Source organism: Diceros bicornis, chromosome 22 (assembly GCF_020826845.1).
Source record: "Diceros bicornis minor isolate mBicDic1 chromosome 22, mDicBic1.mat.cur, whole genome shotgun sequence".
Classification (NCBI taxonomy): Eukaryota; Metazoa; Chordata; class Mammalia; order Perissodactyla; family Rhinocerotidae; genus Diceros; species Diceros bicornis.
The window spans coordinates 30,160,969-30,233,057 of record NC_080761.1 but is presented as its reverse complement, the minus strand read 5'-3'; the positions used below and the strand labels follow the sequence as shown (position 1 = coordinate 30,233,057).

The window sequence follows — 72,089 nt, the reverse complement described above, 5'->3', positions numbered from 1 at the left end:
CTGTCCATGTCTCAGGTGACTGTTCCTCAATCTTCATTTTCAATAGAATCTCGAATGCCTCCACAGACCAAGAATCCCCAGTACTTCCTCATCGTCTACCATTGTCCTTGCCTGAGATCCAGCCTCAATCCTTGCCTCAAACCTTGCCCCAATCCCAGCCCCTACGTCTCACTCAGGTCCAGCCCCAAACCCACCTTCAGTCTCCACTCCCAATCCTACCCTCTGGTCCTCGACCCCAGATTAGGATCTGTGGAGTGTGTTTCCATAGACCCCAGAATGAATCAGAGTCTCTTACCTCATCTGAAATTCAACAGCTGGAATGGAACGTGTTGCAGAAGCAACAGGAAAGTTTGTGGGGTTTACCCTCTGTGGTCCAAAGATCTCAGGAAGACTTTTGTCCTTCAGCTCCCAACTCTTCTTACTGCCGGGCCTCCCAGGCCCATGTTTCAATCTCCATCCTTCCTGGAGAGTTTCCTCTCAGTGACGAGTTTCAGAAGAAACTAGAGCATCACCTTCGAAAGAGGCTCATCCAACACCGATGGGGCCTGCCCCGCAGGATCCATGAGTCTCTATCACTGATGATGCCTCCAAGAGATTTCTCAGAGATATGTGAGTTGGAGAGCAATCATGGACTCTCAGGGATCTCTGTGAACAAAAATCTAAATGTTGGATTGGGCCAACCTGGAAGTGTCCATGAGAGGGGCTCAGAAATGCCTCAGCTAGAGAAAGATGTGGGGAAGGATCAGGGACACAGCCCAGAGAATGGCCCAAAAGATCATCTGTTGAATGAGCCAGAGAGCTCTTCAGATAAGGATCTGAGGTATGACTCTGAGAAAGACCTACATAGTAACATGGTGAGTCTGTTGGAAAAAAATTCAAGGGCCTCAGGGGGCAGTCTAGATCAGAAACAACTTGAAAATGTCCTGAAAGTACATTTGAGCAAGAAGTTTGAGGAAATCAATGAGGGTCAGCTCCCTGGGACTGTGCATAGTGCATGGCATGCTATCAAGCAGACATTGCTGCTTTCTGACAAATCCCACACCCAAATAAAACAGAGAGGTTTGCCACCATCAGTGGGTGGGGACTACTCCCTGGATACCTTCCAGGAGCTTTCCTTCATTGATTCCAGTGCACGACAGATGCTGGAAGCCCATATTAAAAGGTTTCATTTGAAGATGATGTGGGGCCTTCCCCGCAGGGTCCTTGAATCCATAGAGATCTTTAAATTGAAAGATGCCGCATCCCAGTCTTTGTCCCATTCCCACTTTCCCTTCTCAACCAACCTGATTTCTGAGCTGGACTCCAAATCTGGGGGCTTCAAGTCCTTTGGAGGAAGCTCTAAATCTCTTTATGGGGACAAAGAGGGAACAACACTTTCAGCCCCTGTCCTGGATCGTCCTCGCCCTGCAACCTCATCTGTGGGCAAGGAAGGACAGGGGACCCTGAGACAATCACCCTCTGGTATCAACCATGAGCTGGCAGAGGATGTTCAGAGAAGTAAGGGTGCCAGACAGACTCTTCTGCCTGTCACACATGGCATCATAGGCAAAGCAAGTCAGAGACAGACTCCACTAGGCAACAGATACCCCCCAAAGCTGCCCTCAAGGCAAGCTGGGGCCAGATATGAGCCAAAGGATAAGAGTGTGAGTTCGAGGGACAGAGTACAAACACAACAGGGCAAAAAGATGGAGAAGAAGTCAGAACCCTTTTCCATGCACAATGTGTCCAGGGAGATATTCAGGGCCAAGGAGCTCGGTACTCTTCAATCAAAAACTGGTGACATCTTGACAACCAGCAAGGCAAGAAGCTCCCAAATGGTAAATGTGAATGAGAGTAAAGTAGAAACTACTGTGACCAATGAAAGGCCCCCACCAAGAAGGTCAGTTCCCCAAGATCCTAAATCATCAGACCATAAAAAACAGCTGTTTGGTGAGTCAATGTCTAAAGTGGAGAAGAGGGAGCAGAGCCAGGCCCAAGGCCAATGCACTGACAGGCCCCTTGCCTCAGAGAGCTTGACTTACAAGGCCTCACTGGCTCATGCCCAGGGTGTCTCCAGTGGGGACATGGGAGCTTCCCAGGTGCTGCATGTCCATTTGGAGGACAGAGGAATCAGCATGGAGCAGCAGCAGGAGCCATGGGTCCCTAAGCATGTGATAAGGAGGTGCCAAGATAAGAATTTCCCACCAGCTGTAAAGAGAGTGAGCCCTTTGGGCCCCAAAGCAGAAGAGCTTGGTGGAGGGGACGCAGGGTTGGGGACATCCCAACCTAGAAGGAAGAGTTTCCCTACTCAGGACATGGCACTAGAGGAGACGCTTGGGAGCAAGTCTTCCCAGACCCCATCACGGAAGGGACAGCCTCCTCCTGAGAACCTCTTCAGAAAAAAAATGAATCACTTTTTGCAATGGCTTCATCCCGGGATAAAAGGCAAAAGGCAAGAAAATTCCCAGGAAAAGGGCAGCCCCACATCATTTGCGCAGAGCAGAGGTCCAGTTAAAAGGAGAGCTGCTTTTACTGGGATGTGTGAGGCTTAGATCATGACAGACGCTGGGAAGTTCCCAGAGGAGAAAGTGGAGCACTGGGATGCGATAGATACCACCTGCCCCCGAGAGCCCCTTCTCTCCCCAGTGAAGTTTGGGAAAACTCAGCAGAAGGCAGAAGTGTAGGCCCGGGCAGAGCCCATCCAGGGGCATCCTTCCAACTACAGGGCTCCCTCCTGTAAAGTGACAAACACCAAGTCCTGCCACCAAGAAGCTCTCTTTGCTGGCCAGAGTTATCCTCCGAGAACTAGACAGATCAGAGATGAGGACAGACACCCCCAGAAAGTTGTGGCATTTAAGGACCAGCTATGGGATCAGAACCATCCCACATCCGTGCCCTGCAGGGAGCCTGTGCCCCATCCAAGCCCCTCCTGCAGGCGTCAAGCTGGCCAGGGGTCTCCGGCCACTCTCACCACCACTGAAGGCACTGTGCTCTGAGATCTGTCTCTGCTATTTCAACAGAAAGGGCTTCTCCAGCATTTCCAGAGAGGAAAATTTCCCACCCCCAAATAATTTCTTCCTCGTGGGGAATATTGATTCTCCCCAATAAATGATTCTCTAATAATAGTGATGTCTTTTCCATGTACTGTGTTGGGGGCATGGGTTTCGGGTAACTCAGGGCTTGTGTTTTGGGAAATGAAGGAGTTAGTTCAGCTCTTAGTGATGGTTTCCTTCGGCTTCTAAAAGGTGACCAGTCCCCTGGAGCTCTTGATGAGAAACAGGTGTCACGTGCCCCCCAAAGCCCATTCCCTCCCTGATGAAGTCTGAGGAGATGGGCTCTGTCTCCTGCCTCTTAACTTAGCCTGAACGAAAATGTAGAGCAGCCCATACTTTCCCCTCATTGAATGCTTTATATCCTTCAGAGTAGTAGAGAAGACAGGTCTTCTATGTCTGAAGAGGGTCAAGGACAGATATACACTTCAGAAAATAACAGTGAGGAAGAAACAGTGGCTTCATCATGATTGAGAAGTCAGTGAGCAGAGGACCCCATGGGTGGGTGAACCCTGAATGGGAGTGTTTGGGGGGTATTGCTGCAGTGGATCCTGGGCTGGTGGGGGAGGGGCTAGAAACAGCATAGATGCTGCTTAAGAATCTGTCATGTAGGTCATGGTAATGTGAGGGGGAAGGATACTTTAGACTTGACATTGAAGTTTTCCTACTGGAAAGGCACCTGGGGCAAGTGGTTCCCCTCCCCGGGTATTTCTTCAGGCTGCCTGATTGATGACATTTTGCTGCAGAGCAAAATCATCACTCAGCTGTCAGTGGTAGGAATGTTGACCAGGCAGCCACCTACCTCCCAGGGTAAAATAAAGCTGAGAGTAAGGAAAATATGCCATAGAGGGAGTGGAAAGGGAAGAAAAAATGAAGAGGGGAAAGAATAACCTTACTAGTGGAACAAAGGTTTATGCCTCATCATCCCCATATTGCGACCCTGTCCTGCTCCCCTCCCCCCAAATCTGATCCAGGCACCACCTCCTTGAGGCAGATCTGAGCACTGCACAGCATACTGATGCCTTATACCTAAAAGGCACAGGGCTCTTCTTTGAGCACTAAAACAATATCTGCAGGGATGTCATCAGGCATGGCATGCCCCTCTTTGGCGAAGGTGATGTTGGTGCCTTCCTTCCTTCCATGCTTGATGGAAATATACAAGATCTTGCCCTTAGGATGTACAGTTAATGTTCAGGATGGAGGCGCCTCCTTTGATATTCATGACCTTGGTGGAGCCATGGGAGATTTCCCCCAGAACACCTGCAGCTCATGAACCAGAGGTGAGTCCTAGACTATGCACCAGGGTTATAGATATTTGGGAGCTCACCATGGACCTCCATGGAATGCTCTTTTGGCCAAGACTGCACACATACCCACCCTTACAATAGGGTTCTGGAGGGAAGGCAACTCCACTTGTACAGACTGGGACTCAAAAATGGGGTGAGTGTCCCAGATGGCACTTGAGGTACTTTTCCAAGAAAAACTTGTGAATGCTGGGTGTTAAAACACAAACAAAAACAAAGCCAATGTCCACTACATCCCTTTCTCACTCCCATCCTTGTACCTACTTGTCCAGAGTTATGTCATTGACCCTACAACGTCTGAAGCTTAGGGTCAAAGAAAGAATGCAGATCCTGTGGATGCCCTGGGAGAGATAAAAGGTGGGACTGGGCCCAGGGCAGGGAACTTGAAGAGGTGACGAGGCCATGGAGGGCTCTAACATCCATGTGGATGGACCAGCCAATAGCCCAGCCTCTCAGTTCCTATATTATCTCATCTTAGGGTCCTTTACTTCCACTCCAGTGCAGTTTCTGCCACACTCCAGAGCTTATCACCAGGAACACTTCTGCCACCTGGATTAACACAGTCTGACATTCCACCCTTTGGCTTCATCCCCCGATTCTTCCAGTTTACAGGCCCCTTGTTAATTTTTCAACTCCAGGCCATTCATTTTTCCACTTACTCCTCATCTATCCACCAAAGTTTTGTCTTCATTTCCTCCTTTTCCAAGGTAGACTTGATGGTCTATCAGGTAACCAACACTTAAAAAGCTCCACTACAAATGGGCCCCATCCAATCCCCTTTAATCTTTCTGTTTGGCAAAATCCTGTCTCTCTGCCTTTTCCAGAAATGTCTTCCTATAAGTAACTGATCGCTATTGGAGTAAATCTCACAATCAAATGTACTGGTGCCATGATAAATTCAGCCCCACCGCTACCTGGAAATCATTCGCTCATTCCGCAAATAATTACCCCATGCTTACTAACATGAACAAAACAAATGTAGCTTAGGTCACTGTTTCCTTAGTCCATTCTGTCTCTGATGCTACTCAAATTTATTTCAAATCTCCTTCACTTTCCTCAAACTTAGGCCGCCCCCACTGCTCAGCACATGTGCTGGACCACCATTCACAGAGGAGCTAGAAGCCAAGAGATAGAAACGTTCCATCAAAAAACCTTCAAAAAACACTTTCCCATTCTTCCTTCCCTCCTTCTTTCCTGTTATATGAAAAGAAGTTTCCTTCCTAACTTCAGAGCAACTACACTTCCTGAAATGTCCTTATTGAGAGAGAGCTAAACCCTCATTTTGATGGACTGATCCCCACTTCCCAGGTAACCTCTCATCCCCTCCCTCTCCTTATGAGGCACCCAACTTCTTTTATTTTTTTAAAGCTTTCTATTACAGAACTGTTTAAACATGCACAAGAACAATGTCACTTCCCATGTACCCCTCACTCAGCTCTCACAATCATTATTTGGCATGTGTGATACATCCCATTTCCTACACTATGATTAAATGGCAAAAGCTCATTGGAACAGGCTGCCATCCATGTTTCAGATGAATGCTTTGTCCCCATGTTACAGCTCTCACATTTCTTTGATATCTATCACCCATGGAGCACATTGATCCACAGTAGACGGACACAGCTGTGGTGACGAAAAGCACTGAGGTTTAGAGGCTTTGGCCATCAGTTCTGCTCTGCCCTGTAGTCAAGCCTGAGGAATTATCTGAGTGAATTCCTCTCTCAACCCCACACAGAAAGTAATCTTACTGAGCAAATTCAGAGCACGATATTGCAGTCCCTTAATCACACAGTAACTACAGCATGCAAAAAGTATGGGAGTAGAAAACTATACATGTTGATAAAGACTTGACATTACTAGGTAAGTGTTTTGAAATATTTACAAAAGAAAATATTTTTCCTGTCACATTTAAAATGAGCTATTGTATTTCGAGTTAAACAGAGTAGATCAAACACACTTGTTTATCTCCTCTCCTTCCCAAAATGCCATTAAAAGAAAAAGATTAGATGAAAAGATGCTCAACATCATTAGTCATCAGGGAAATGCAAATCAAAACCACTATGAGATAGCACTTCACATACAGCATGGCTAGAATCAAAAAGTCCAACAATAACAAGTTTGGAGAAATTGGAACCCTTATACTGGTGCAGCGGGAATGAAAAACGGCACAGATATTTTGGAAAATAGTCTAGCCATTCCTCAAAATGTTAAAACACAGAGTTACCATACAACCTAGCAATTCCACTCCTAAGTATATACTCAACAGGAATGAAACATATGTCCACACAAAAACTTGTAACATGTTCATAGCAGTACTATTCATAATAGTCAAAAGGTAGAAACAACCTAAATATTGATCAATGAATGAATGGGTAAATAAAATATGGTATATCCATACAATGTAATATTTTTTTGGCAATAAACACACAACAACGTGGATGAACGTTGAAAACATTATACTAAGTGAAAGAAGCCAGTCACAAAAGCTGCATATGATTTCATTCATATGAAATATCCAGAATAGAGAAATCTAGAGAGTGGTTGCTTAGGGCTGGGGGCATGAAAGGAAAGGGGGATGACAGCTAAAGGTTACGGGGTTTCTTTCTGAAGTTATGAAAATGTTTTAAAATTGACTGTGGTGATGGTTACACATGTCTGTGAATATACTAAAAATCATGGAATTATCTACTTTAAATGGGTGAATTGTATGGTAGGCAAACTATATTTTGATAAAGCTGTTAAAACAAGTAAAGGTGTTAAAAGGAATGTGCTTGAGGATGACAAGAAGGGGAGAGGATAGTACAAAAACGTCAACACAGTTGTGGAAGATGGAAAGCTGGTGGAGTGGTAACTGAGTAGCAGAGCAGACGAAGTGCCAGCAAACCAATTCACACCTCAAAACCCCAGCAGACAGACCACCTGGTGACACCAGATAAGAAATTAAGGTTTCCATGCTGCAAACATGTTGCATTTTTTGTTCTTTTTTTGTTTTATATTGTGTATAATGTTTAAAAATCTTTTTTGTGGGGGCTGGTGCTCATTTCCAGTATTTTGTAAAACACTGTTGAAATGTTAGCATGCTTCAAAGGTGCAGAGAAGATCCCGGATTTCTTGTCTGGGACAGAACCTGAGACAACTCTTTTAAAGTTGGCACTGCACACTTCTGGGGTCTGGGTATGGTGGTGGTGGCAGCTGTAGGAATCAAAGCCAGAAATCTCAAAGGAGGCAAAATTCAGGATAACAGCCAATGGTCCATTTTTAAAATGTATTTATTTGAAAATAAACTTGTGGAAAAGTTGCAGGGATGGTAAACAACCATATACTGTTTATCCAGATTTACCTATTAATATTTTGACCCATTTTCGATCTCTCTCCTCTGTCTTTGTCTGTTTCTGTCTCCTTCCCTCCTTCCTCCCCCTTTCTCTCTCTATACGGATACACACACAATACACACATATGAAAAATATGCATACATTCATGAATATTTGAGAATACATTTCATGCATCATGCACTCTCTCCTTGAATATTTCACTGTGTTTCTTAAGAAAAATAATATTCTCTTACATATGGCACAGTTATCTCCTTCAGTAAATTTAAAATTGGCATAAAACTTTTAACTAATCTTCCATTCATATTCCATTTTTGTCAATTTACTGAGTAATGTCCCTTGTGGCTTTTTTTAAAGCTGCAATACAGGATTCAGTCTAGAATTACACACTGCACTTAGTTGTCATTTGTCTTTAGTCTCCTTGAATCTGGATCATTTTCTCAGCCTTTTTTTTTTTTTATGACAAGGCCATTTTTGAAGAATATTTTCAATATGTCATTCTAATAACTCTTTCTCACATGGACATTTTTTTTGGTGGAGCTTATCTTGCTCAGACTTTAAAGGATGTTTTTACAATTGTGAGTCCTAGGAACCTTGGTGGCAACCAGGACCAAACTTGCTATAAAAAAGCAATGGCAGAGATGTGGAAATATGTGGAGGGATTTTTCTGAACAGAGACACCTCCTGCAGAGGAAGGAGTGGACGTGAGAGGGATGGGCTTGAAGTGTACCTTCCTTTTGGGTGGAAACAATGGTGAAGCTGTGGATACAGAAGACGGAGAAAGAAAGGAGCTGTCACTACTGGGAAACACTCCTCACATGGGAGAGAAAGGACTGGCTGTCTGTGGCCAAGACTGATTCATCACATTCAGTGAGGGAATGCAGGCAGGCAAAGGCAGGAAATGACACAGGGCTTAATTTCAGCAGTTTATAATCTAAATAATGAATGCGTAAAAGTTATAACTATTAAATGACAAGCTAGCATGTGGAGATAAAATACATACATATACACCATCAACAAAAACGACACCATTGTTTAAAAAGGTAGAGAGATGCCAGTAGGAATTTTGGTGAAAAGACAGAAAGTAGATGGGAAAAAAAATCATAAAACTTTTAATGGAAGAAGTACTGCAAAGGGTCCCTGGACCCAATTCCAACATGTGTATGCGGAGGCTTCTCCACACCAACAAGCAGTTCTCGGACGCCAGCAGGGTGTCTGAGAATTCAACTCAATTCTGACACTGTCTACTCAGAGAGAGAATCAGATTCCACAGGTAAAAGCTCAGTCCCACAAGACCACCCTCCACATCAGACACCAGCTGCAAGCCCAGGTTGTTACCTGTGCTTCTGACCAACTGGCTCAAACTGGAGGTTCCAACGACCCCCTGCAACTCAGGATGCCAATCTCAAGTCCAGGTTGTCTCCTGTACTTCTGACCGACTGGCTATAAATCAGAGGTTCCCATGACCCCCTCCTCGGGTTCCATTAATTCATTAGAATGGCTCACAGAACTCAGGGAAACACTGACTTAGGTTTACCAGTTTATTAAAGGATATGATAAAGGATACAGATGAATATCCAGATGGAAGAGATGCATAGGACAAGGCATGAGGTATGCAGAGCTTCCATGCCCCCTTAGAGCATGTCACTCTCCCAGCATCTCCATGTGTTAACTAACCCAGAAGCTCTCTGAAAAAGGACCAATGACTTGTCCTGGGTTTTTACTGTGTCTTCATTACATGGTCATGATTGACTAAGTCATTGGCAATTGGCAACTGATTCAATCTCAAGCTTCCGTCCACTCCCTAGAAATCAGGGAATGGGACTGAAAGTTCCAATCCTCTGATCACATGGCTGGTTCTTTTGGCAACCAGCCCCCCACCCTTGGGTGGGGTCCAAAAGTCAACTTCCTTAACATAAATAAGAAATTCCAAGGGTTTTGGGAGCTATGAGCCAGGAACTGTGGACTAAGACCACATATATGTGAGAAATATATTTGGATCTGAATGACCAAATATATATTTCTCATTAATCAAAATATCACAGTCTAGGGCCAGCCAGTGGCGTAGTGGTTAAGTCCAAGCAGTTCGGCAGTCCAGGGTTCACAGGTTTGGATCCCGGGCATGGATCTACACACCGCTTGTCAAGCCATGCTGTGGTGGCATCCCACATATAAAGTAGAGGAAGATGGGCACGGATGTTAGCCCAGGGCCAATCTTCCTTGGCAAAAAAACAACAAAAAAAAACCCCACAGTCTACCCTCTGGTCTTCGAAGACAGATTCCTTATGGCAAAATAATCACAAAAGTCAAAAGATATCAGCACATTACTAGACTCTCATTCAGTCATTAATAACTATCCAGTCTATCATTATATCATAGGAAAATGTCTCCCAGGGCAAGGCCAGTCAGGTTTGCAGCCTTCCATTTGATCTTGTCAGGTTCCAAAAGCAGGAGTGGTGTCAACAATATATGGCTTCACCCTTTTGAGTATCTTGTATAATTGAGCTAAGAGACAATATTGTCTCTTGCTGAGCCTCTTTCGAGGTGTTAATGTAATGTTGGATTTTCCTGATTACACAACCTATTTATTCATTCCTTTACCCATAGCTACCTTTTTTCTTCTCTCCATTTATACCCAAACTTTTCCACCTTTGGAAGGGACATAAGGTTTGGCCGCTGTGCTGGTCTAGATTGCAGGGAGCAATACTAGTCTAGCAAGTGCCTTCCCCTCAGTCCACTTCTATTCAGATAGGGTAGAGCTAGACAGATGCAGAACTAGTGGGCTATCTTTACCATCAGACAATATAGTTGTGTTCACTGTTAGCCCAAATTTTGCCAGATGGGCTGAAAGCATGTCCTGCCCCATCAGGCCTTCAGGAATTCTGACATAAAGGTAGAAAAGAAAAAAAAAATTGAGATGACGTGTGGAAGAAAGAATTCCAGCACCTTCCCCACTCCCTCTTCCTTAGATCACCAGAAGAACAGAACAATCTATCCACTGGGGACACTCTTTTAGCCATGTTCATTTTTATGTTGAGTGCGAGCACACACACGTGAAGGCGTGTAAGCCAGCCCTTCATGCCTTTATATCTCCCCATTTTAGACAACCAATATTTTAATCGCCTGTTCCAATTCTCTATAAAACTATTACTCTGAGGAGGAAATCTCTCTGCACACTGTTGGACATCATGGGCTGTCAATTGTATTCCTTGGTCTGATGAAATGACAGTTGGCCATTCAAATTGGTGCACTCTCTTCTGTTCTGGTTCTTTTATAGCACTCTGAGCATTTGTATCTACTGCTGGGTAAGCAAAGCCCAGTCCAGAGTCAGTGTCTATTCCTGGTAGGACTCATTTATAGCCCCCCAGGGGTACCAGCGTCAGTCTCACTTGCCAGCTATTTTCAGGGCCTTCCCACCAGGGAATCTGCCACAGAGCCATCTGCAGTCTCCATCTATCTTGTTGGTAGACAGAACAGTTCTTATTGGCATTTTGTGCCTCAGTGGGTGCAAGAGAACTATGTCTAAATTCAGCCCATCAATGCATTGCTGCAGTGCCCTCATGTCCCAGGACCCAGGGACCTGGGTATGCACCTCATTTCATGGACCCAGGTGTGCACCTCAAGTGAGCACATGGGGCTATCTCCTTGTTGATTCCAATCACCTTCCAAATCTGGAAGGGAGTTCTTCTGATGGGCATCGACTTGTCCTAGCTTAATGCACCTCTCAAATTTCCATAGGGCCGTGCCCCATATGGGCATCCCTTTAATAGGCCAAATTTCCACTACCCTTATACCTGATCATATGGCCAAGCCATTGGCTACTGCCCATGCATCAGTAAAAAACCAAACACAGGGGCTTTTACCACTGTTCAATTTTTCCATCACTTCTAGGAAAAGAGCATGCAATTTAGCCCACTGAGCTGATTTGTTTTTACCTTCTTGGATCAGAGTGGTGACTCTCCAAATGGGATGTCCATTCACCTGGAACTGCCATTCACAAGCCAAGCAGCTCTTTGTTAGTTGATGGCTCTTTATAGGGCACTGTCCAAGTGACAACAGAATCAGGCAGCTCCTCATGCAGTTCCCAAGGCAATCCTAGAGAAAAAAGCCTCCCTGCTTGTGAATATCTCCTCCTTGCATTCCCCAGGCAGCATGAACCTGTATAAACCGTTTCCATTTTATTATGGAATATTGTTGGGCACTGCCATCCCCATTAGATTGTTTCTCTGACATCACCAAAGACACTGTGGGTATTTCAGGTTTCAAGATCATTTTGTGTCCTACAGTCTTAGAGGTGGCTTCAATTGATAATGTCAGATAGCAAGGTAGTAAATGCCCCACAAATGGAAATTCTCTAGTCCAAAGTCCTAGTAGGTGTTGCTGGGAGGCACCCACAGGTTCTTGCCATAAGGCCCAGTCTATGCCCCACATAGGGCCATCGCATGGAGATTTTGTCCCTACCAAAACTCCAGCTTCTATTCCGCACTATGTACATTCAGGCAATCTTACTGGTTCCCATTTACCACGTCCAATTAATATTGCTTGAAGGGCGGATTTACATGTCTTCTGTTTTACAATACTCGGTAGGGAGAACGTTCCCCATTGAGATACAACGCCCATCCCCATAATACAATCAGGTAAAACAGGTGCAAACACTTCACATAAAGCCTGTTCAAACATACCAATTCTCCTATAAACTTTTACCTTAATTCCTTCAACTTGTACATTCTTAACTGTAGCCTCTATTAGGACTTCACTCTATAGGTTTTGGTTTTACAATTCTAGGTAGGGGAATTGTTCCCCGGCCAGACATAATATCCATTCCCATGAAACATTCAGGTAAAGGAGACCTAACTTCTTTATATAACACCTGCTTAAACATTTCAACTTTCATAATCCTATCAACCCATACGTTTTTACGTTCTGTCATTCTAATTGCAGCCCGAGTCAGGGCTTCATGAGCGGGTTTTGGTACCCCAGTTTGTGGGGCTCCTGTATCAAGGAGTCCTGGAAATGTAACAGCTAGATCTTAAGTTAGCATGCAGGAAGCCATCTTAGGGAAAAGAAGAAATATTCTAACTATAATCCTGACTCACTAGTCTCCAAGAATGCAGTCTAGCCTGCACATAGCCTTGATGATTAAGCACTTCTCACCTTTGCAAAATACATGATCTGCTAGCTCTACGACTCTTGCTTACGTATATCTCCCAGCTGTGATAAGACGATAACTTTGTTCTCTGAGTTCCCCAGGAAAATGATGACCTCCAGAAAGAAAAACTCTTGTGTTGGTACCCATCACAAATGACAGAAGAAAGAGATAATGAGGTGCCTTGAAGTTTGTTACTCTAGATGATGGACATCCCTAAACCTGCTCCTTCCCTGCCCATTTCCCCTATATAACTGCCTCAAGATTCTGTATGACTTTAAGACGGTTCTTTAGGACACTAGTCCATCATCTTCTGGTTGTGCTAGCTAATCATATAAACTTTCCTTTTTCAACTACCGACTCGTTTGCAATTGATTGGCACTGGATTGCGGCGAGCAGGAGACCCTTTTGCTCGGTTACAGAAACTTCTCTTCTCCACCCCATGACCATTTTACCCACTCTTGTGCACAAGGCTTTGGATCCCCAGCAAGGGGTCTAGCCAAGGGACCCTGGCTCTTTGGTCAATCTTTAACTTGATTAATCTTCCTAACTATCGCCCCAGGGGATTCCTGGTCAGGTTTCTGGTTGTAGTCTTTGCCTTGTGGTTTAAATTTCTCCAAAGTGGAATAAATAGAACGGACTTGTTTGGGGCCCTTTAATGTTGGAGGACCAACAATGAGTCCCATTGGTCTACCCCATCTCTGGTAGTGATGCATCAACACGTTTGTTTCAACTCCATCAATGTCCACTTTATTCACCCCATGTTTCAATAACCATCTGAAGACTTTCACTCTGCTGGGTCGAGTCCCTTGACTCTCCCTATTTTCTTAACTACTTGAATGTTCTTGGAATCAGTAAGACCCATATAGGGAAGCTGAGATAGCAAATCTGATAAGTCTTCTTGAACTGTTGTTTGATTTTGTAGCAGTAAAGTTACATGGGGTGCCCTGGCAACAGGGGCCCCCTTAATCACAGCATTTACCATAACCTGGGTAATGAGCATATTCAGTGGGTGAATGTCCCAGTCATACATAAAGCCAGTGCCACCTGGCTTGCATATGAAGCATATCAGTGGCTTCATCTGGGGTGTTCCATTTGGCATTTCCAGGGGGAGTTGGACAGTCCCCCTTCTCAGGATAAACACACTTTACAGTGGCTTTTACCCAGTCCACCCGGCTGGCTGTTCCCTCAGGAATAATCTTCCGTGTGTCTGGATCAAATACAGCCATCTGTGATTGCTCAATAGTGAGCTGTGGGTTCTGCATCAACCCAAACATGCTCTTCCATTCTGCAGAATTCAAAAGCAAAGACACAGCCCCCTAATTAGTTACTCTCCCAACGCATTTTTGGTAAAGGCTCTTCAGGAAGTTGATGATACCGATCCACAACATGAGCCAGTTTCTTCACACTAGAGCCCCTGGCTCCAGTCACTCTTGGTTTTGCACTCCCCTACATTAACTACTTTCTTGGTGACCACAGGTCTTAGAGGTACTTTCTGTTACCCCTGCATAATTTTTCCTTTTCTAGGGAGGCTTTGAGGCTAAGGCTGAAGCTTAGATCCACCCAGATCTGAGAGCTTGGTTCAGCATCAAGGCCTGACCCAGCACTTTCTTACTTTCATTTTGTCTATTACAGATAGCAATAGCTAGGGAATTGTATACTTAGCATGCTTCTTCTTTTTGCATTTTCTTACATATCCAATGAACCAGCTCCTCAGGAGTCAGGTCTACTATCATTTCTAAATTCCATTGTAACTTTTAGCTTTAGTTAACTGATTGCAGCACAGCTGTACTTTCATACTATGAGTGACTAGGTAGCCATCCAGGGATCAAAGGTTACTCATTCCCTGCCCTTTTATCCTTTCTCTTCAAAAACCACACATTTCCATGAGCCAGGGACATTCTAGCAAATCCCACTTCAATGACACCAACTGCAAAAGGGTTCCTGGACCCAATTCTAATGTGTGTGGTGGCTTTTCCACACCAACAAGCAGTTCTCAGATGCCAGCAGGGTGTCTGAGAATTCAACTCAATTCTGACACTGTCTACGTGGAGAGAGAATCAGATTCCACAGGTAAGGGGCTCAGTCTCGCAGATGACCCTCCACTTCAGCTGCCAGCCACAAGGCCAGATTGTTACTTGTGCTTCTGACCTACCGGATACAAACTGGGGGTTCTCATGACACCCTCTTCAGGTTCGATCAATTTGCTAGAACAAAAGCCAGCCCTGATGGCCTAGCAGTTAAAGTTCAGCGCACTCCGCTACGGCAGCCCAGGTTCAGTTCCCGGGTGCGGAACCACACCACTCATCTGTCAGTGGCCATGCTGTGGCGGCAGCTCACACTGAAGAACCGAAGAACTCACAACTATACAAACTATGTACTGGGACTTTGCGGGGGAAAAAGGAAAAGAAAAGGAGGAAGAGGAGGGCAGGCCCTGGTGGCCTAGTGGTTAAGTTTGGCACGCTCCGCTTCCGTGGCCCGGGTTCGGTTCCTGGGCGTGGACCTACAACACTCACCTGTCAGTGGCCATGCTGTGGTGGTGGCTCACGCAAAAAGAGGAAGACTGACAACAGATGTTAGCTGAGGGTGAATTTTGCTCAGCAAAAAAAGAGGAGGAAGATTGGCAACTGTTGTTAGCTTAGGGTGAATCTACCCCTGCCAAAAAAAAAATTTGCTAGAATGGTTCATAGAACTCAAGAAAACCAATTTACTGATTACTGATATAACACAAAGGATATTAAAGGATACGTATCAATAGCCAATGAAGAAACAGATAGGGCAAGGTGTGAACAAAGGAGCTTTTGTCCTGGTGGAGCTTGGGGCCCAACACTGGCACTTGGAAAGGTTCTGGCTCCCCAACATGGAAGCTCTCTGAAAAAGGGCCAATGAATTGTCCTTTTTGGGTTTTATGGAGGCTTCATTAGTTAGTCATGATTGACTAAGTCATTGACCATTGGCAATTGATTCAACCCCTCCCCAGAAATTATGGGGTGGGACTGAAAGTTCCAATCCTCTGATCACATGGTGGCTAGTTCCCCTGACAACCAGCGCCCACCCTTGGGTGGGGTCCAAGAGTCACCTCCATTAACATAAACAAGAAATTGCAAGGGTTTTGGGAGCTGGGAGCCAAGAACTGTGAAATAAGACCACATATATATGAGAAATATATTTTGGGAACCTCAATAACCAAATATATATTTTTTATAATCACATATAACAGGAAACTCTCTGGGCGTGGTGGTGGGTTCCTGGATAAAATCCCAAACAAGGTGATTCTATATTCCTGGATTGGGTTATTTAGAGAGTTTGGGATTTCTGTAAGAGAACAGGGTTCCCCAGCACTCCAAATCTGGGAGCTTGGAGTCCCTAAGAGGAAGCTCTAAATCTCTTCATGGAGACAAAGAGGGAACAACACATTCAGCCCCATCCTGATTGTCCTCTCCCGGTCACCTCACCTGTGGGCACCGAAGGACAGGGGACCCTGAGACAATCACCCTCTGGTATCAACCATGAGCTTGCAGAGGATGTTCAGAGAAGTAAGGGTGCCAGACAGACTCTTCTGCCTGTCACACATGGCATCCCAGGTAAAGCAAGTCAGAGACAGACACCACTAGCAACAGATACCCCCCAAAGCTGCCCGCAAGGCAAACTGGGGCCAGACATGAGCCAAAGGATAAGAGTGTGAGTTCCAGAGACAGAGTACAAATGCAACATGGCAAAAAGATGGAGAAGAAATCAGAACGCTTTTCCGTGCTCAATGTATCCAGGGAGATATTCAGGGCCGAGGAGCTCAATGCTCCTCAATCAAAAACCGGTGACATCTTGGAGTTGGCCCAGTGGTTAGTGGTTAAGTTCCCATGTTCTGCTTCGGTGGCCCAGGGTTTGCAGGTTCAGATCCCGGGCGCAGACCTACACACTGCTTATCAAGCCATGCTGTGGCAGGTATCCCACATATAAAGTAGAGGTAGATGGGCACGGATGTTTGCCCAGGGCCAATCTTCTTCAGCAAAAAGAGGAGGCTTGGCAACAGATGTTAGCTCAGGGCTAATCTTACTCACCAAAAAAAACCACCAAAACTGGTTTCGTCTTTTTTATTTATTTATTTTATTTATTTATTTATTTACATTTTTTGTGAGGAGACCAGCCCTGTGCTAACATCTGCCACTCCTCCTCTTTTTTTGCTGAGGAAGACTGGCCCTGGGCTAACATCTGTGCGCATCTTCCTCCACTTTATATGGGACGCCGCCACAGCATGGCTTGCCAAGCAGTGTGTCGGTGCGTGCCTGGGATCCGAACCAGCGAACCTGGGCCGCAGCAGCAGAGCGTGCGCACTTAACCGCTTGTGCCATCGGGCCAGCCCCTGGTTTCTTCTTGACAACCAGCAAGGCAAGAAGCTCCCAAATGGTAGATATGAATGAGAGTAAAGTAGAAACTACTGTGACCACTGAAAGGCCCCCACCAAAAAGATCAGTTCCCACCAGATCCTAAAAGCATCAGACCTTAAAAGACAGCTGTTTGGTGAATTAAAGTCTAAACTGGAGAAGAGGGAGCAGAGCCAGGCCCAAGGCCAATGCACTGACAGGCCCCTTGCCTCAGAGAGCTTGACTTACAAGGCCTCACTGGCTCATGCCCAGGGTGTCTCCAGTGGGGACATGGGAGCTTCCCAGGTGCTGCATGTCCATTTGGAGGACAGAGGAATCAGCATGGAGCAGCAGCAGGAGCCATGGGTCCCTAAGCATGTGATAAGGAGGTGCCAAGATAAGAATTTCCCACCAGCTGTAAAGAGAGTGAGCCCTTTGGGCCCCAAAGCAGAAGAGCTTGGTGGAGGGGACGCAGGGTTGGGGACATCCCAACCTAGAAGGAAGAGTTTCCCTACTCAGGACATGGCACTAGAGGAGACGCTTGGGAGCAAGTCTTCCCAGACCCCATCACGGAAGTGACAGCCTCCTCCTGAGAGCCTTTTCAGAAAAAAAATAGATCACTTTCTGCAATGGCCTTATCCTGGGATGAAAAGTAAAAGGCAAGAAAATTCCCAGGCAAAGGGCAGCCCCATTTCATCTGTGTAGAGCAGAGGCCTAGTTAAAAGGAGAGCTGCTTTTTTCTTTCTTTCCAGTAATTTTATTGAGATTATAATGGTTTATAACACTGTGTAATTTCTCAGTCACATATAGTACATTTGTGAATTAATTTTTACACTCATATACAGGATGTTACCATTTTGTTCTCTCTGGCTGAAAACCTGGGAAAAATGTTCAATGAGTATTGATTTCCTGTACTGTCTACATATGCTGAACGGTAAGATAAACACATGACAAACTCACATCTGGCTTTAGAAACAGTAATTCTTTCAGTAAGAGGGTCGATGCTGAGTCAAAATAAACACAATAATACAGACAGTGAATATGTTTTGATGACTCATAAGATATATGACTAATTTATGTAAAGTTCAAAGTTAACTTTTCTAATTTTTATGAAAATAAAGTCTATATTCTAAACTAATTCTTTTTCTTTTTTTGTGTGAGGAAGATCAGCCCTGAGCTAACATCTGTTGCCAATCCTCCTCTTTTTGCTGAGGAAGATTGGCCCTGGGCTAACATCTGTGCCCATCTTCCTCTACTTTATAAGGGATGCTGCCACAGCGTGGCCTGACAAGCGGTGCATTGGTGCGCACCTGGGATCCGAACTCCGGCCGCCAGCAGGTAAGCATGCGCACTTAACTGCTACGCCACGGGGCCGGCCCCTAAACTAATTCTTGAATTACCAACTTCATTATGCCTCTGTGTATAGTTTCAGCATATAGAAAAATAAATGATGCATTTTTAATTAAAAAAAAAATGTAGAACTGCTTTTACTGGGGCAACCAAAGCTCAGAAGATCATGACAGACGCTGGGAAGTTCCCAGAGGAGAAATTGGAGCACTGGGATGCGATAGATACCACCTGCCCCCGAGAGCCCCTTCTCTCCCCAGTGAAGTTTGGGAAAACTCAGCAGAAGGCAGAAGTGTAGGCCCGGGCAGAGCCCATCCAGGGGCATCCTTCCAACTACAGGGCTCCCTCCTGTAAAGTGACAAACACCAAGTCCTGCCGCCAAGAAGCTCTCTTTGCTGGCCAGAGTTATCCTCCGAGAACTAGACAGATCAGAGATGAGGACAGACACCCCCAGAAAGTTGTGGCATTTAAGGACCAGCTATGGGATCAGAACCATCCCACATCCGTGCCCTGCAGGAAGCCTGTGCCCCATCCAAGCCCCTCCTGCAGGCGTCAAGCTGGCCAGGGGTCTCCGGCCACTCTCACCACCACTGAAGGCACTGTGCTCTGAGATCTGTCTCTGCTATTTCAACAGAAAGTGCTTCTCCAGCATTTCCAGAGAGGAAAATTTCCCACCCCCAAATAATTTCTTCCTTGTGGGGAATATTGATTCTCCCCAATAAATGATTCTCTAATAATAGTGATGTCTTTTCCATGTACTGTGTTGGGAGCATGGGTTTCGGGTAACTCAGGGCTTGTTTTGGGAAATGAAGGAGTTAGTTCAGCTCTTAGTGATGGTTTCCTTCGGCATCTAAAAGGTGACCGGTCTCCTGGAGCTCTTTTTGAGAAATAGATACAGATATAGAAATAGATATTGGCCTTGTGGCCTCTCAGCTCCTAAACCCCCACACAATGCCTGGCCTGGGGGGAGGGGAGCTGTACCTGCTTACCACAGGCCCCCTTTGCAGTGCACACTCAACGGAATTTCCTGAGGTGATCACAGTAATAAATGGAGTAACAATATTGATGTCTTAAGGCTTCATCTTGCACTGGCTGCCTGGCCTTGCACAAGTAACCTAAGTCTCAGATCGCACCTATTATGTGTGGAGATACTAATATGTATGAATAGGATTGGCCCTGAGAACTGGAACGAACAAGTAAAGAGCTTTGAACAGCATTAAGGGCCAATGTTCAGGAATGGGCTGGGGACTCGGATGCAGTTACCACATGGACCTTGCCAGCCCCCAGAGAACCCAATGCCTGGAAATGCCTGCACAGGTCAGAAGGACAGCGAGATGTCAAGGTGGCAGTCCATACACTAAATTAGGAAGTGATCATCTCTGATTCGCTGCAGGACCAGTGACTAGAAGAAAGATGCTCAGTCTGCTGGTTGTTGTTTTCAGAAGAGACAACAAGAAATTTAACTGCCCCTGGGACCCCTCATTGAGTCTAACAAGAATGGGTCCTGGGAACCCCAGGTAAAGGCCTATCAGGGCAATAATGTCACTGGACAGAGGGGATAGAGACAGAACTGTTTGCCACGCCCTGCAAGATCCAGGACATCAGGACATGAGGCTCTCCAGCAGACAGGACTACAAGCTTTTTATAGGGCAGAACACCTCAGATAACAGCCTGCGACTGCAGGTATTGATACATTCATGCATGTATTGAGGGCCCACTACGTGTCCAGGTTCTGTGTTAATTAGGACCTGTAACCATGTTTATCTTAGTAAGGGGTGGAAGAGAATCCTTTTTGTGACTGTTTCCCTTATTAGAAAGTAATATTTAGCAGATCAAAAGATACAGAAAAGTAGAAGGAAGAACCTTATAGACTCCCACCTTCCAACAATTACTGTTAATGTTTTCAGGCATCTCTTTCCAGATTTTGCTATACCTATTTCTAAACTGCTTGAATAATATGTACTTTAAAAGAAAAACACACTATCATAAACATTTTTGTTATTATAAACTTTCATAAATAACATTTTAATGATAACATCCTACTAAGTGGTAGAATATTAAATTCTACTTTTTGTTGACATTGGGTAGTTTCTAATTTTTTGAAATTTTAATGTTTTGCTTACCATATTTGATCATAATTGTACACGCTTATAAACGGCCCTATTCCAAACAGCATAAATCTTTTCCTAAATGTCTGACTAACCCAGAGTTCTGCTCTGGGCTGACTGGCTTTTCTCTTTCTCCAGCCTCCTTAGATGAGTTAACCACTCAGGTGGTCAGCTATTTCAGTGCTCAATTCTCCTGAGTTTCAAGCCAATGAAACCAACTGCTTGTGAAACATCCTCAATGTACAAGCTTCTAAACTTAACCCATTGTCTTCTTCTGCCCCCAACCTTCTCTTCCCCTTATAGTCCCAGTATCAATTAGTAGCACCTGGACGCCCAAGCAAGAAACACAAGAGCCATTCAATACTCCTTCCTCTTCATCTTCCCCATAGCTAGTCAGCTACTAGGTGATGAGATGGAAACATATGCTGGGCAGAGAAATCATAAAGTTCTCACAGTCCACTCCATTCCTGCCAAATAGATTGTCAGATCCTTTAGGTCATGAGCTGTATTGTTGAAATTAATTTTTAATTATATTAGTAATATAGGTTCATATTATCTGAGTCAAAATTAAAACATTCCCATTAAGATTAAATATCCCATTCCCCATTAAATTTTCAATTTATTTACTATTTACTTGCTATTTATATCAATAGAGACTCTTAATTTCCTACTTGATTCAATTCAATCTCTTACTATCAATATTTATTTTGGTGCCCAAATTGTCACAGATTGAGCTAGTTACTTCAATATGACTTCTGTGTTCTTCTGATTTCTAGCATTTCTTACCCTCTGACACAACAGGATGTTTCAAGCTCACTGCATACTTCTCCCTGCATCAGCCCTGGGTTCAGCCATTTCTCCAAGTAGCTGATTCCTTTAATGAAGAAGGGTATTTAGCAGCCAAAGTCAGGGTGCTAGATGGTGCTCATTATTATGAGGATGTTGCTGATTCTAGGCCCTCTCAGTGGACACAGCTAGGACATATGTGTACACACATATATATACACACACACATTAACACATTTAATCTTAATTATTTTTCTGTGCAGTATATGTTGAAAACCATGAGTTCACACCAATACTCCAGTTGCAATCCAACACCACAGCATTCATTCTAGTTTTCTCCCTTTCCTTGTTGGTAATTTCTTTCTCCAACAATGAGAAATCTGATTCCATTATCCTTAATATATTTACATGATCAATCTGTATGTAAGCAATCTCTCATCGCCAGCACCGTCCCCTCCATGTATGGCTGTCCTCTTCTACCACTTGTGCTTAGACATCAACGTGCATGGCAACTGTGTTATGTAGACACCTGCATCAGACAATCATTCTATTCCAAGTCTCTCTTCACGCTGCTTGGACTCTGACACCTGCTCTGGGACACTGCAACACCTCTCTAACTGCCCCCTTCCATCCCCTTTTGGAGTGGATGCCTATCATTCTTGGCTCACTTAGTGGCTGTAAGACTGAATTATTCAGAAAGAGAAATACTATACCCACCCCCCCACAAGCTTTACTGACGCATAATTTACATGGAAAAAACTGCACGTATTTAAAGTGTACAACTTAATGAGTTTTGATAATGAAATCATCACAACCAAGATAACACACATTCATTTTGAGTTTTTTGAAATTAAACTTTTTAAGTGTAGATTCACATGCAGTTATAAGAAATAATGCAGATATCTCATGTACACTTTATTGTTTCCCTCAATCATAACATCTTACAAAACAATAGTATAACACCACAACCAAGATATTGACATTGATATAGTCAAGACATAGAACATTTCTATCACTACAATTATCCCTCATGTTGCCATTTTATAGACACACTCACTTTCCTCCTGCCCCTACTCCCCCAATCTGTCTCCATTTTTATAGTTTTGCCATTTCAATAATATTTTATATATATGGAATCATATACTATATAACTTGCTGGAATTGGTTTTTTTTACTAGGCTGTTGTATCAATGGTTCATTCTTTTTTATTGCTGAGTAATATTCCATGGCATAAATGTACTACAGTTTGTTTAACTGTGTATAGGTTTTTGTGTGAACATAAATCTTCATTTCTTTGTGATAAATACCCAGAAATGTAATCACTGAGTTGTATGGTAGTTGCATGGTTAGTTTTTTAAGAATTTGTGAAACTGTGGCTGTACTAAATTTCCATCAGCAATACATGAGTAATCCAATTTCTCCTCATCCTTGCCAGCATTTGGTATTGTCATTATTTAAAATTTGTTTACCCATTATAGTGATATCTCATTGCGGTTTTAATTTGCATTTCCTGAATGACTAATGATAGTGAACACTTTTCACGTGCTTATTTGCCATCTGTATATCTTCCTTGGTGAAATGTCTCTTCATGTCTTTTGCCCATGTTCTAATTGAGTTGTTTGCTTTTTTACTCTTGAGTTGCCAGAGTTCTTTATATAATGTTGACACCAGCCCTATGTTGGATATGTGGTTTGCAAATATTTTCTTCCAGTCTGTCACTTGTCTTTTCATCCTCTTAACAGGATCCTTTGCAGAGCAATAGTTTTAAAGTTTGGTGAAGTTCAATTTTTCCTCTTACATTCATATTTTTGGTGTCACATCTAAAGACTCTTTGCCGAATCTTAGATCCCGAACACTTTCTCCTATTTTTTTCTAGAAGTTTTCATAGTTTTATGTTTTACATTTAAGTCTGTGGTCCATTTTGAGTTAATTTGTGTATAAAGTGTGAGACTTAGGCTTAAGCTCATTTTTCTTTTTTTGGCTTATGGATGTGCACTTGCTCCAGCACTATTTATTGAAAGGCTATCTTTACTCCATTGACTTGCTTTTGTACTTTGTTAAAAATTCATTGAACATATTTGTGTGAGTCTACTTCTGGGTTCTCCATTCTGTTTCATTGATATTGTATCTATCTCTCTGTTAATATCACATAATCTTGATTACTGTAGCTACAGTAAGCTAAGTAAGTCTTAAAATCATGTAGACTGATTTTTCCCGCTTTATTCTTCTTTTTCAAAATTGGTTTAGGTATTCCATTTCCTTTGCCTTTCCATACAAATTGTGGAGAATCTTGTCTACAAAAAATCTGCTGGGATTTTGATAGCAATTGTGTAAAATGTCTATATCAATTTGGGGAGAACTGACAACTTTAGTATGTTGAATCTTCCAACCCATGCACATGGTATAGCTCTCCACTTATTTAGGTCTTCTTGAATTTCTTTCATCACATTGTAGAGTTTTCAGCAGACAAGTCCTGCACGTGTTTTGTGAGATTACAGCTAAGCATTCTATTTTTTAGTGATGGTGATACCTGCATATAAAATTTTTGTGTCTATTGATAGTATATAGCAATACAACAGATTTTTTATGTTTTTTTTTATGTTATCTGACATTCCTGAACTCACATATAAATTCTAGGAGTTTTCTTTGTAGATTCCTTGAGGTTTTCTATGTAGCCAATCATGTCATCTACAAAAAGGGGCAGTTTTAGTTCCTCCTTTCTGATCTCTGTCTTATTGCATCGGCTAGAACTTCCAACATTATGTTGAATAAGAGTGATTAGAGCAGACATCTTTGCCTTGTTCCTGATCTTGGGGTGAATGCATTCAGTATTTCACCATAAATATCATGTTAACTGTAGGTTTTTTGAAGGTTTTCTTTATCAAGTTGAAGGAGTTCCCCTCTTTTGTTATTTTTCTGAGAGTTTTTTTTTTTTTATCATGAATGGGTGTTTAATTTTGTCAGAATTTTTCTGCATTAATTTTTCTGTAATTTTCCTGTAATTTTTCTTCTTTAGCCTATTAATAAGGTGGATTACATTGATTGATACATTCTAACATTGAACCAGCCTTGTATCCCTGGAATAAATGCTCCTTAGTGTATAATTCTTTTTAAATATTTCAGAATTCTGTTTACTAATATTTTGTTAAGGATATTTGCATATATATTCATGAAGAATACTGGTCTGTAGTTTTCTTATTTTTGTATTGACTTTTGTCTCATTTTGGAATCAAGGTCATACTCACTTTAGAAAATGAATTGGAAAGTATTCCTTCCTCCTCTATTTTTTGGAAGAGATTTTGTAGAATTGGTGTTAATTCTTCTTTAAACATTTCGTTGAATTCTCCAGTGCAACCATCTGGGTCTGGAGATTTCTTTCTTGGGAGTTTTTAAATTAAAAATTCATTTCCTTTATAGTTATAGACTTATTCAAATTATTTACTTCATAAGTCCTGACATGGGAAGAGGAGCATAGGTTTCAAAATACTGGAAATAGAGCACAAAGTAGAAAAGCAAGCAAAGAGAAAAAGGATGGAGAATGAAAGCTAAAAGAGGGAGAGAAGAAAATTGTTTCATAGAACAAACCTAGAATGGACAACTTCTGGAAGATGGCATCTTACCTTGGTTTCCTGTTGAAGGTAAAAATCTCACTGTTAGGTGATGACCTCCCCCAGAAGACAGTCCAATAGAGCATTATTCTTGGTTATTCCTGGTGGATTCCAACATTATTCAACATAGTTGGTACTTCAGGTTTACGCTAGCTGGTGAGAGATCATCTTCACCAGCAGCAGCAGCACTAATATTTATGGGGCATTTACTATGTGCTATAAAGTCAACAAACAGTTTCTTTAATCCTTACAAGAAATCTTGTGAGCTAGATATGATTATAATCCCAATTTTAAAGATGGGAAATCTGAGGTTTAGGGAGGTTACAACGAGTAGACGAGGGAGCCTGGATTCAAATCCCAGCAGCTGGACCCCAGAACTTGTGCCTGTGTCTCATTCTACAGTACTTTCCATGTTCTTAGACACCTTTTTAAAGTTCTTCCACCTATAACTCCTCCTCCTCCTCTTAATCTTCTGCCTTCCCCTCTTTACATAGATCCCACCCACAGAGTCGTGTTCTATTTTATAAGTGATGGATCATCTGATTCTATTTCCTATTACAGGGCTAAGGTATTCCTACTGGTCATCTTTCCAGTAATTACTAATCCAGTGAAATCAGTATCAGTCTTCACAGAAAATTCAAACAGAAAGAACTGCTCCAGCTAGAGTTCCATCTCGCAAACAAGTGATTTGTTCCTTCCACACAGTGGCCTTCTTCCCTTCCTCTCTTTCCCAGAAGCCCCTGCCGTGTCTAAACATGAGGTTTTCTATTCCAGGTGAGGCCCCAAACACACTGATCTATGGTGGCTTCCTGCAGATATTTGGAGAGCAGCACATTCCTCTTCATCTTCTCTTTTCTAAACAAATATGTCTCTATTTCAATGTTTCGTCCTGCTCTTCCCATACTCTGAACTCTTTCTTTCATCCAGTTATTTAGCATCTCAATTTCTGTTCTGTTCATTTTAAAACAATATAGTCAAAACTGAGGTGAGGAGGGGCTATTGCTTTACATTGTGCTCGTTTTAATTGGCCCATCCTTATAGTCACATTGAAAAATTTCATCCTGAACAGTGACAGAGGCAGCTGAAACCCAGGTAAGAGTTTCTCTGACATTCATCTGTGGAGGAGGTTGACACATTTGTAAAGAAGAAACGGAGGTTTTCACTTTCAAAGTCCAATTCCAAACAAGATAAATCCCTGACCCTTAAAAACAGTAGTTGCTAAAACCCTTAAAAGTGGTTGGGCAAAAAGATTCTAAGAGGAGATTGGCTCCTTGTAGTTATGTATGATCCTATCTCTCTAGTTATGAGGTATATTACATTTGCTGGCTGTGTGATTTTGAGTAATTAGTCTCTATGCAGCTGGGTTTCTTCATCTATGAAATGAGGATAACAAAAATAACCCACAGGGTTGTCATGAGGAATAAATTATAAATATATCTTAGAACTTTACATACCATTGGAAGTTCAAATATGTGCAACCTATTATTATCATTCATTTAAAATGCTAGACCTCCTCTTTCTTATTTTAGTAGTATCAATTTGCCACTCCTACATCCTTCCTTCCTTTGCAAAGAATGTATTTATTTAGTACCTAATATGTGCCAGACACTGTGCTAGGCTCTGGAATACAATGGTAAGCAAAAAGATATAGAGTCTCTGCCTTCATGGATTTTACAGGCTAGTGGGGAGACCAGCTAGAAATTAATCATATAAGATTGTGTAAATGTCCGTGATACATTCTATGAAGGGTTCATGAGCTGGTTGATGGTGCCAAGGGAGTGTAAAACATGGGAATTTGGCCTCACCAGGGAGGAGAAGGTCTTCCTCAAGCATCCCTCAGGGGCTGATAGGGGTTAAGAGCTAAAAGGTGAGGAGACAACTGGGCAAATCAGGGAGGGAGGAGTGCTCCAGGCAGGGGACTCTGGGTGATGGGAGCAGAGAGTGAGGAGGGAGCAATGTGATGCAACAGGAAGAGGGAACAGCGAGGGAGGCACAGACTACGCAGAGCTCTCTGGTCAAATCAACTAGTTAAGTCTTTGGAGCAATGGGGAGCCAGAGACAAATTTTAAGTTAGGTTTTATGTGTATGTGTAGGGTAATCAGATTTTAGTAGTATTATTTGAGTTTCCAAAAGATTACTATGAATGAATTACTGTGAATTAATACTGTGAATTAATGAATTACCGTGAATTAATGTAAAGAATGGTTTGGAGAGGGCTAAACAGGATGACAGATCAGTGAGAAGGCTATTGCAGTAATCTACGAGAGGCATGATGTCAGCACGGACTATGCTGGTGGTGGCCAAGACACAGTGATGAGGATGGATGTGAGCAGCATTTATTCCTAACATTTGGAGATGGATCAGGTTGAGGATGGGGCAGGGAGAGCTGGGTGCCATGGATGACTTCATTAATCCTAAAAGACTGAACATTTTTCCTGTTGTTTCTCTCCAGTGCCCAAAAGGTATATGCTGATACAACATGTGGCGTCTTTCACAGAGTTGAAATAGTCAGCAGACCTGAAACATTAAAGAAAGGCCACTTAGGCATCCTGATTAGCCCAAATAAAAGAGGAAGTTGACCTTCAACCCTTGTCTTTGTTTTGTTCCAGCTGCAGAAATCATTTTTGGTTGCTCTCTGACTCGAGTAAAAAACACTCCCCGTCACCTCATCCCTTTGAGTGTCAGTTCCACTTCTATATTTCCACTGGGACATGCTTCTCACTGACAGTAGAAAGTTTGGCACCCAGACTGTGGCTGTGAAATACTTGCTCCTCTCCAGAACTGTTAGCACTTCTGGGAAACACGTCACAGTGCCAAGCACTCACTGGTCCTGAAGGGACTCTGTTATTTTGAGAGGTAGTAAAGGAACTATTTAAAAAACCCAAGTGGCACTCTCTTTGGGCATTGAAAGGTGTAAGTGATAAAATGCTCACTAGACTTAAAGACTAGGGAATAAACAGGGGCTGGATGCTCCCCAGACTCTCTCTGTGTGTCAGAACAATACATCTGAGCTCAGTGAAATAACCGAGGACAAAGTGTTCTCCTCAGTGGAATAATTAGACAACGGAGGTGGTCAGTTTGGAAAAGCTAACTCTCTTCTTTGGTCCCTGCTTTTGATTTTTTATTCCAAACAAAACCCAACCCTTAGGCAGACTTAAGAGCACAGGACAAAGACTGCTAGATGTTGAACTGCTGGGAGTGGAGCCCATGTTTTATTCATCTTTGTATCTAAGCGCATCCACGGTGCTTGTCACGTGGTAGATTCTCAGGGAATGCTGGATGGATAAAGGATTCATCTATGTTTTCATGGGGTATTTCTATGGTATGGGGAGTGACTCATTTTTTGCCCCATCTCTGTAGAGATGAATGCTTCCCGTACTCCATATTTATTTTGAATACTTTTTAGCTACAAGGATGTTCTAAAACGAAATAATAAGGAAATCAGTTTTATTACAATTTTACATATATGATTTTATACATATATTTTACATATAGATACACTTGCTGACTAGATGCAGATATGCATGCTCTCCCTGGAAGATGCTTTTGCAACCTAAATTGTACCAGAATGAGGTTATTGATGGGGAAGGAAGGGAAAGTAAGATAAAACTCACAGATTCATTTCTAGACAGGATTGCTATTTTAAAAATGAATTTTAGGTGCTTCTTGAGTACCTGGCCCAGGCACTGGAGATTTAACGATGATGTGTGACTTGAAATGACCCAGAACATGGCCCAATGGTCCCCTGTCCTTTGAAGCAGTGGTCTTGATTGTTTTCTTGATTGCTGTTCTGTACTTTCCCACCATCGGCTCTCCATCAGGGATTCATTCCTTCCACTCTGTCCTGGCGGAACAGTCCCTTAACCCCCATTCTCAGATGACTCTAGTCTCGACTTCTCCTTGTTGCTAGAATACCCTGTTACTAGTTCTCAAATTGTGGTTCCCAGACCAGCAGCATTAGCATTTCCTGGGAATTTATTAGAAGTGGAAATCCTTGGGCCTCACCTTGGACGTACTCAAGAAGAAACTTTGGCTGTGGGGCCCAGCAATTTTGTTTCAACAAGCAGGTTAATCTCAAAGGTGAGAACAACTGCTGTACGTAGAGCTCAGTTCTGAGCACATCACCCCTCTGCCCAACACCCTTTATTGCTTCCCTGCCAACAACCACATGAGCATGTGTGTACTGACCTATCCAAGGCCTTCTGCAATCGAGCACCAGCTCCTACGTCCCAATCCACATAGGTGTGTTCCACACTGTCATCCTATGGATTAGCTGCTCTTCCCTCTGCTCTCCTGCCTCCTTTCTCTGCTAATGCTGGTTCCTCTGCTAGGAATGCCCCCTCCCCACCCTCTCCTTGTAGAAACCTTACTCATTCTTTAAAGACATTTAAAAATTAATATTTATCTAAGTAATTCATGCCTGTGCCTTTAAAATCATATAGTACTGAAGGGTTTATAAAGAACCATGACAGGCCTTACCCCACATTGCAACCCCAATCTTTCCTATCCCCCCAGTTCCATGCCCCACGGAAAATCACTTTAGCCATTTCTATTTTAGTTCTTGTGTTTAACTCTATTTATATGACTAATACGCAAATATTTTTATTTAAAAGAAATTTAAAAATATTTTCTACTAACTTCTTGCCATGTTAGATAAAATTGGAATAGATAAAATTGTAGGTGGATAAAATCTGGTAGACACTCCATTCCCTTCTTCTCAATCTATCCTCAGTTAAATCTTGATTCATGCCAAATTCCTCTCGACATGAAAAATGATCCCTTTCCTGGAATGTTTTCAGATACTGCTCCTCCCCTGCTCCCACAGAGCGCTGTATCTCCTAGTGCATTCTCCCACCCCCACCCTGCTTTTGTATTACAGTCACGTTTGTATGTGTGTGTCTCCCATCCCCACCGGCTTGTAAGAGCCAGGGAGGTCTAACCATTTACTTTTCCCACGGCAAAGTACAGGGCCTGGGATGTAGTACACACTAAGTAAATGTGGCCAATTTAACCATAAAGTAAAATATATGCCTAACCTTGGAAGCTAGTGCTGTGACAGCGGTACTAGGAATGAGACTTCCCTTTCCAATGTGGTTTTCCAACTTTACTGTGGAGAATATTAAACTGGAGTCAGAGACTTGAGCCAGACCAGACTTCTTGGTGACTTCTTCTAAGACCTTGGGTAAGGCACTTAATGGCTTTGCTTCCATTTTTTCATCTATCAAGGGGCAACAAAATTATCTATGGACAGAGTTGTAGTGAGGACCATATCAAATATATGGAATTACATTGATTCCCTATATTTAAAACAAAAAGGCAACCCATTTTCTATTGCACATAAGGCTATAAAGAACATTTAAAACAACCTTTAAATAGAAAACTTTATATTTAGATTATCCAGGGGTCTTTCTTCTAACATCAGCCTAAAATTTTTTTTGGTGGGTGGGAGAAACTGTATTCTCATCATCTAAAATTCGAAGCAAGAAAATTTGAACGTTTAGTACCATCTGCCTATTCCTACTTGTTGATGAGAAATCAGCATTACTGCCAACCTTTCAGGCTTTGAAGGGATTTCAAGCTTTATCCTGATTTGATGATTGAAAAAAAAATCCACCAAAAGCACATTTTCTAAGCCCTAGTCTGGCTCTCCCTACCCATTAGAAAAGTGTGAGCTACTGTTCTATCAAAACTTATTAAACCTTAAATGTATAATAAACTCTCAATCACCAAGGTTAATGGGACTACATACATACATACTTATCTCTCACATTTATACAGTGCTTTTAACCTCTTCAAAGCACTTTTCACTGTATTGCATATATAAAACAGATGGACTTTTATTTATTTATTTATTTTTGAAATCCACAAATAAGGTAAAGAAGAGATCTTGGAATCAATAATTTCAACTTTGTACTTTTCCAAAGCTATTAGAACTAGTAAAATTGTCTCATAGGACTTTCATCAACCTACTCTCTTCTTGACTCCTCTCCACTAAAGGCAAGAAATGACTGAAAGATCTTGAGGAATCTCCAGAGAGGAAGCCAAGGAGGGAAGGAAGCCAAGGGCCTGGGCCATCCACAAACTAGAGCATTAGCTCCAGGGTCATTAAGAATAATTGACTGTATGTGTGACTATATCCAGAAAGTCCAGAAAGAGATGAAAAGGCATAGGAAATCATGCCTTTTTTTTTTTACAGGACTCTTGTCATCGTCATTCTCTCAGCAAGCATTATTGAGCACCTACTGCATGCCAGGTGCTTTCAACAAAGAGGATGGATACAGCAATGAACAACCCAGGTAAGACTGCTATTGTCATGGTCATGACCTTCTTGAAAGATGAAGACAGACAACAAACAAGAATAAACACACAAATAAGATAACTTCAGGTAGCACTAAGCTCTGTGAAGTCCATAAACACAGGAATGTGATGGTGAGTGCCCGGGGAGGGGATGTTATTTTAGATAGGGTAGCCAGGGAAGGCATCTCAGGGTATTTGAGCTGCAACCTGCAAGAGGAGCCCACTCTGTGCAGGTCTGGTAACCAGAATGATGGAATGAATGAACTCGCCAAGTATGCTAGAGGGAGGGAGGTCCAGGCCTGTCCCAGTTCTGTGGTTATTCATTTTGTGTCCTTTTGGGGATATTCCTAAAACCTCTCCAGGACCCCTAATTTATTGCCTCTACAATGGGTTTGCTAATGCTGATCACCTTGACAGGAGTGCTCTGAGGAATAACAGGTAAACAATTGTGAGGAGTTATTTAAATGCTAAATAACGATCATAGTAAGAACCTTTTATTAAAGTCAGCACCATGATAGGCAGCTCACACTGATGCCTCGGCAAACCTGTAAATTGACACGGCTGCTCCCTGCACACACCAGCACCATCCTTTAAAATAGAAAAAATAAATAAGCCAATGGTCATGATATTCAAAGCAGTTAGTGATCAACTAACTGTCTTGAGAGAAAGCTGGTATGCGAAGTGTAAAATGGAGAAGCAAGATAATGGCATATTACAGCCCGGGGCAGGCAGAGGGTAACTGGTGAACCAACTGGACGCTTGGTGCACACGCCACCTGCTACAGGGTGGTAATTCTGACTTCGTCAGGACGCGGCGCTGCCACCACCAAAAGCCCAGGCAGATAGAAAGTTGGGTAAGGAGCCAGAACAGCAGCATCTCTGCCAGAAGCCCCTTCTGGCCCTCTTGACCTTGGTAAGCCTCCCCTGGGGGAGGAAAGAGCAGCTAGCACCAAGGGGCCCTGCCTTGGAAAGGCACCCAGGAAGTGGGGAGGGACGGAGCGGGGAATGAGCATTGCATTTTTTCTTTCTAGAATGAAATATCCCAATGCCAGGAGAGACTTCAGTTGTCTTCATATCTGAGCCTCCCTACACAGAGATATGAATCCACCCCCTAGCAGCTCCTTTTCCTTACCCCCAAATAGAACATTAACATCACAAAAATGAATTCTTTTTTGTAGGTCCTACCACCTCTTTGACATAAATATGCATGTGCCTAAACATTCTTACCTGTCTCCCACCCCACACTGGCAGTCACATTGTGTGATACACACACACATACACACACACACACAGAGGCACGTGCACACACACATACCCACACACACCCAACTCCTTTCTTAAGCTCTGGCTCAGCTATTATAGAGTGCCTATAGAGTGTGGGTCACATACCAGACAAGTTCAAATTATCGTTGCCTCTTCTCTGAAAAGCAGAAAGGAAGACAAAAAAAAAAAAAAAGAAAACACTTATTTTAAGGCTGATACTAAACACTTTGCCCCATATTGACTGAGGAAGTCACTTTCCCTCTGTGGGACGGGGAGAATCGAGATGATCTCTTAGGTGCTAAGAACCGCAGTACAGACTTCACCTTTTGAGGCTTGACTAGAAATTACGGGGTTAAAAGGAATATGGCAAGATAATCCTAGTCTTCAGGAAATTATGGTTTAAATTGGGGTGGGGGAGGATCAAGATCTTCAAAAAAATCTAATTGATTTTAATCAAATGGAGTAATTTCAAAATGTTAAATATGCTGGGATATTATACTTAAAGTACTTTAGGGTGAGCATGCTCCATGGGATGTCCTAAGTGCTCAGTCAATTTCCTGCTGGTAACAGAGGCATTTCCATCTGCCAGTGTCTCAGGCTGCTTGGACCTGAACCATTTATTTGAGTGTACCATTTATTCAAGTGTGTCATTTCCAAAAATAGTCAATGGAGGAATCTAGGGAGAACTGTCCTCAGGAGATGTGGTCATTGGCATGGACAAATCAGTTTGGACTAAGTTGGTTTGGTAGCAGGACAGCCTAAACGGATTCCAGATCTTATTTGGCAAGTGTTTCTAATGCCTTGTCAATAATGGACTGTCAACAAGGCGGGAGATAAAGTCATGAGGAGGGAAGGTACCTGCTCAGATCCTGTGCTTTTAAATTAAGCTAAACATACTCAACAAAATCCAGTATCAAACCCCAAGGAATGGTTCCCAATTATTGTCTTGGACCCCTTATTTCACTGTGCTTTTTGTTTTTTTTCAAGTCTCTATTTCCGTTTTTACCTGGCACTTGACTTTCTTGACTCCCCTTCTTCCCCCAGCTTCTGTCTGTGCTCCCCCTTCCAGCTTGATGAGTAATTCTGGCTTTCCTGCTTTTCACCTTGGGCACTCCTTTGAAAACAGGTTAGGTTTCTCTTCTACTTCTTTCTACTTCTGGATGCTCGGAAGTTTTCACCTTACCCAGCCAAATGTTGATCCTGGGACCTTCCCCTGGCTTTGATCTGTCTCAGTGGCATCCATGCTGGGCTTGATTCCTCCAGATGGGGTCATGGGCAAGAGGAAGGATCAAGCAAAGATCAAGCATAGAAACAGGAAGAATCTCTGGCTCAAGTTAAACTGTGCAGGGTCCTGAGGCCTTGCTGGTTGTACAATTTCTGCCTTCTTCTTCCTCTGTTGTTTTTATTCCCTTTTGTCTCTGACTCTTTCAATTTTTATTGTCTCTACCTTCTAACTGGTCGATCTTCTTCTAATATCCCTTTGTAAGACGTAAATGGGAGTGAGAGTAAGTGATATCCATTAGCCAAAATAAATTTGATAGCTGGGAGAAATTGCTGAATTGCTAGTGTCTTCATAGCACTTATCAAATGCCATTTAACCATATTAGTTGGCAAACTGCTCTGGCTTCCCAGGGAGTCAGCTGGTGGGTAAGTCAATAAACATCTGTCAAAGGAATGAATGAATGCACACTAGTTGTGTAGCACTGCATCAGGTACTTTAAATAATACAAAGTATTAGACTTCATCCTTGGCTGAAGAAGGACATCTCATGCCCATTCACAAAAAGACTGTTTTGAAATATCACCGAGGGCCAGACCAGGTTCACTATTTCTTCTAGAAAACAAGAAGTCATCTTTTAATGCACAACCACTTCATGTGGGCAAAACGGAACGTGAGCAAAGCCGTGTTTATGGCATAACAGACGCCCATGGGCTAAGGAACTGTCGAAGGCGAACACTACATTACTATCAGTGGATTTTCTACATAACTGCTTCATAAACAGCAAAAAGCATAAAACATAAACAAGGAGAATGAAGTGAGCACCCGTAGAACTACCATCCATGTCAAGTCATACAACGTTGATTTCACCCCAGAAGCCTCCACTCCCCTGTCTGATATAATAATCTTTTACTTAATTTTCTTTATAATTTCACCACCTGTATAAACTCCCCTAAAAAGTTTAGTTTTACTCAGTTTTGAAATCAAAATAGATTAAAAAAGAAAAACAACAATGGCATGCACATTCAACATTGGACATGAAAAAGAAAATTAGCTTTTGTTTTTAATAAGATATTTTGAAGTGTACAATTTCTACTGGTGATAAAGACATTAACTTTCTAGTCCACTTTTGTGTTTTCTGACTGCCAGTCATTCTACTCCTTAATACTTCAAAGGTATTCTTCTGAAAGCTGCTTTTGGTCTTACACTAAAGCTTTCCTGGACTCAATGGAACTTTGAAAGATACTGAGCTCATCATGATGAAATGATCATGGCATTCCATGATCATTACTGTAATTATTTCTAATTTGTACTTTGCTTCAAAAAGTCTCTTTCCCTGTCTCCTAAAGCTTGTACTTTCAAAATGGTATCTATAGCTTTAATTATACCTAACAATAAACTTCTCTCACCACAAAATCTGTTTAATCATGGGCTACACCCATCATCATCTTCAAATATCCCATTTTTAAAAAAACCCATTTATATCAGGCTCCCAACGAGTTATAATATTAGCAATGGTGTTTTTAACTGTCACTGTAATTACTGTTTGTAATTTTGCAAATCAAAGTTGTACCAATGATTGGATGCTGATTGAATTATCTACCAAACTGGGGTGAAATGGTCATTTAAACTACTGTACTGAACAAATCTACAGAATAAAAACTGAAATGGAATTGGAGTGATTTGGTCTCCACAGAGAATCAAATCAGATGCTATAGTGTTAACAAGATAGTTCGGATCCAGAATAATCCTTCTAATCACACTTCTTCCAAATTAATAGCTAATGTGAGTTTCTGTGAGGAAGAGGTCTCCTTGTGGGTCCTGGTGAGATAGGATTTGGGAAGCAGAGAGTAGCAGGGAAAGCTCCTGGTGATAGATCAGTTAGAGCAAAGGAGAGAATACAAAAATGAGGCGGCTGTATTTGTGAGAAGTGATTTGGACCAAAAGTGCTACAACGATAAGCTTACAACAGTGCCACACTGCTTTGTGAAACATAATATTTTTGTTTTTTATTATTTTCCTTGATTCAGATTTCATATTTTTCATAACGTAATAAATGGTGAGATCTAGTCTCATTTTTCTGTGTATTCGGATACAGTGATAGAGTGCTCTGGCTGAAGCAATACTTTCACATAGGAGAGACTTGAGAAACAAGATTGGCAAGCAAAGTTAGGTCAGATTATGAAAATCCTTAAAGTGTTTATATTGGACTTTATCTTTCAGAAGTCATTTAGAGTTGTTTTTTTTTTTTTTTTTTAATTGAGAGCACCATGAGGAAAACAGTATTTTTTATGGTTTCTACTGGGATAAAGACTCTAGGTAGGGACATTAGGTAAGATGATATAGCAATAATTCAGGCATTAAGAAATAAAGTTAGACAGGCTGGTGATGGTGGCAATGGATTGGAAAGGAAGGATGGATGCAGCATTATAAGGTGAGAATTTGGCTTCTTTCTCTTTGTCTTTTCAGCCACTTGAGCTTAATACTGTTCAGTCTTCCTGATTTATTTCCCTTCCCTTTTATATTTTCCTTCTTCCCTTGATAAACAACTTTTTCTTTCCCAATTTTTTCTCTCCTCTTTCGTTTGCCTGCAATTAAAAAAATTATCTTGGGGCTGGCCCGGTGGCGTAGTGGTTAACTTTGTGTGCTCCACTTTGGTGGCTCCAGTTCATGGGTTCAGATCCCAGGCATGGACCTACACCACTCATCAAGCCATGCTGTAGCGGCGACCCACATACAAAATAGAGGAAGACTGGCACAGATGCCAGCTCAGGGCCAATCTTCCTCACCAAAAAAATTAAATAAATAAAATTATCTTATTACCTTCCTATATAGGATGATGACTAAATCAGTTGGGCAGATATCACATGGGTGATATGGGTAGAAATTAATCATAAGATTTACTAACTAATTAGGATATGTTGCTGCTTTAGTTTTTGGTTTTTTTTTTTTTTTTTTTTACCGTTTATCTTCAGTTAGAAAGAAGGAAAGAAAAGAGAAGAAATGTGATGAGGAAAAACAAAAGAGTAGAACGGAAAAGGGAGAGACAGAGACTTTCAATTATTCATTCATTCAAGTGCTATACTTTTGGAGAAAGTGACAGAGCCAAAGAGAGAGAGAAAGTACAACAAAATAATTTATGTTATTGTAATTTTATTATATATTTCCTCTTGTAACTCAGTTGGGTAAAGTAGAGATACCAGGATGGGAAGGAAAAGACTAAGGTGAAATGGGTATTCTCCTTCCCTCCCTTTATGTCATGGTGTTTCTCATATCAAAAAGTCGAGCCTATGTCTCCACCCCTAGGCCTCAGCAACTGGCTCAACCCATAGGCTGATGTGGAAGTGACCTTCTGGGACTTCTGAGGCTAGGTTGTAAGACGCTTGAGTCTTCTGGAACATTTACTCTTGGGATGCTTTCCTTTTTTTTTAATTTTATTGAGGTCATATCGGTTTATAACATTGTGTAATTTCAGATGTATATTATTAAACATCAGTTTCTATATAGAGTGAGTCGTGCTCACCACCAATAGTCTAGTTTTTATCAGTCACCATACACATGTGTCCCTTACCCCTCTTGCTCACTCCTTGGGATGCTTTCTTTTGGAACCCAGCCATGACTTTGAGAGAAGCCAAAGTCACATGGAGAGGCCATATGTAGGCCCACTGGTTGGCAGCCCCAAATAAGAATAAGCCAGCAACGCTGCCAATGATATGAGTGAACCATCTTGAAGCCCAGCCCAATTGAGCCTCTAGATGACTGCAGCCCCAGCTGACATCTGACTGCACTTCCCAGGAGACCCCAAGCAAGAACTGCCCACCCAATCCCAGCCAATGCACAGAACAATAAGAGACAAGAATAAACTGGTGTTTTAAGTTACTATACTTTGGTGTGGTTTGCTATGTAGCAACAGGTAACTTCTTTCATTCTTACATGAGACATAAGGAATCCTTTATCAAACGTTTGAAAGCTTCATAATGCCAGCCAGAAATATGTATATTTTTAATGTATTTTTTTCTTTTAAAGATCACTTTATTATTCAGTAGCCTTGAAATTGGAATCTGAATTGACCTTGATCAGAAATCTTAGAAAATGTTTAAGCAAATATTTTAAGCAAAATCATATCTTGAGGACTGATTCAGGATAAAGTGGCATCAATGTGACAAGAATAACTGATATGTAATCAGAAGATGGAGTTTAAATCCTAGTTCTGTCATTTATCACTGTGTGACCTAGGGTAAGTTATTGAATATCTCTGATTCCTAGTTTCAAATGCTATAATGTATTTGAAAGTATTAGTGATGCCTGGCAAAATGCAGATATTCAATAAATTTCCATTTCTTTCCTTCCTGTGAAAGTCGTGTGTTCATAACTGCAAGCATGTCGAAGCTTATCATACTACTTCCTGATGAATGTTTTTATTTAGCAAAGATTTCCCTTGATAAATATTTCACAAGCTTCCATAGTGTTGCCTTTACTAGTGTAATCTACCTTACTTTTCCTGTGGGAGAGCTTGTTTAACAGATTTTGGGGACTCATTCTGTTGCTAGATTCTCACAAAGGCACTTTTGTGACAACTTTTTTCGGTTTTCAAGGACATGACTCTGTTTCACATCTTGAATGTGGTTCCCTACCCTAGTGCAAATGTTAATAAGCACATATTAAATAATGAGTTTAATTCAGTTTATCATATGCTTATGTATTTAAATTTAAGAGCCAAATTGATATAATTGATAACATTACCCATTTGCTTTTTTTTCTTCTTTTTTTTTTTATTGCGGTAACATTGGTTTATAACATTGCATAAATTTCAGGTGTACATCATTATACTTCCTTCTATTTCTGCATGGATTACATCATTTTCTCATGTTCACCACCCAAATACTAATTACAATCCATCATCACACACATGTGCCTAATTATCCCTTTCACCCTCCTCCCTCCCCTCTTCCCCTCTGGTAACCACCAATCCAATCTCTGTCTCTATGTGTTTGTTGTTGTTTTTATTTACTACTTAATGAGTGAGATCATCTGGTATTTGACCTTCTCCCTCTGACTTATTTGACTTAGCATAACACCCTCAATGTCCATCCATGTTGTCACAAATGGCTGGATTTCATCGTTTCTTATGGCTGAGTAGTATTCCACTGTGTATATATACCACATCTTCTTTATCCATTTGTCCCTTGATGGGCACTTAGGTTGCTTCCAAGTCTTGGCTATTGTGAATAATGCTGCAATGAACACAGAGGTGCATATATCTTTACGCATTGGTGTTTTCATGTTCTTTGGATAAATACCCAGCAGTGGAATAGCTGGATCGTATGGTATTCTATCCTTAATTTTTTAAGGAATCTCCATACTGTTTTCCACAGTGGCTGCACCAGCTTGCAGTGTATGAGAGTTCCCTTCTCTCTACATCCTCTCCAACACTTGTTGTTTCCCGTCTTGTTAATTATAGCCATTCTGATGGGTGTGAGGTAATATCTCATTATAGTTTTGATTTGCATTTCCCTGATAGTTAATGATGCTGAACATCTTTTCATGTGCCTGTTGGCCATCTGTATATCTTATTTGGATCTTTTGCCCATTTTTTAATTGGGTTGTTAGTTTTTTGCTGTTGAGATGCATGAGTTCTTTATATATTTTGGAGATTAACTCTTTATCTGATGTATGGTTTGCAAATATCTTCTCCCAATTGTTAGGTTGTCTTTTCGTTTTGTTGATGGTTTCCTTTGCTGTGCAGAAGCTTTTTAGTTTGAGGTAGTCCCATGTGTTTTTTTTTTCCTATTGTTTGTCTTATGTGGTCAGGCATGGTGCTTGAAAATATGTTGCTAAGACCATGTCAAAGAGCGTAGTGCCTATGTTTTCTGGATTTCAGGCCTTACATTCAAGGCTTTAATCAGTTTGAGTTAACTTTTGTGTGTGGTGTAAGATAATGGTCTACTTTCATGTTTTTGCATGTGGCTGTCCAGTTTTCCCAACATCATTTGTTGAAGAGATTTTCCTTTCTCTATTGTATGTTCTTGGCTCCTTTGTCAAAGATTAGCTGTCCATAGATACGTGGGTTTATTTCTGGGCTTTCAATTCTATTCCATTGATCTGTGTGTCTGTTTTTGTGCCAGTACCATGCTGTTTTGGTTACTATAGCTTTGTAGTATATTTTGAAATCACGGAGTGTGATACCTCCAGCTTTGTTCTTTTTTCTGAGGATTCCTATGGCTATTCGGGGTCTTTTGTTGTTTTATCCATTTCTTCCAGATTGTCCAATTTGTTGGCATATAGCTTTTCATAGTATTCTCTTATAATCTTTTGTATTTCTGAGGTGTCTGTTGTAATTTCTCATCTTTCATTTCTGATTTTACTTATTTGAGCCTTCTCTCTTTTTTTCTTGGTGAGTCTAGCTAAAAGTTTGTCAATTTTGTTTATCTTTTCAAAGAACAAGCTCTTGGTTTTCTATTTTTTTTAAGTCTCTATTTCATTTATTTCTGCTTTCATTTTTATTATTTGCCTTCTTCTACTGATTTTGGGCTTTGTTTGTTCTTCTTTTTCCAGTTCCTTTAGTGCATTTTAGATTGTTTATTTGAGTTTTTTTTTTTGTTTGTTGAGATAGGCCTGTATTGCTATAAACTTCCCTCTTAGAACTGCTTTTGCTGTATCCCACAAATTCTGGCATGTCGTATTTTCATTTTCATTTGTCTCCAGGTAGTTTTTGACTTCTCCTTTGATTTCTTCATTGACCCAGTCGTTGTTTAGTAGCGTTTTGTTTAATCTCCACGTATTTCTGATTTTCTTCCTAGAGTTGATTTCTAGTTTCATACCATTGTGGTCATAAAAGATGCTTGGTATTATTTCAATCTTCTTAAATTTATGGAGACTTTTTGTGGCCTAATATGTGATCAATCCTGGAGAATGTTCCATGTGCATTTGAAAAGAATGTGTATTCTTCGGTTTTTGGATGGAATGTTCTGTATATATCTACTATGTCCATCTGTTCTAGTGTGTCATTTAAGGCCAATGTTTTCTTGTTGATCTTCTGTTTGGATGATCTATCCATTGCTGTAAGTGGAGTGTTCAAGTCCCCTACTATTATTGTGTTACTCTCTATTTCTCCTTTTATGTCTGTTAATAATTGCTTTATATATTTAGGTGCTCCTATGTTGGATGCATAGACATTTACAAGTGTTATATCCTCTTGCTGGATTGTTCTGTTGATCATTATGTAGTACTCTTCTTTGTCTCTTGTTACAGTTTTTGTTTTAAAGTCTATTTTGTCTGATATGAGTATTGCTACCCCAGCTTTCTTTTCATTGCCATTTTCATGGAGTAGCTTTTTCCATCCCTTCACTTTCAGTTTGTGAGTGTCTTTAGATCTGAAGTGTGTCTCTTGAAGGCAGCATATATATGGGTCTTGTTTTTTTATCCTATCAGCCACCCTATGTCTTTTAATTGGAGCATTTAGTCCATTGACATTTAAAGTAGCTATTGATAAGTATGTACTTACTGCCATTTTTAAACTTTTTTTTCTTGGTGTTTTATTAGTTCTTCTCTGTTCCTTTCTTCTTCTCTTGCTTTCTTCCCTTGTGGTTCGATGGCTTTCTTTAGTGTTATGTTTTGATTCCTTTCTCTTAGTTTTTTGTGTATTTATTATAGGTTTCTGGTTCGTGATTACCACAAGGTTCATATACAGTAACCTACGTATATAGCAATCTATATTAAGTTGATGGTCTCTTTAGTTTGACCTCTATCTGAAAGTTCTACTCTTTAACTCCCCTCCTCCAACATTTTATGTTTTTATTTTATTTTTATTTATTTATTTTTTTTGTGAGGAAGATGGGCCCTGAGCTAACATCTGCCAATTCTCCTCTTTTTGCTGAGGAAGATTGGCCCTGGGCTAACATCCATGCACATCTTCCTCTAATTTATATGGGACGCCGCCACAGCATGGCTTGACAAGTGGTGTGTCGGTGCGTGCCCGGGATCCAAATCGGCGAACCCCAGGGCACCACAGCAGAGCGTGCGCACTTAACCGCTTGTGCCACTGGGCCGGCCCCCCACATTTTATTTTTTTGATATCATATCTAACTTCTTTTTTGTGCATTTGTATCCATTACCCTCTTATTATGGAAATAGATAATTTTTCCTATTTTTGGTCTTCTCTTTTCCCCTTAAATCAGTCCCTTTAGCATTGCTTGTAGTACTGGTTTCTTGGTGATAAACTCCTTTAATTTTTGCTTGTCTGGGAAACTTTTTATCTCTCCTTCCATTTTGAATGATAACCTTGCTGGGTAGAGTATTCTTGGCTGTAGGTTTTTTCCTTTTAGCACTTTAAATATATCGTGCCACTCTCTTCTAGCCTGTAAGGTTTCTGCTGAGAAGTCAGCTGATAGCCTTATCGGGTTTCCTTTGTAGGTAACTTGTCTTTCTCTTGCTGCTTTTAAGATTCTCTCTTTATCTTTAATTCTGGACATTTTGATTATGATGTGTCTTGGTGTGGGCCTCTTTGGGTTTATCTTGTTTGGGGCTTTCTGTGCTTCCTGTACCTGGATGTCTGTTTCCTTCCTTAGGTTAGGGAAGTTTTCAGCTATTATTTCTTCAAATAGATTCTCTGCCCTTTTGTCTCGCTCTTCTCCTCCTGGGACACCTATAACATGGATGTTAGTGCACTTGATGTTGTCCCAGAGGTCCCTTAGACTGTCCTCACTATTTTTAATTCTTTTTTCTTTTATCTGTTCATCTTGGGTGATTTCTTCTAGTCTTTAATCCAGCTCGCAGATCCGTTCTTCTGTATCCTCTACTCTGCTTTTGACTCCCTCCAGTGAATTTTTCATTTCCAGTATTGTATTCTTCATTTCTGATTGGTTCTTTTTTATATCTTCCATTTCTTTGTTGACATTCTCACTGAGTTCATCCATTCTTCTCCCAAGATCAGTGAGCATCCTTAACACTCTTTGTTTGAACTCTCTGTCAGGTAGGTTGCTCATTTCTGTTTCATTTAGTTCCTTTTCTGTGGCTTCGTCCTGTTCCCTTACTTGGAACATATTCCTTTGCCTCCTTATTTTGCCTCTTTCCCTGTGCTTGTGTCTATGTATTAAGTAGGTCAGCTATGTCTCCTGCTCTTGGAGAGGTGACCTTATATAAGTGATTGACAGTGTGCTTCCCTCAGTTCCAAATGTTCCAGGAGTGACCCTTATGTGGGCCTCATGTGTCCTCCTGTTGTGGCATGGTTGCTCTTCCCATAGGTGCCCAGGGAGGCTGAGCTGCCCCCTGGCCAGCTGTTGTAATGCTTAGCTGCGTGTAGTTGTTGTGGGCCCTTCAGTCTCTTTATTGGTTGTGGGGAGCCCCAGCACAGTTGGCTGCAAGGTGTAATAGCACATTCCTATTTCACTATTTCTATTAAGTGAGTAGGCCTCCAGTGTGGCAGGTTGTCAGGCTCAGGGGCTTACAATTGCTATAAGCCTCCAGCCTTTAGGTCTCTTGTCAGCTCTCTGAGGATTGCACCTGGGTGGGGCTGGCCTCAGGCATAGGAGCACCCAATGGTTTCAGGCTTTGGAAGGTGGGGCCAATACCCTATGTGACTCTTTGAGACGCACAAGTCTTCTGCAGCTGACAAGCCCTACTGCCCACAGGTCCACACACAAAGTCAACACAGTCCTGCCCCATGTGCACACCCTGAGCTCTTGAAGTGGACCCAGTCACTCCAAGGTGGGAGCCCCACACACTCTACCAGTGCCCCAAACTCTCCACCCACTCTTTGTGTATGCCCTGCCCCACAGAGGTGGACCCACTCACCAGGCTGCAGAGAATCCAGGCAGTTTACTTAGCAGGCCCACAAGTTCCCCAAGGTCTTGTTGTTGGGTGGAGCCAGTCCCTAGCTTGCCCTGGCTGAGCTGGATTAAAGAGGTGCTCTAGTGGGTGGGGCAGACCCAGAGCTAGCAGGCCAGGGGAAGAACTCCAATGGCACCTGCCAGCGTCTGTGTCAGCACACCCACACCAGGTCACAATAATGGCCACCGCCAATGTCCCAGTCCCTTGAGAGGTCTCACCTCTCACTGAGATGCACTGAAAGCCTATCAGGTGAGTCTCTCTTCACCAAAGGACTGTGCGCCTTTCTTTCTGGTGATTTTAGGTTGCTTTCTGAAACAGGTGAGTTTGTCTGTGGGCCCTTTAAGAGCTGGCTTTAATTTCTTTGTGAACCAGTTTTTCTGGGGGTATTCCCCAATGTTGTTAGTAGCAAGCAAAATCAGATATTATGCCACTCGTCCTGGTTGTGTTGGGTCCAAAAAATGCCTATAGTGGGCATGCTCTCCAGCTCAGGTCCCCCACTCCTCCAGGGAAGGCTACATACCTTTGGGTTACTCCTGGGCAGCCGCGAAGTGTTGCAGCTTGTGAAGGTGGCGTTTTTTTTTCTCTCCAGGAGGGAATTTCTGCCTCTTCCACCTCAATTAGGACTGTCATTTGTTGTGGGGGTTCCTCTTATCCAGTTTTCAGTTGTCTTTCAGGGGTAATTTTTCCAAGAGTGGTTGTAAATTGGCTGTGTCCGTGGGAGGAGGCGAGTTCAGAGTCTGTCCATGCCATCTTGATTTCTCCCCTACCCATTTGCTTTGATTTGAGATGCCAAGTGATCGAAAAAATTTTTAATTCAGAAGCAAATTACCTTGCTTATTTGAATTTATCATTTTTGCATAATTAGGATGAACTAATTTAATTTGCAGTTATCCTTTTAAATGACTTAACTGATGTCTGCTGAGATACTCAAGATCACAGGACTAGTGGAGTCATTCTGAACATCACTCTGTCTCATTGAGTTCAAAGTACAAGTGCATCTTGGAAGCTTGGAGATAGAAGCTTGGAGATAGAAGCTGCAAGCTTGGGCCAGCTCCATGGCTTAGCGGTTAAGTGCACGTGCTCCGCTACTGGTGGCCCGGGTTTGGATCCAGGCGTGCACCAAAGCACCGCTTCTCCACCCATGCTGAGGCCGTGTCCCACATACAGCAACTAGAAAGATGTGCAACTATGACATACAACTATCTACTGGGGCTTTGGGGGGAAAAAAAGGAGGAGGATTGGCAATAGATGTTAGCTCAGAGCCAGTCCTCCTCAGCAAAAAAAGAGGAAGATTAGCACGGATGTTAGCTCAGGGCTGATCTTCCCCCCCCCAGGAAAAAAAAAAAAAAAAGAAGTTGCAAGCTTGATCTTTTCTCCATTAATATTTTTTTTTCTGTTTTGTTCCCCTCACCTCACTCTAGGTTGCTTTATGTTTTCCAGAGAGACACACATTGTATTTGGTGATGGTCTTCCTTTTCCAATTCTGTTCTTATTTATGTCACGTTTACTTGGTGTTGAGCTCACATCTCAGCTCTGCAAAGGAAAGGCTGGTTATTCATTTGGTATTATGGTAGGAGTCCCCAAAACAATGTTCTTTATGGGGACTGAGGTTCCTTTAGCAAATACTGCTTTTTGATGATGCAATTCAATGAACCTTTTAAAAATTTGGACACCAGACTACCAGCTAGAGTATCTGGAAACCATAATTTTAGAATAGCGTTTTCCAAACTGCAGGTCCTGACCCATTAGTGGATTATGAAATAATTCTTGGAGCTGTGACAAGTACTTAAAAAACAATGAAATGAAACGGAATAGATAATATTAGAGTACATTACATGTAATAAAGGTAAGTAAAGTTTCAAAAACTTTCTGTACTAGTTTTGTGAGTGTGTGTGTATATTGGTTTATGATAAAAAATATATTTTATATGTATTTTTTGTGAGTTGCTGTCAAAGAATTTGAAAGCCACTGCCTTGGATTTAAAGCTGTCTGAAACAGTTTTACAATATAGCAGTTTGAAATGAAGCCCCAACAATATATTTAAAATATAAAAGTGTAGATAGGTTTTAGTTACATATTCTGAAGGGAGTGGCAAGTTACTTTTCCTGAGAAGTTTAGCCCTAGGATGACTGGGCATTTTCCAAAGGGCCATGAGCCAGTTTTCCCAATAAATGGTATGAGCCTAAATGCTCTCTCCCTGGGAGGCTCTGAGGTAACATGTTCCTCATCTATCTGTGATGTTGCTGTTGCCCTGCTGCAGTGGCTTTTGGAAGAACTGTGTCTTCCCTAACTAGATCAGAAGGACCCAGTTTTCCCAAGGTCTCACGCTACCAGAAAGATGGTGTCGCACTTCTCCCCCATTCGTGGGACCTGCACCTGGCTCGGAGAGCTGGAAAACTCCAACCTTTAACTCCCCTCCTTCCTAGAGAACCTCCTTTTTTCTTTCCCACTGGGTCCTGGAAAGGTGGGAGGCAGCAGTAAAGGTTACTTGTGTTTTACCCATACCATGTGAGTCTGTGTTTTTGTGTGAAGGCCAACTCATTTAGAGGAGAGTCCCATCCCCGGAATTAGAAAATTAATCCAAATCAGAGTAATGCAGTGTCCCACTTTCAATATGCTAATGAGCTTTGGAAAGAGATGGCACATCTTTCTGCAGCTGATGGGTGCCCCTTTTGACATCTTCCCCAGGTGTTTATTCATGAAAGCTGGGCTAACACAGTTCAGAACCAAAAGAATCCTCGGGGAAGAAAGGGACCCCTTACTTTTCTGGCTCTTGCCTCTTGAAGTTTCCCAACTTCTCCTCATTTGGCAATCTACTTTCTCTCCCATTAAAATAGCTGCCTATTAAACTCATTAGTGCAATCTGCTATATTGTGTCACTTAACTTGTTCCATCTGCTTATGGTTTAAAATTTTTTTTTCCATAGAAATTCCTGATCTAAATGCTTTACACTTCTTTATAATGCTTTTATTTTGCCATTACTACTGCTGAAAATCAATCAAACTGGGGCCGGCTTGGTGGCGCAAGCGGTTAAGTGCATGCGCTCCGCTGCGGTGGCCTGGGGTTTGCTGGTTTGGATCCCGGGCGTGCACCGACGCACCACTTGTCAAGCCATGCTGTGGCGGTGTCCCATATGAAGTAGAGGAAGATGGGCATGGATGTTAGCCCAGGGCCAGTCTTCTTCAGCAAAAAGAGGAGGACTGGCAGATGTTAGCTCAGGGCTGATCTTCCTCACAAAAAAAACCAAAAAAACAAAAAATCAATCAAACTCCTTCATCACTGCCCCTCCCTGCAATCACCTATCCAGGTTTTTTTAATAAACAGTCAAGAAGTAGTTAACAAAGATGGACTAAATCTTTACACGGGACTTTTTTTTCCCTCACATGGGACATTTTCAAGAATAGGAGCTTTCAGATAAATTAACAAAACCAGGTAAATAAATTTGTTGCTGATATTAGAATCTAATTCTAAAGTATTTTCTACAGCTTAAAACGTGGCATAAGGCAGATCCCTATTTAAGAGAAAAGGCCTCATTATAAGTTGTCTTGAAGACCCTGAGATTGTCCTTGAGAGCAGTGCTATGGGAGGATATGAGGCACAATCTGGGTCACCGCAAAGTTTAATTTAACGGAGAAAGTGAGATGGTCTCCCGAAGCACTGGAATTGATTTTGCCCTGAGCCTCTCGGTTTTAAATTCTTATAATCACAGGATACAGAGAAGGAATAAACTTGGTGTTCATTCTGACTGTCTCATTTTACAAACCAGGAAATTGAGGCTCAGAGGCAGGAGGTTATTAAGGTCATCCAGTTATTCAGTTGGTTACTTGGACTCTGGTGGTTCAGAAAGGATGAAGAAAAGTAGAAGTATTTGAGAGCTGTTTAGGAACTGTAATAACCAGCACTGACTGACTGGTTGGTGGTGGGATGAGAGACTGGGTACCAAGGGAGAGGGAAGACTCAAAGATGTTGCTTGAGTCTTTAGCTCTGGCATCCATGCAAACGGGAGGTACTCATTTTGAAGGAGGACACAGGAGGAAAAGTATCTGTGTAGAAAAATGGAAAGTTCAGTCTGGGAATGTTGTGTTTTGGGTGCCTTTGTAAAATCCAGGACAACGTATTACAACTGAATATATACAGGAGGGAAATCACAAGACTACTGAGTTATGAAAATTTAGTACAGAGAGTGTTTCCAAGAGGAAGTTATCATCATCCATAGCCTGTGTGAAGTCAAATAAGACGAAGATGGAAAGGTGTCCATTAGGTTTAGTTATAAGGAAGTCATTGGTGACCTTGGCAACTCCAAGAAAAAAAAGAGGGAAAAAGCTCCTTGACATCAGTCTTGGCAATGGTTTTTTCGGATATGACACCAAAAGCACAGACAACAAAAGCAAAAACAGACAAGTGGGATTGCATCAAACTAAAAAGCTTCTGGACAGCAAAGGAAACAAACAACAGGCAACCTATGGAATGGGAGAAAATATTTGGAAATTAAAATAATAATTATAAGAGGTAAATATCCAAAATGTATAAGGAAGTCATACAACGCAATAGCAAAAATCAAATAACCAGATTTTAAAAATGGACAAAGGACCTGAGTTGACATTTCTCAAGAGAAGCCATATAAATGGCCAACAAGTATGTGAAAATGTGCTCAACATGCTAATCATCAGGGAAATGCAAATCAAAACCACAATGAGGTATCACCTCACACCTGTTAGAGAATGATGATTATCAAAAAGACAAAAGATAAGTGTTGGTCAGGATGTGGACCAATGGAATCCTTGTACACTGTTGGTGGGAACATAATTTGGTAGAGCCATTACAGAAAACAGTATGGAGGTTCCTCAGAAAACAGTATAGGAGGTTCCCTATAATCCAGCAACTCCACTACTGGGTATATATCCAAAGGAAATGAAATCAGGATCTCAAGGAGATATCTGCACTCTCACGTTGACTGCAGTATTAGTCACAACAGCCAAGAAAAGAGAACAATCAAAATGTCCCTTGATGGATAAATGATTAAAGAAGATGTGGTATATATACATACAATGGAATATTATCAAGCCAAAAAAAGGAAATCCTGACATTTGCCCTAACTTGGATAAACCTTGAGAGCATTAAGCTAAGTAAAATAAGCCAGACATGAAAGACAAATATTGCATGATCTCAGTGGAATCTAAAACAGTCAATCTCATAGAAACAGAGAGTAGAATAGTGGTCTCCAGGAGCTGGGGAGATGGGGAATGGGGAGATGTTGGTCAAGGGGTACAAAGTTCAGTTATGCAAGATGAATAAGCTATGGAGATCTAATATATGGCAATGTGACTATAGTTAACAATACTGCATCGTATTCTTGAAATCTGCCAAGAGGGTAGACCTTAAGTGTTTCTACCACCCACACACACAAAAATGGTAACTATGTCAGGTGATGGATATGTTAATTAGCTTGATTGTGGCAATTAATTCACAATGTATTTGTATACCAAAACATCAAGTTGTACAACTTAAATATATAGATTTTTTATTTGCCATCATATATCAAAAAAGATGGGAAAAAATGCACAAAATCCATGAATAGACATTTTACTGCCTAAGGATATACAGATGGCATATGAACACATGAAAAGATATATAACATCATTAGCCATTAAGGAAATGCAAATTAAGACAATGAGGAGATATCACTATACACCTATTACAACCACTAATACAAAAAATAGTGACAATACAAACTACTAGGAAGGACAGGAAGTAACTGGATTTCTCATACATTGCTGGTGGAAATGCACAATGGTACAGCCATTCTGGAAAATATTTTGGTAGTTTCTTAAAGAACAAAACATATACTTACCATACAACCCTAATCATGCTCCTGGGCATTTATCCCAGAAAAATAATAATTGATGTTCACACAAAAACCTGAACATGAATGTTCATAGCAGCTTTATTTATAACAGCCCCAAATTGGAAACAACCAAAATGTCCTTCAATAGGTGAATGGCTAAACACACTATGACATATTCACACAGTGGAATACCAGGTAGTAATAAATGAAATAAACTATTGATACAGACTACACCTTGGATGGACCTTCATCTCAACACATCAAATACTGTACGATTTCATTTATATAACGTTCTTGAAATGGCAAAATTATAGAGATGGCGACCAGATTAGTTGTTGGCAGAGATTAGGGATGGTATGGGAGAGGGGATGGTTATAATTATAAAAAGGTAGGATGAGAGAAATTTTGGTGGTGATAAAAAAGTTTTTTAAAAAATACATGTAAAAACCAAAAACAATCTGAAAACATTTTTTTCTTAAAAATGCAAGCCAGAGATGGAGACAAAAGGTTTGCAAAACATACATTCAATAAAGGTCTGAACTTCAACTCGACAGTAAGAACAAAAACCCAAAACACTAAGCTAAACAAAAAATGGGCTAAAGATTTGAATCAGATACTTCGTTAAAGGAGATTATGATGGTTAAAAAGCACATGAAAAGAGGTTCAACATCATTAGTCACCAGGGAAATGCAAATGAAAACTCAATAAAATACAACTAGACATCAACTAGAATGGTTAAAAAGAATAAGACTTACCACACCAAATGTTGGTAACCAAAGAGCAATGAGAACTCTCAGACACTGCCTATGGGCAAGAAAAACAGTAGAGCCAGCTTGGAAACATCTGGCAGTTTCTTCTACAGTTACACATAAACTTACCAGAAGACCCAGCCAGCCCACTCCTACATATTACCCACAAGGAAACGAAAACACGTTGATACAAAGACTTGAATGTGAATGTTCATAGCAGCTTTACTCATAATTGCCCCCAACTGAAAAAAACCCGTATGTCTATCAACCGAAAGGATCACAAAGTGTGGTGTATGCACACAAAGGAACACTACTCAGGACAGAAAGAATAAACTAGTGGTACACACACATGCACAAGTCTCAAAGCATTCTGCTAAGTGACAGAAGTCAGACAAAAGAGAGAATATACTCTAAGATACCATTTATATGAAAGTCGAGAAAAGGCAAAACTATCACAACAGAAAGCAGATCAGTGATTGCTAGGGGGCTGAGAGGTAGAGAGGGCGGGAGGGGACTCACTAAAAAGGGGTACAGGGATCTTTCGGGGATGATGGAAATATTCCAAATCATGATTTTGATGATACCAATCTACTGTATAATTTTTCAAAACTCACTCACTTGTACTCTGAAAAGTGCTGAGTTTTATTTTCTGTTAAATACACCTCAACAAAAAGTGATTAACATTTAAAAAAGAAAAAAGGAAAAACAGAATTCGCAGACTAAAGGGAGTCACATGGTAAGGTCTGCTCACCACGGAGACGAGGTGGCTGTAGCTCTCCAGCATCATCACCTCTCTGCGCAGAGTCCACCTGCCGCCCCTCCTCCTGGCGAACTCCAGTCATGTCCTTGAATGACACTGATGCCAGCAACAGCACATTTCTAATCAATCTGAGGGTCCAGAATCAGGGACACAGAAAATATTTTTGAAAACAGTCTTATGAAGTTTACTATTCATAGTTTAAAACGAAATGCTATAAAGGATGACTATCATGGCCCTAATTCTGTCTTATACTTTGGGGATACATACACAATTAGTAAAAAAAAAATTATTCTCATGTTCTGATTTACATATATTTATTTTTAATTTATACACATAAATTGTCACATAATACAATAAGAAAGCTTAATGCCTTAGTTTTTTTAGGTAAAGTTATTATAAATAGGATTCCTTTATACATTTCCCACATATCAATGGATTATGCTGAGCACTCTGCAGAGTATACACATCCCAAATTGGAGATCTCTGCTGGGGTAATGGGGAACCATGGATATATATGTAAACCTGGGGAGGTATTACACACCACTAGATTTATATTTCAGAAGCAATGCTCTAGAGCAGGGTTTCCTCAACCTGACACTACTGACACTGTGGACCAGATAACGCTATTTTTATGGAAGACTGTCCTGTGTATTTCAGGATGTTTATCAGTATCTTTGTCTTCTATTGATTAGATGCCAGTAGCATCCCCAGTTGTGACAATCAAAAATATCTCCAAATATCTCCTGGGGAGCAAAATCAACCCTAGTTAGGAACCACTGCTCTATATGAATAGTGGACAACATCTTAAGCAGCAAACCAAAAAACCTAATTTAAGAGATGACCTATAGTAAGGCAAAGCAACAAAGATAAAGATTGGGAAACTAATCCTTATAGGAAACAAAACCTGGTCATTATTTTCTTGTGCAGCTATACACAGAGACACTGCGCAAGCAACCAGGTAGATGCTGATGCCATATGCAGAGATTGGAAAAAGAAGTAAGAGTCAGAGGTTGAGTCATAGTGAGGCAGATGTTTTTCATTTGCATTCAAAACACCTGTGGAACATACAGATGGAATATTTTATTTCATCGTTGGTTGCATGATTTTGGAACAAAGAGCGAGGTCTAAAAGGAAATTAAGGATTTAGGAAACATTAGTTATTAAGATGGTAACTGAAGTCAGTACAGAAAAAGGGCTGGCTCAGAAAGGACATAGAAACAGAGGAAAAATAGGACCAATTATAGAATTGAGGGGACAGCAAAATTTAAGAGGCAGGTAGAAAAAGAATAGGCTATGAAGGCTGAGAAAGAATTTCTATGTGGTAGAAAGAGAATTCAGAAAGATTAGAGTACCGGAAATTAAGAGAAGAGAGAATTACAAGCATAAATAATTCCTCTAGTTCAAGGGAACAGACTGAGCACACACATGTACATCCCCAGCCTCCAAAAACATGCTCAGGTAAAATACAAAACCTGCTATAAAAGTATGACCAAAAAGGATTGCAGAAAAACGTCCCAGCAGAAGGCCTGAAAATTTGGACAAATTTTGGAAGATAGAGGGTAAGACAGTATTAGACAAGAAAAGCAGGACAATGTTGCTCACAATCTAATGCTAACAGAGAAGTGGGCAGAAGGAGCAGGGTGCTGATGAGAGCCCAGAAAGATGTCCAAGCTTCAACTGAACAAGGCCTGGAACAAAGTGTGCCGTGGGAAGAATGATTAACAGAGTAACTTCCTGTTTGAATACAGGTGACATCATTCAAAGAGGTGAGAAAAGGCTGGACACAAATGTCACAGGGATAGCTAGAGGCCACCTGGGAAAAGACGTTAGATCTGTCTCACACCACAGAGCAGGAAAAAATCAACACACATTCAAGACAAATGTAATGTCAAAAATAAAATCACATTCTAGAAGACTTACACAGAATAACAATTTTACAATGGAAGAGTGGGAAATGCCTAGCTATGACTGAAAATTCAGGTATCATAAAAGAAAAAACTGCTAAATTTGACAACATAAAAATCAAATGCCTTTATGGTAAAAAAAAGAATCATAAGCAAAGCAAAAATTCAAAACCTGTACAAAAATTGTGCAACTTATATCACAGAAAAAGGGCTATAAAGGTATACTGGATACAGTCATTAAAATCAGCACAGCAATAGCAAAATGGGTAAGGGATAACAAGTTCAACAGAAAAGAAATATAGATGAATTACAAACAAAAAAAGATGTTCCACCTCATTCATGAGAAGAGAAAAGCTTGTAAAACTAAACTGAGGGATCACTTTAAAACCACATTGGCAAAAGTTCAAAGTTTGACACACACTCTATTTGCAAGGTTGTGGGGCAGAAACACTCTCAGACTGTTGGCTCTACCTTCAACTACATCCACAATGTGACCACTTCAAAGTAACTAACATCCTATAATCACCATGTCTTGCTAGGATTACAGAAATAGCCTCCTATATTGTTCCTGCTTCCACCACTGCCCCACTAGAGTCTATCTTCAAACAGCAGACAGAATTATTCTTTTAAACTGTGAGTCAAAACTATCCTTTTGACTCAAAAGGATAAAAACCCAACCCCTCAAAACCCTCCATATCACCTAAATGCAGAGAGATACTGTGTCCATGAACTGGAAGACTCATATAATCAAGATGTTAATTCTCTCCAAACTGATCTGTACTACAGATTCTATAGATTCAGTGCAATCAAAACCAAAATCTCAGCAGGCTTTTTTGAGACACACAAGCTGATTTTTAAAACTTTCTATAAAGAAGCAAAGAACCTAGAATATCCAAAACAATTTTACAAAAGAACAAAGTTGGAAGACTTCCATTACCTGATTTCAAGACTTACTGTAAAGAGACACCCATCAAGACAGTGTGGTATTAGCAAAAGGACTAACATAGATCACCAGAAGTGAACAGAGTCCAGAAACAGACCCATACATACATTGCTGGTTGATTTCCCACAGAGGTGCCAGGGCAATTCAAGGGAGAAAAGATATTCTTGTTAACAAATGTGCTGACAGGTGGGTGTACAAAGCTGGAGAGCACATATATAACAAGTGTATGTTCCTCTATTCCCAATATTTAGAGTCCGCTGCCAGAACGAAATATTAAGACCCTCAGACCCTGAAATTCTAGGTTTCAGATTGGGCCAACTAGAACATATTTTGTCCTTTCCTGATCAGCAGTCTTTATATTAAAATAAAATTTAAAAGCTGATCAAAAAAGGAAATTATTGATGTAACAGATAAGGATTTTGAAATCCTAAGAGAACACTATCAATAAACTCATGAAAATACATTATCACCATAGATGAAAATGAATAATTTTCTACAAAAATGACAAAAGTTATACTAAGAAAAAGATATAAATCCAGTATAGGCTTATGACAAATAAATTAATTCAATAATCAAAATCTTCACATGCAAAGTCTTCACGAGACCCAGATTTGTAGGTGAGTTTCACAAAGCTACATGTAACACAATTTTCTCATCTAAATTATTAGAAAAGAAAAGGAACAGGAAAGTGCCCCATTTCCTTTTTTTTTTCGCTCCCTAAAGCCTCAGTAGATAGTTCTACGTCATAGCTGCGCATCCTTCTAGTTGCTGTATGTGGGACGCTGCCTCAGCATGGCCGGACAAGCGGTGCATCGGTGCACGCCTGGGATCTGAACACAGTTGCCAGTAGCGGAGTGTGCGCACTTAACCGCTAAGCCATGGGGCCGGCCCCCGCTCCATTTCCTTTTATGAGACTACGACTTGGATACCATAAGTGGCCAGGGAAACAAGAAAGTATAGTCTAATCTGGCTTGTGGATACAGAAATAAAAATCTTAAAAATAGTATTAGCAAAAAGCCCTAGGAAAATATGTAAGAAGCAACTTACCACACTTATTAGCTAGAGGAATTCAAGTTCATATTAGAAAACCCATTATACTGTTTACAGTACTTACAGATTAAAGGAAATAAGCTATAGCTTTATTCTAATAGATGCACAAAAGGTAATCAATATAATTCAATGCACATTCATGACAAACATGAAATCTTAGCAAACTGGTACCTGGCGGGAACCTACTTACCCTGACAAGGTTACCTATCAAATGCTGACAGCAAACATCACAGTTAATAGTAAAACAGGGTATATTTTCCCTCAAGAGTGACTTGATCTATTTCTATTTCTCCTTCTCCATTTAATGCATGGATCCTTCTAAACCTTATAGATCCATTACAATATAAAGTGGGGAATGAATAAAGAGCTCACCTGAGGGATGTTCATTTCCTGTGGCTCTCGGGGCAGTGTGGAGAACTGTGGTTCAACTGAGGGGTCCTGAGATTCGGCCTGCCTTACAGCTCCTAGATTCACCTCCTAAAGTCTCAGCACCCTAGTTGGGAATCATTCTCCCCAAAGGCACAGGGTCCTCTAGGCCTTGAAAACGCATGAGAAGGATCATGTACAGGCGGCACCACCTGTCTCTGTGTGACTCTGAAATGACCATGGGGCTTAAATCTGCAGTTTTTTACTGAGTGAACATAAACTTTTCTGGACTGATTTAACAATAATACACATGTCCTTCTAACTCAAAGAATTAAAAACAACAGATTAGTTGAATTAAAGTACACCAAAGCATAAGACACTATTCTTTCATTAAAATTAAAGTGACAGCAAGGCAGCTTCTGTAGAGTAGGGTTCATTAAGGGGAGTGGAGACAGAATACCCTCCCTCTGCCTGTTGATCTCTTACCCTCAGATCTCACTCTAACAAGCTTGCCAACGAAATGGCCTTTCCTGCGCAGCCTGCCCCGGCCACCACAGCTCACCTTGCTCTTCTCAAGGATGTTCCAAACCCCTCACTGTGTGGTAGCTTCTGAAGGTGGCGTCATCACTAAGTCAGGCTCATTCTGGGCAGGGAGAAAAAGAACTGCTTCTGACCTTGCAAATCTGCGATCTGCTCCTTTCTGGGCTCTTCTGTCTTGCTCTGAAGATCTGGAAAGATGTCTAAGGTCAGAGGGGGTGTTCTCCTTGAGGTAAGACTCCTGTTCACAGAGTCTCCCTGCTTCCTACCTCATAAGTGCCGCTTTGTTTCAAGGCAATTGAGACGTGGATCTGAGAAACAAATTCATTTTAGGGGCAAAAACCTGACTCTTGGAATTCATTATAATATCAGACTCAAAAGACAGCCTGACAATGTGGAAGAGGCCAGGAACCCCTGTCTGACCCAAAGGACCTGAAGGGACACTAGAAATCCCAGAGTACATTTGACACATGGTAGGATTCCATCTACACTCACTTACCCTTATATCCCTGGGGATATGGGGACAGGCCACTTTGCTAAGTGCTGTGAAGGCTGCGATGCCAGTTTGACATTACATTAAGCCATCCAATGAGAAAACAGCGTCTTCTAACTATAAGAGCAGTTGTCACTCACTCAGTGCTTAGCACCTGGCACTTTTACAAATGATGACTTAGATCTAAGTTTCAAAGCAACGTCGTGAAACTATCATTATTAATATCATTTTCAGATGAGAACCCTTTTACCCAGGTTCCTTCTGTCGCCCTGCTTACAGGTGACAGACCAGGAAATTACCCGGGCCTTTCAGGCTCCTGAGCTTGGGCTCCACCGCAGACCAGCGGTCGCCGTCCATGTCATAAAGGCACTCCTCCCCGCCTTCCTCCGCCGCCGCCGACATGGGCTGTCCTCGGGTCGTGCTGCAGGCAGGGCCGGGCACACGGTCCCCGCACACCCCGGCCGGCCCGAGCACCTGCTCCTGACGGGGCTCGGCCGCAACCTGCGTCCCGGGAGCCCGAGGGCCCGGGTCCCCCCGACCGGCCTTTCCCTGATCGACTGCGCGCCCGGGCGCACACGCCGGCGCAGGGGGCGGGGGGCGGGGGACTCTCAAAGACTTCCCGCTCCCATCCCCAGGCACAGGCGCACCCCTCCCAGCTGGACCCCCGCACTGTCACCCCAAGTGCACACCCTTTACTCTCCCAGTAGACCCAGAAGTTCCCAAATCGCTTCCCTGGAGTCCACAAAAACAGGAGGAGGAGACGGGGCTACGGCTGCCCATGCGCAGAAGGAGCCCGGAAGCCCCTTCCCAGAGTGCCGAGCAGTGAACAAGACACATTCAAGACCACTTTTCCCTAGACTTCCGCGTCCACATTTGAAGTCACTTTTTGGCGTTTCTGCGTTTTAGAAAGCTAAAGGATGATGTTCTTAAAAGTCTCCTGCCCAGGTTCTCTCCAAGCCTTAAGAGGTTAAGAGTTAAACTTGAACTCTATCGCCAAATGCAAAGGGTGGTCCTCTATTGGCTCCTGATTGAAATAGCATTTTTTAAATAAGTCGTTTGGAGACAGTTGGAGAAACTTGAATATGGATTGGATGTTGAAAATATTAAAATTACTGTTACTTAGACGAACTGTGAAAAAAATGTGGAGTTAAGTAGGAAAATTGATTTTGTAAAAGAAAAGTCACGACAACTGAAGTATTTAGGCTTGATATTATAGAGTTGTAAAATTATAATTTTATAATTTTTCAACCTGGAACTTCCACCTTGTTCCTTTGCAGCCACTAGACCCACCACCCGCAGAACCTCGTCCTGGCGTCCCTAGAGCCCAGTGTGAAGGTTCTACTAGGGATTGAGACAGGTGCTCCAGGTATAGATGTATACTGGAAAGCTGTTTGTTTTTATACATTAACGTTGTTTCTTGCTGAATTCTATTATTGTTTCAACGAATTTTTATGTTAATTATCTTGGATTTCCATGCACATAACAAGTTTCCTTGCTTTTTGCTGACATTTATAATTCTTTGTCATTCTTAAATGAATTACAAACAAAAGCAAAAAATGCTGGTCTAACTATATTAAATCAATCATTATAGACTTTAACATAAAGATCACTAGTGGAGACAAAGTGGTCACTACGTATGTTCATTTAACAAACATTTATTGAAAACCTGCTGTGCAATAGACATCATTCTAGACGCTGTGATAGCAACATTAAACAAAAGAGATTAAATTCTCTACACCCATGGAGTTTACGATGAAGTGTTGTGGAGACCTATTGGTCAGGGTCCCCTCAAGAAACAGGTGTCAATTGTCAAGAAACAATGCGACAGTCTAATAAATGGAGCTCTAAAAACATGGGTGGGGTTGGTGAAGCATCCTGTAACTAGTGATGGTAGAAAGTCGCTGTTACTACCAGGCCTATAGTGAGGGTAGGTAATATTACCAGAACCTAACAGAAAAGGCCACCCTTATGAGAGCTGCGGCCTTAGGAAGAAAAACATTGTAATGGCCATTACATGGATCAACACAGATAGCCAAAGGAATAAATAACCAAACCTCACTTGTTCTCTTCTCTTTAATGGCCTATCCTCTGTTAAGCATTTGTAAATCCCATTCAATACCTATTCCTAGAATTCCATCCACCTATGCCTACTCCAGATCTTTTTGTCACCAATTTTCCAGTCTTATTCTCCTATAGCCCCTGCTACCAGTTGACTCACTGAGCCATTGGACATGAATCAGTATAAATCTAAACTCAAGATATGTCTTTTCTTCATAAGGTGAGCAACTAAATATACCTCCTTAAACTCTGCCCACTGGGAAGATTTCTTCTTGTCACACATTTTAGAACCACCCCTAAGTGAGACTAATTGCAGCAGCCATAACTTCCGATGATGCCCCCATACATTGTAGACCTAATTCGAAGGAGATTCGACTGGTATATGACCACAGGTCTCCTTTGGGGACTTTTGGGAAATGATTAATTGTATACACTTGTGACTAAGTTATGAGGAATTTTGTCAAATGGACCCAGTCTCCCCTTCAGTTGAAGCTGCCTGTCTATAAAGTAGGACATCTCAAAGACTGGGAAAGAGAATCTGAATTCCTGTTATGATGATTTGTGTTTTCTGCCCCACAAGACCCAGAATTTCATATATATATAGATAGATATATATCTCAAGAAGTATCTTAGTAAGGTTTCCATCTATTTCATTTCAATGGACTTCATGATCAAGGAGGCACCACCACAGATCCCTTCAGGTTACTACAAAAGATGGCTACACATCAGAAATACTCTGAGAATCTTCAAAAATATTTGTCAAGATCCCCTTAGAGAAATATATATTTCATTGGTATGAAATACAGCATGGGCTGCTTCTGAGTTCACAGTGAATAAGCTTGTATTGACAAATTTGGCCCTATCCAAACATGATTCATCCTTCCTGGTCTAATATCCTAAAGATCCACTCTCATATGTGCTGCCTAGTTTCTGCTTGTACTATTGAGCAAGATCTTGAGTTCCTTTTGTGTTTTTATATTTCTGCATTAGACCTTGTAATTTTACTTTGAGCATAGCTGAGTTTTTATTCTTATTATGGGCCTGGAGTGAGTAAAGGCGGTTGTACAGACAGGCCCTAAGGAGAGTGTGTATCCCCCTTCAGGGGTGAATTATATTAGGATCACCCCTTAGGATTTGGAGAGAGAGAAAGAAGTAATAGAGACACTGTCAAAAGTCAGTTAATCTTCACTTCTTTTTCTCAGGTCCTCGCAAGCGGTGACTTTTAGTAAACCTTAAAGCCCTGAAAATTGCAGAGAATGTGCCAGGTACAATGAACCTGAAGTGTCAGTAAGCAACAAGTGTACAGAGCAGAGCGAAGTGTACAGAGCAGAGCATATCTGTTCTGACCAACCAGTAGTAGAAGTTTGACCATATTCTTCTCCTCTGATAATAACTTTGGGCTTCTTGGATGCTTGATAAATCCACCTAAGTGATGGAATATAATTTCTTCACCTTGATCTTGACCTCACACTGATTCCATCCTAGCAGGGATTGGGGGAAAAGGTGTACTTACCTGACATCCATCCTCATATGGGTAGTGATAATTTTATAAAAGATTCAGGAGCATACTGTCCCTCTTGAAGATATTCTTGTGTTCAAACATTTTCTGAATAAGTACTTGAGATAATCTCCATCTATTGAGAGCCAAATATATTGGATCACTTTTTAAACTGTCCAGATACCTCCATCTGGGAACTGTCCCTCTCGATTTCTGTCACTATAGATTAGTTTTGTCTTCTCTAGAGTTTCATGCCAAAGGAATCATACAGTGTGTACTCTATTGTGTGGCTTTTTTTTTTTTTAACTCAGAATAATGATTTTGAGGTTCATTCTGTAGTTGAGTACCAGCAATGCAGGAACAGCCTCACACAGGGAGAAATAACTGCTTATGAGATCAAGGGGTACCCATTGTGCCCAATGAGTTAAGGCTATATTTGAATCCAAAGACATGTACTTATTCCAATTTCTAGGTTCCCAGACTTTCCCAATAAATGTCCCAAATTTCATCTAGTATATCTCTTCATATTGTGGGTCTAATAGTTATTATAATATCTTGAATAAATAATGGCCCCAAACTTCCAAAATTTGATGGAAAAATATTAACTTACACATCCAAGAAGATTAATGAATCCTAAATGGGATAAATACAAAGAAATTTATACCTAGACACATCATAGTTAAACTGTTGAAAGCCACACACGAAGAGAAAATCTTAAAAGAAGAGAAAAACAGCTTAATATGTACAGGAGAGCATCAATATAAGTAATGTTTAACTTTTCGTCAGAGGAAATGGCCCCTAAAAGGCAGTGGAATGATAGCTTTCACCACTGAAGAAACCAGTGGCCAGCATGGACACCGCAAACTCCATGCAGATTTTACTGGTTTTCACCCCACAAGTGTGTATTCCCTTTAGCTGACACCAGCCACCTGAGTCCCTCCTTGCTTCTCATTCCCGCCAGAGCCTGGAACCCCTGCTGGCAGCTAGTTCAGGCCTCTGCAGCTGCATGAGTGCAAAATGCCAGTCTAGACTCTACCACCACTCATGCATTTGGGGCTAGCTCCTCAATCTGTGCACTAGCACACCATAAGCACCCATTGCAAGGGTGCTTATAGCAAGATGTTACAGCCAAGGAAAAGAGAGCAAGAAAGGGATAGAAATATTTTTTAAAGAAATAATGGCTGAGAACTTCCCAAACCTGGGGGAAAGATTTGGACATCCAAGTTCATGAAGCTAATAGGACACCTCAAAATTTCAATCCAAAATGATCTTCCCCAAGACATTTTATAATAAAACTGTGTCAAATCAAAGACAAAGAGAGAATTCTAAAAACAGCAAGAGAAAAAAATTTCTGTCACACAAGGTAACCCCTGTAAGGCTATCAGCAAATTTCTCAGCAGATACCTTGCCAGTCAGAAGAGAGTAGAATGATATATTCAAGTGCTGAAAGAAAAAAAAAATGCCAACCAAGAGTACTTTACCCAGCAAAGCTGTCCTTTGGAAATGAAGGAGAGATAAAGACTTTGCCTAAAAATAAAGGCTGAAGGAGTTCATCACCACTACATCTGCCTTACAAGAAAAGCTGAAAGGAGTTCTTCAAATAGAAAAAAACGGATGTTAACTAGTACATGAAAATGTATGAAAATGTGTAATTCACTGGCAAATGTAAGTATATAGCAATATTCAGAATACTCTAATAATGTAATACGGTGGTATGTTAGCCACCTAACACTAGGATAAAGTTAAAAAACAAAGTATTAAAAATATCTATAGCTACAATAATTTGTTAATGGATACACAATATAGAAAGACGTAAATTGTGACATTAAAAACACAATATATGTGGGCAGGGGAGTAAAAATGTAGAGTTTTTGTATACAATTAAAGTTAAGTTTTTAATGACTTAACATAGACTGTTATATCTGTAAGATGTTTCAAGTAAGCCACAGAATAACCACAAAACAAAAACCTACAGTGGATATACACAAGATAAAGAGAAAGGAATCAATGGAGTATCATTAATTCACAAACAAGGAGAGTAAGAAAGGAAGAAAGGAACTACAAAACAGCCAGAAAACAATGACCAAGATGGCAAGAGAAAGTCTTTACATATCAATAATTACTTTAAATGTAAATGGATTAAATTCTCAAATGTGAAGGCATAGAGTGGCTGAAAGGATAGAAAAAATTAGATCCAATTATATGCTGCGGACAAGGCTCACTTCAACCTCCGGGACACACATAGGCTCAGTCAAGACATGGGAAAAGATTCTACACAAATGCAAAGTAAAAGAGAGCAGAGGTAGCCATACTTACAGCAGACAAAATAGATTTTAAGACAAAAACTGTTACAAGCGATAAAGAAGATCATTATATAATTTTAAAAGGGTCAATTCATCAAGAGGCTATAACAATTGTAAATATATATGCACACATAATTGGAGCACCTAAATATATTAAGCAAATGCTAACAGATATGAAGGGAGTAGTAGACAACAATACAATAATAGTAGGGGACGTCATTATTCCACTTTCAATAATAGATAGATCAGGGCCGGCCCTGTGGCTTGGCAGTTAAGTGCGCGCTCTGCTACTGGTGGCCCAGGTTCGGATCCCGGGCGTGCACCGACGCACCGCTTCTCTGGCCATGCTGAGGCTGCATCCCACATACAGCAACTAGAAGGATGTGCAGCTATGGCATACAACTGTCTACTGGGGCTTTGGGGGGAAAAATAAATAAATAAATAATAGATCGATCATCCAGACAGAAAATCAATAGGGAAACGTTGGACTTGAACTGTACCTTAGACCAAACAGACCTAACAAACATACAGAATATTCCATCCAATAGCAACAGAACACATTCTTTTCAAGCACACATGGAACATTCTACACAAAAGATCAGAGTTTAGGTCACAAAAACAAATCTCAGCAAATTTATAAACATTGAAATCATACCAAGTGTCTTTTCTTTTTTTTCTGTGTTTATTTTATTTTATTTTTTAAAGTTATTTATTTATTTATTGTGAGGAAGATCAGCCCTGAGCTAACATCCATGCCAATCCTCCGATTTTTGCTGAGGGAGACTGGCCCTGAGCTAACATCCATGCCCATCTTCCTCCACTTTATGTGGGACACTGCCACAGCATGGCCTGACAAACGATGCGTTGGCATGTGCCTGGGATCCGAACCCAGGCCGCTAGCAGCAGAGCATGTGCACTTAACCAACATGCCATGGGGCCAGCCCCCCAAGGATCTTTTCTGACCACAATGGTAGGAAACTAGAAGTTACTAACAGGAGGAAAACTGGAAATTTCACAAATATTTGGAAATCAAACAACAGTCTCCTGAACAACTAATGGGTCAAAGATGAAATCAAAGGGAAATCAAAAAATATCTTGAAACAAATGAAAATGGAAACAAACATACCAAAACTTACGGAATGCAGCAAAAGCAGTGTTAAGAGGGAAGTTTATAGTGACAAATGACTACATTAAGAAAAAAGAAAGATCTCAAATAAGCAACTTAACTTTATACCTTCAGGAACTAGAAAAATAAGAACTACTTAACCCAAGTTAGAAGATGGAAGAAAATAACAAAGATCAGAGGAGAGATAAATGAAATAGAAAATAGAATAATTATGGAAAAGATCAATGAAACTAAGAGTTGGTTTTTTTGAAAAGATAAACAAAATTGACAAAACTTCAGCTTTTTCCTAGAAAAAAGCGAGAACACTCAAATAAATAAATCAGAAATGAAAGAGGAGATATCACAACCAATACCACAGAAATACAAAGGATCATAAGAGAGTACTATGAACAATTATATGTTAACAAATCGGACAGCCTACAAGAAACGAATAAATTTCTAGAAACATACAACCTACCATATCCATGTCAAGAAGAAATTTAAAATCTGAACCGACTAGTAATGAGGAGATTGAATCAGTAATCAAAAACCTCCCAACAAAGAAAAGCCCAAGGCTGGATGGCTTCACAGTTGAATTCAACCAAACATTTAAAGAAGAATTAATGCCAATTCTTCTCAAACTCTTCCAGAAAACTGAAGAGGAAGGAACAATCCCAAGCTCATTTTATGACACTGGCATTATTTTGATATCAAAGCATGATAAGGATACTGCAAGAAAAGAAAACTATAGACCAATATCCTTGATGAATATTGATGCAAAAATTCACAACAAAATACTGGAAAACTGAATTCAATAGCACACTAAAAGGATCGCTACACCATGATCAAGTGGTATTTATTTCTAGGATGCAAGTATGGTTCAAAATATGCAAATCAATAAATGTGACACACTACATTAATAGAAGGAAGGACAAAAATCATATGATCATCTTGATAAATGCAGAAAATGCATTTGACAAAATTCAACATCCTTTCATGATAAAAACTCTTGACAAATTGGATAAGGAGGAACAAGCCTCACCATAGTGAAGACCATATATGACAAGCCCAGAGCTAACATCATACTTAATAGTGAAAGATTGAAAGTTTTCTCTCTAAGATCAGGAAGAAGACTAGGGTGCCCATTATCACCCCTCCTATTCAACATAGTACTATAAGTCCTCACCACAGCAATTAGGCAATAAAAAGAAATAAAAAGCATCCAAATCAGAAAGAAAGAAGTAAAATTGTCTCTGTTTGCTGATGACATGATCTTGTATATAGAAAATCGTAAAGACTCCACTCAAAAACTGTTAGAACTAGTAAACAAATTCAATGAAGTTACAGAATACAAAATCAACATAGAAAAATGAGTTTCATTTCTGTATAGTAATAATGAACTATCTGAAAAAAAAATAAAGAAAACAATTCCATTTACAATAACATCAAAAACAATAAAATACTTAGGAATAAATTTATCCAAGGAAGTGAAAGATCTATACTGAAAATTATAAAACATAGATGAAAGAAATTGAAGAAGACACAAATAAATGGAATGATATTCACTTCACTGAAACATCACTTACCAAGGTCACCAATGACTTCCCTATGGCTAAACCTAATGGACACCTTCCCATCTTTTTCTTTCTTGGCCTCACAGTGGCTTTGGATGATGATAACTTCCTCTTGGAAACTCCCTCTTTAGTAAACTTTCATAACTTAATAGTTTGTGGTTTTCCTTCTGTGTATATTCAACCATAATACGTTGTCTTGGGTTTTACAAAGTTACCCAAAACTCAACACTCCCAGACTGAACTCGTAATTTTTCTATGTAGATAATTTTCCTCCTATGTCCTCTTTCAAATGAATGCCTCTCATTTGCATGGATGCTAAAACTTCTTCACCTCACATAATCTCCATTTTGTTGTTGTTGTTGTGGTGAGAACTTTAAAGCTCTACTTTCATAGCAACTTTCAAGTATACAATATAGTATTGTTAACTGTAGTCACTATGTGTACATTAGATATCTGGAATTTATTCATCTTATAACTGAAAGTTTGTACCCTTTGACCAACATCTTCCCATTTTGCAACCTCTCTGTGTCTGGCAACCACCATTGAACTCTCTGTTTTTATGAATTTAATGTTTTTAGCTGCCACATATAAGTGAGATCATAGAGTATTTGCCTTACTCTGTATGACTTATTTCACTTGGTATAATCCCCTTAAGGGCCATCCATGTTGTCACAAATGGCAGAATTTCCTTCTTTTACATGGCTGAACAATATTCTACTATATAGATATATGTGTGTGTGTGCGAATATATATATATATATACAGTTCATATATATATATATACACCACATTTTCTTTATCCATTCATCTGTCAATGGACACTTAGGTTATTTCCATGTTTTGGCTCTTATGAATAGTGCTGCAATGAACATGGGAGTGTAGATGACCCTTCGAGATACTGATTTCATCTTCTTTGGATATATACCCAGAAGTAGGATTATTGGATCATATGTTAGTTCTATTTTTAAATTTTTGAGGAATTTCCATATTGTTTTCCATAGTGGCTGCAACAATTTACATTCCTACCAAGAGTGCACCAGAGTTCCCTTTTCTCTACATCCTTTCCAACATTTGTTATCTCTTCTTTTTTTGACAGCGGCCATTCTAACAGGCGTGAGATGATATCTCATTGTGGTTTCGATTTGCATTTCACCAATAATAAATGATATTGAGAATCTTTTCATATATTTATTGGCTATTTGTATGTCTTACTTGGAAAAATGTCTGTTCAGAGCTATCTGAAAAATTAACATGGTTAGAAGAAATGACACCCTAGTAGCAACAAGAACACCCAGATCTTGGTTTCTAACACCACTGTCCAATAAAAGCAAACAGGGCTGCTTGGAGAAATGTCTGATTCTATGACTGGGACAGAAATATACATGATGAGCCTGGAACATCTTTTCATATCAGAATGTAAGAAAGTGAGAAAAAAAACACTCCCTCAAATTGAAAACCAACAATGATGAGGGTATGTCAAAGGGACACAAGAACCTAGTGAAAGAGCTCCCAATGGCAAAAACTGGAACAATGTAAGTGACAAAATAAAGTACTACTGGGTTAAAACCCAAATATTTATTTATAAAGCGTAAATAAATATCCATGAGTCCATACTGACATAAATAAACGAGTGAGTAAATTAATAAAGGGGGAGAATAGATAAATTTCCTCATGTAGAAGAGTTTCAAATAAATTACGTAGATATTCCACCCTAAAGGAAGTGGAGCATAACCCTCCACTTTTTAAGCGTGGCTTGCACACAATGACTTCCTTCCAAAGAGTGCAGGATGGAAATGGGGGAAAATAAAAAGTAACTTCAGAGGCCCAGTGGTGTAGTGGTTGGGTTCACGTGCTCTGTTTCAATGGCCCAGGGTTTGCAGGTTCTGATCCTCAGCACGGCCCTACGCACTGCTCATCAAGCCATGCTGTGGTAGAGTCCCATATACAACATAGAGGAAGATTGGCACAGATGTCGGCTCAGTGACAATCTTCCACAAGCAAAAAGAGGAAGATTGGCACAGATGTTAGCTCAGGGCCCATCTTCCTCACCACCCCCCCCCCCCCGAAAAAAAAGACCTTCACAGCAGAGAAATCTAACAAATACTACTTCATCCAGGTGATTAAGATCATAAATCATGTCTATAGCATGATATGAAATGAAAAAATGGTGCCTCTGTGATCTTTCCCTCAGAAACACATAACCCTAGCTTACTCATGAGAAAAACATCAGACAAATCCCAGTGGGGGACATCCTACAATATACTTGACTAATACTCCTCAAAACTGCCAAGGTCATCAAAAACAAGGAAAGTCTGAGAAACTTTTACAGCCAAGAGGAGCCTGAGGAGATGTGACAACTAAATGTAATGTAGTATCCTGCACAAGATCCTGGAACAGGAAAAGGACATTAGGTAAAAGCTAGGGAAATCTGAATAAACTATGGACTTTAGTTTACTAAAATAATGACTAATAGTGACTAATAATTTGTCAGTGTTGATTCATTAATTCTAACAAATGTACGTACTACTGTAAGATGTAACGATAGGAGAAACTGGGTCTGGGATATACAGAACTCTGTACTATCCTATCAATTTTTTTGTAAATCTAAAACTGTTCTAGAAAATAAAATCTATTAATTAAAAAAATTAAAATTGTCTCAAACCTGGGACAGAACTATTTGCATGATATAATTCACAGCCTCCTCTGGAAAGAAATGAACATTATAGGTGAGATACTTAATTGATGTTCTGATAAACTTTAACATGATATAGATTTGTTCTGGGAAACTAGTTACTCAGCCAGTAACTGTCAGTCAAGAATCTAGTGACCTTTTTTCAACCAGACATTGCCTTTTTTGGGGGTATCTAGTATAATAATTTTATCTTAATCATTCTCTTTTCTTAAAAGTTTTCCTAACTAAAAACAAAAGTTTGAGTTGTCGTAATAGGGGCTTTTTCATAAAACTTTGGTATCTGCTCATTATCTAATTGTCTAAAAGTTGTTTTCAAATTTTCAATCTTAGACTCTATTGTTTTAGAGACATAATGATGAATTGTTTTCACTATCTATCACCAGTTCTTTTCTCCACTTTCTCCTGTTATAAAAACAAAACAACAAAAACAAGTTAAAACAGTGGAAGGAAATTAAAAAAAAAGAGCAGTGTTGGATTTCTTCCTTTGAGTTGGAGAAAATAAAGCATCTGTCGAAGAATTTCTCTCTGGGAAATATTATAGCCTCCTCACAGGCATGGAGCCTTTGGAGAATAACTATAAGCCCCCTTTTGAAAAATCAGGACTTACTCTAAGAATGAGAAGGAAGGACAAAGAATTTTTTAAATTGCCTTTTAGACTTATTGGAAAGGAATCTGGAGGATCCCTCTAAAGTTGTGGTTTCTTTATGGAGCAAGCAGTAGGGACTGAGAATTACACTCAGCAAGGACTGATCGTCTTGCTTCTTTGCTGAAAGTTATGTGGGGAGTGGGTATTGTTGCTCAGGATGCTGATCTTGGTGACTGATGTGGTCTAAGAGACAAAGAACCAAATATAGCTAAGGAGAGAGCAGGGTTCCTGTGTGAGCCTTAGCCATGGACAATCTCTCCTAGTAACGTATATGGGCTGGACAGTGTTTAGGACTCTTTTGGGTGAGACTAAAGCCGTGAGTCTCTGGCTTATTAAACCTGCATTAATCCAGAAACCTGAACTATTTTCACTAAAGATAGAACAAGACAAAAACTCCCCAACCCTCAGGAATGGCATCCTTTTATGAGCTAAAGATGCATGAAGCTAGAACAGGATAGAGAACTTATTTGGTGGTTTGGTTGGGTTGGCCGTGTGGGGTCTGGAAGTCAAGACTAGATCCTCAATGGGGACCCCAGTTCAAAGAAACTGATCAAATTGTCTTTCAGTCATCCCGTCATGTAACTACCTAAATTTATTAAAATGTAACTTTTCTCTTTCTCTCTCTCTCTTTTTTTTTTGCTGAGGAAGACTCACCTTGAACTAACATCTGTGCAAATCTTCCTCTACTTTTTGTATGTGAGTGGCCACCACAGCATGGCTGACGAATGGCATAGGTCCACACCTGGGATCCAAACCCACGAACCTGGGATGCAAAAGCGGAGCATGCCAAACTTAACCACTATGCCACAGGGCCTGCCTCATTTTTTCCCCTCATTTTTAATAATTAAATTTTATTTCCTAGAGATTTACAGACATTATCAAATATTTAGAAAACACCTATAAAGAAAAATGAAACTGCCAGAAATCTTACCACCTGCCTAGTGTTTTTGCAGCGTAATATTTTTTAGTACTCTGCCCTCTGGTTTTCGTGTACGGCCTCCTAGTGACCTTTGAGGCAGGTTTTATAATCTTCACCTTTCCAATGAGAACACTGCCCTCTGGGAGCCCTTACCTGCACTCCCAGAAGGGACAAATGCTCCTCTGTGGGCCCCAGCTCCTTCTGTTCTCTTACCCACTGCACTATCCTATGACTATCTGTCTCTGTGTCTGCTTCCCCAGCAAAGCAGCATAGAGTTTGAACAGAGGATATCCAGGTCTGTCCATGTAACCTTTTTGATCTGTCATTCCTGCCCTAGTGGCATGATGCTGGTGCCATATGAAAATAGACCTCGTCACCCATCCCCTCTGTCCTAAATTATCTGCCCATCTCTGCGACTGGGGCTGAAACTGAAACTGACACTGAAACTTTTTGGCTGCTGTCCATGAAACATGTTTCCTTGTCTACAGCTTTTCCTCAACAACATGATGCACAGTGTTGTTTCCTTGGCTCTGATTTCTGGTTGCCCTCCTCTGTCCTAACTGGTCATCAGCCCTAACTTCGTCATTTAGATTTTGGCCATTCTAAATCTAGCCTACTCTCAGGACCCTACATCTTCTCGTAAGCCTCATGGTCATAGAGTTCCACACTACTGAAGCTCAGTGAGTAGAATAGAATAGTGGAAGTGACAGGATGAATTCAGTAGTTTAAAAGGGTTATTGTGTGTGACGGGAACAGAGATAGATGGAAGGTGGAGAGACAGATTTATCCATGCTGACAGTGCCCTACAGGTTGAGTCAGTCCAACCATTCTGTCCAGTACCTGGTACATGGTTAGTGTTCAAAATATGCATACGGGATGAGTTCCCCTCCAAACATTCCTCTCACTTCTCTGCCTCTCTTTTACCTTTCACCTCCCACATGAAATCCTTTTCCTTCTCTTCTCCATGCATTCAGATTTTTTTAATCCCTCAAGGTCCTGTTCTGTCTAACTTGATCCATCTCTAGGTCTCATCCAAAGAACACTTATTATTACGAGCCTATCTTCTTAGCGGTGCAGAGCTCGTCCTCTGATGTCATTTGTTGTTTTATTTAGATGTTCCTTATCCATGGCATTATTATCAGGGCCCCTAGGAGAGTGACTTTTTTATCCTCCTCCTTCCCCATCTCATCTTTTCAGGGACTAGAAGTGGGCCTTTCACAAGTCAATGTTACCTGTATGCTTGTTGATAGATTGAAACTTATTGTAGTAATTTGAATGTGAACGGTGGTGGCTTGGATTAATGTTGAGGTTATAGGTATGATCCTAAAAGGATCCCATTGCGGAAAAAAGAGTTCAGAGTCTGCTTCTGGGGTGATGGGCTCAGGGCTGTTAACTAACAGCCAGAGTGTGGATTCTTTTCCGGTGAGGCCAACCCTCAGTCTGCTTCAGTCAAGAAGGCCTTTTGGATGAATTCTGAAAACCAATGAATTACCCCAAAGGCCACACACTATGTGTTATTATGGCTACTGCACCTCAAGAGAGACACAGAATGGCTGCAGAAATGCCAGATGTGAGAACAAAAATGATTGGCGATTTCCCCTTCCTTCCGCTCTCCCTTTCTCTCTCTCTTCTTTCCTTCCTTCACAAGTGCTTCTGTGACTTTATCTCCCTAAACTATAAACAATGCTCCTTAGACATCAATGAGAGCTCGGGAATTTAAAAAAATCAAATTGGTTTTTTTAAAGGGCACAGTTTTTACGTAGTTAAATTGCTTTGTAATATATAAAAAACAAATATGTAATATTTGTAATATATACAAGTAGAATGACATTCAGCCTCCTTTTTTTCTTGTGAATTGTACCAAATTTCATACAATTATGTGGAAATTACATAATGAATGCATATTTGAAAGTTTAAGTGGCCACTAGTTTGTTTCCAGCTGGGGACCACCATTAGTATGATGACAAGTTTGGGCAGAGAGTCAACTTCCATGAAAATTGATTTTAGAAAAAAGAGAGCAGGGCTAATGCTGAGATTTGATCAACAAACCAAATCCTCTTCCCAACCTCAAACACTCCAGCATAAGCTTTAGATTGTTTTTCCAGTGACAGTGCTGGCAGCATGAGAGGTAGTACTGGGTAGTGGTTCAGAACTCACACTCTGGCTTCAAATTTCAGTTTAACCCCTTACTGTCAGTATGATCTTAGGCAAATCACTCGACATCTCTGTGCCTCAGTTTTTTGTTCTAGTTTCTTAATCTGTAAAAGAGGGGGATTTTAGGGTTATCTATTGCTGCCTAACAAGCCATTCAAATTTAATGGTTTGAATCATTTCCTTTTCTCACAAGTCTGTGATTTGGGCTGGGATTGGTGAGGAATTTGATGATCTACATAGCGTTGGCTTGAAGGCTGGGGGCGACTGGATGGCTGAGAACTGGCATCCTCTGAAGGCTCGCTCACTAACATGTCTGGCAGTTGCTGTTGGCTGCTGGCTAGGACCTGAGCTGGAGTCGTAGACTGGGACATCCACACTTGGCCTCTCCACATGGCTGCTTAGCTTCCTCACTGTACAGTGGCTGAGATTCAAGTGCAAGCATGCCAAAGAGAGTGAGGCAGAAATGCATAACGTTCTAACAATCCGGCCTTGGCAGTCACATAGCATTCCTTCTACTATACTCTCTTTGTCCAGGCAGTCACAGAGCCCTGCCCAGACTCAAGAGGGGAGGAGAAAGATCCCACCACTTCATGGGAGAAATGTCAATGGCACACTATAAGAAGAGCATGTGGGATAAGAAATACTGTGGTTGCCATCTTTAGAAGATACAATCTGCTACGGTCTGCCTTAGGAGGCCTATTTTCTGTATGAAAGAGTCTATGAAGCATCACTTAGAGGAAGTTTGGGGCATGGTTTGACGCTCAGGTGCATATTGCAAGTCCAATGTCTAAAAAAATTTTTTTCAAAACGCTTATCTTTAAGGGCCTTATTTTATTTAATATTTCTTAGCTAGTGGCATAAAGGAACTCA

General features: G+C 40.9%; 1 protein-coding gene and 1 long non-coding RNA gene across 4 annotated transcripts in view; one reads left to right on the top strand and one right to left on the bottom strand.

Moving 5' to 3' along the window:
* Positions 1-3,050, top strand: part of LOC131420056 (spermatogenesis-associated protein 31D4-like) — a 6,232-nt gene extending 3,182 nt beyond the window's left edge. The window contains 1 exon segment of the mRNA XM_058565773.1: positions 1-3,050. This exon segment is cut by the window's left edge and continues 1,244 nt beyond it. Within this exon segment, the coding sequence (XP_058421756.1) occupies positions 1-3,050 (3,050 nt within the window).
* A 41,920-nt stretch (positions 3,051-44,970) lies between these two features.
* Positions 44,971-57,010, bottom strand: LOC131420055 (uncharacterized). 3 transcript variants are annotated; one of them, XR_009223450.1, is made up of 6 exons: positions 56,960-57,010; positions 55,803-55,968; positions 55,247-55,411; positions 50,969-51,105; positions 50,224-50,272; positions 44,971-45,156 (listed from the first exon to the last, which is right to left on the bottom strand). It is a non-coding gene; the product is annotated as an uncharacterized LOC131420055 (long non-coding RNA). The 3 variants fall into 3 exon arrangements; XR_009223449.1 differs by lacking the exon at positions 55,247-55,411; XR_009223451.1 differs by lacking the exons at positions 44,971-45,156; positions 55,247-55,411 and adding an exon at positions 46,859-47,666.
* Positions 57,011-72,089: the final 15,079 nt, after the last annotated feature.